At 47.6% G+C, this 69,855-nt stretch overlaps 2 protein-coding genes across 7 annotated transcripts in view; one reads left to right on the top strand and one right to left on the bottom strand.

Moving 5' to 3' along the window:
* The window catches only part of LOC140190079 (ras-related protein Rab-7a-like), a 14,139-nt gene extending 9,737 nt beyond the window's left edge, over positions 1-4,402 (bottom strand). Inside the window, exons 1-4 of one of the 4 annotated variants that reach the window (XM_072246544.1) lie at positions 4,366-4,402; positions 3,694-3,791; positions 3,428-3,483; positions 169-248 (exon numbers count right to left, since the gene is read on the bottom strand). In XM_072246544.1, coding sequence (XP_072102645.1) covers positions 169-221 — 53 coding nt within the window. In that variant the 5' untranslated portion in view covers positions 222-248; positions 3,428-3,483; positions 3,694-3,791; positions 4,366-4,402. Of the gene's footprint in view, positions 1-168; positions 338-3,427; positions 3,484-3,693; positions 4,346-4,365 lie in introns of those variants that run through there. The other 3 variants (XM_072246545.1, XM_072246543.1, XM_072246546.1) reach the window with 3 other exon arrangements.
* A 4,913-nt stretch (positions 4,403-9,315) lies between these two features.
* On the top strand, positions 9,316-66,557 carry cdk20 (cyclin dependent kinase 20). 3 transcript variants are annotated; one of them, XR_011883521.1, is made up of 9 exons: positions 9,316-9,482; positions 10,326-10,439; positions 14,326-14,514; positions 15,587-15,708; positions 18,900-18,962; positions 21,278-21,401; positions 23,711-23,866; positions 63,205-63,391; positions 66,069-66,557. XR_011883521.1 is itself a non-coding variant. In XM_072246386.1 (8 exons), exons 1-8 carry the CDS (start codon positions 9,408-9,410, stop codon positions 63,292-63,294), a joined length of 933 nt encoding a protein of 310 aa, XP_072102487.1. In that variant the 5' UTR covers positions 9,316-9,407; the 3' UTR covers positions 63,295-63,924. The 3 variants fall into 3 exon arrangements, 2 of the variants coding, with proteins under 2 accessions (XP_072102487.1, XP_072102486.1); XM_072246386.1 differs by lacking the exon at positions 66,069-66,557 and having other exon boundaries at positions 63,205-63,924; XM_072246385.1 differs by lacking the exons at positions 63,205-63,391; positions 66,069-66,557 and adding an exon at positions 33,079-39,626 and having other exon boundaries at positions 9,318-9,482.
* Positions 66,558-69,855: the final 3,298 nt, after the last annotated feature.

The raw sequence follows: 69,855 nt of genomic DNA, 5'->3' as shown, positions 1-69,855 counted from the left end.
GGGAGAGATGCATCTCCACCCCGGCACCCAGCAGATATACCGCGTGTAACGGTGTGGGCATTCCGACACGGGGAGGTGCATTCAATCAGGACGCAGAGGGGGTTCAGGCCGCAGAGAGGGCTGTGCAGAGGGACGGAGGCTGTCGGGCGGGTGGGGAGCAGCTCCTACCCAGAGTTTCCCAGGAGGACGATCTTCAGCTGGTTTCGCTTCCTAGACGACATGCCTGTGGCTGGAGTGGTCTTCGGCCTCTGCAAGACGGAACAACAAGCTGCCCGTCACAGGGGCTCAGTGTGGAAAGGCACTCCTCCCCTCCCTTCCCCTGTGGGATCTAGCTGTGCTGTTGGGGTGGGGGAGGGGAGAGAGAGAGGGGAGAGAGGGGGAGAGAGGGGGGAGAGAGGGGGGAGAGAGGGGGGAGAGAGGGGGGAGAGAGGGGGGAGAGAGGGGGGAGAGAGGGGGGAGAGAGGGGGGAGAGAGGGGGGAGAGAGGGGGGAGAGAGGGGGGAGAGATAGGGAGAATGAGAATGAGAATTGTTTAGCAGCTTGGGTGCAAGGTTTGACGATCTCCCCTGCACCCCCCCCCTCAGTTCGCTGAAGTGGCAGGCCAACTCAGGCACAGTATGATCCCAGGGAAGACGGGATCGGGTGTGAGGTTGAGCGAGCAGGCGGGCAGGGGAGGGGTGGTAAAGGGGCAGCAGTGTAAACGGGGAGTGGGTGGGACTCTGACTGTGGGGACGGGGCCACAGGATGGAAAATGGGGGGAGGCCAGGGCTACTGACAGGGAGACAGAGGGGAGGGTAGGTGTGGGCGGAGCAGGGAGGTGGAGTCAATGAGGTCAGAGATGGATCGTGGGAGGAGCCATGAAGAGTGAGGTGGTGGCAGGTCCCGGAGAATAGGGTGGAGATAAAGCATGGAGCGTGGGGCCTAGCTGCTTAGGGCTGAACTAAGGCACAGGGACAGAGTCCAGGTGTCCAGAGCAGAACTCATGTACAGGGGCGGGGCCTAGCTGTTTGGCAGACATCCCACCCAGCAAAAACTCATCTCAGGCAGGTAGCACCCTTGCCCCCCGCAACTCCATATCCCCCCCACCCCCAGTCGACCTCCAAGGGTGTATGTAATACTTTGTTTAGTGATTTTGTCTGATCCGTAAACCAAGTTGAGTATATGCAGAAAATGTGACATTAAAATATGTACTTATATTATATCATGGAGTCATTTTTTAATTCTATTACAGCTTTACGCAAGTCTACGGGGTTTGGCCTCATCGGGTAGGACATCAATAGAGTAGATTCTTAGCAGCTGGCCAGCTAGTTTAAATAACGTTAGCTATGCTAATGAATGATTGACACCTGTTAAACTCACCTCAACATCTCTTACATTTTAACCCACCACGGACAATAGAAAAGTCACTGTTGCAAACAGTGCAGTGAGCAACACTGTCATTATTTTTGAGGTCGACTGTAAAGCCCGCCCACAGAGAAAACTGACAGGTCTACTTAGCACGAAGAGAGACCAATCAGGATGCTCCCTTTTTCTCTCACTCTTCCTCTTCCTCTCAAAAAAAAATCGATTTCCGGGATATTGTATATAATTTGCAAGTGTCAGGGAGCCGCTATCAATATGCAGGAGACCCCTGGAACTTCCAGGAGAGGTGGGATGTCTGGCCTAGGGTGGGCCTAGGGCACAGGAGTTATTGGTGGAGCTAAACACAGGGGATGGTGGGGGGGGTCATACATTAAGTGGGGAGCTGAAGTACAGGGGTGGGGCCCAGGTGGTAGTCACGGTGAGTACAGTGTTGGTGGAAAGACCGGGTGTGATAGGGCAGGGCCCAGACAATTGGCTCAGTGACACAGGCAGAGGTGAGAACAGGGGCAATGGTTTGGAATTGATTATCAAGGATGACGTCTCGGGGTTCTTGGAAGCACATGATAAAGTAGGCCATAGTCAGCATGGTTTCCTCAAGGGAAAATCTTGCCTGACAAAGCTGTTGGAATTCTTTGAAGAAATGACAAGCAGGATAGACCAAGGAGAATCTGTTGCCCTTGTGTTCTTGAGTTTTCAGAAGGCCTTTGACAAGGTGCCACACGTGAGGCTGCTAAGCAAGCTACGAGCCCATGGTATTATAGGAAAGATGCTAGCATGGATAAAGCAGTGGCTGATTGGCAGGAGGCAAAGATTGGGAATAATGGGAGCCTTTTCTGGTTGGCTGCCGGTGACCACTGGTGTTCCACAGGGGTCTGTGTTGGGACCCATTCTTCCTTTATTATGTGTCAATGATTTGGATGATGAAATTGATGGTTTTGTTGTGCAGTTTACAGATAATATGAAGATAGGTGGAGGTACAGGTAGTTTTGAGGAAGTAAGGACTTAGATTAGGAGAATGGGCAAAGAAATGGCAGTGTGTCAGGAAGTGTATGGTCATGTACTTTTGAAGAAAAAAATGAAAGGGTTCATTGTTTTCTAAATGGAGAGAAAATACAGAAAAAAACTGAGGCACAAAGGGGCTTGGGAGTCCTTGTGGAGGGTTCTCTAAAGGTTAATTTGCAGGTTGTGTCTGTGGTGAGGAAGGCAAATGCAATGTTAGCATTCATTTCAAGAGGACTAGAATATAAAAGCAAAGATGTCATGTTGAGACTTTATAAAGCACTGGTGATGCCTCACTTGGAGTATTGTGAGCAGGTTTGAGCCCTTTATGTTACAAAGTTTGTAGAAAGGATGTGCTGAAACTGGAAAGGTTTCGAAGGAAGTTCAAACAAATGATTCCAGGATTGAATGGCTTGCCATATGAAAAGCATTTGACGGCTCTGGGGCTGTATTCACTAGAATTCAGAAGAATGAGGGGTTACCTCATCAAAAGCTATCAAATAGTGAAAGGCCTTGATCGTGTGGAGAGGATATTTCCCATGCTGGGGGAGTCTAAGACCAGAGGACACAGTCTCAGAATAGAGGGCATCGTTTTAGAATGGAGATTAAGAGGAATTTCTTTAGCCAGAGAGTGGTGAATCTGTGGAATTCATTGCCACAGGCAGCAGTGTATATTTAAGGCAGTGGTTGATTGACGCTGGATTGGTCAGGATGTATAGGGATAACGGGGAGAAGAGGAAAATTGGACCGGCTATGACGAAATGGCAGGGTAGACTCAATGGGCCTCATTTTGCTCCGTGGGGGGGTGGGGCCCCAGGAACATGTCCAGCTTAAACACAGAGGGGTGAGCTGGGTGATGGGGGTGGAATTAAGACCAGCGATGGGAGCAGCCCCCCCAGGAGGCGGAGCCACGCACGAGAGGGGCGGGGCCCAGGAGACGGGGCGGGGCCAGGCCAGGTGGCGGGGGCGGGGCTAAGCATGAGGGGAGTGTCCTTTAAGATGGGGCGAGTTGCGATCCAAGCAGGGCACCCCGCCGCAATCCCCCACCTTCCCCGAAGCAAATTTACCTCCTCCTGCAGACGCACCGTGGGTCAGCGGTGGTGAATTCTGTTCCTCCGGGGATCTGCGATCAATTAAACCATCAGGCATCAGTAAAAAATAACTCAAAATCGCACACTCAACGTTTGGAAAAAAAAAGCAAATTAACGTAACTGAGAGAAGAAAAGTTGTCCGTTTATAAACTTTAAAAAGTCAGATAAACTTAGCTAAACTCTGAGAAATGAATAATAAAGTTTACTGAAGAACTCCGCCAAGGCAGCGAACACTTCCTCACCAGTTATCGCCAAGTTCTTTTATCTCTTCTGGTTCCAAACCGATTTCCAGTTCACTTTTGTTGACAGACTGGAGCGAAGTTTTTCGCTTCCGGGTCCCCTGGTGAAGAGAGTTTCATTTTCTCATAAACTTTTCTTTCATAAAACTATTTTATTCACTTCGAATATTCACAAACAAAATTAGATTTTAAATGGAAGCGATTTGCGCCATGTCTTGATATTGGCAGTTGTTGTAAATTGCTTTAGGCTGAACGCAATTAACTCCATATTGGCTCCGTGATTGAAAGGCAAGTAGAACAGGAGGGAGCGCCGCTCTGCGGGGCGAGTGGAGATGAGGGAGCATTGCAGGAGGGAGCGCCGCGTCGAGGGAGGGGCGGTCAGGAGGGAGCGCCGCGTTGCGGGGGGCGGTCAGGAGGAAGCGCCGCGCTGGGCGGTGAGTGGTGAAGAGGAAGCGCCGTGCTGTTGGCGGGGCGGTGGGAAGGGGAGGGAGCGCCGCGGTAAAGGACTGTTGGTGACGAGGGGACGCCGGACTGCCGGAAGGGTGGTGAGGAGGGAGCGCCACGCTGCGCTGATGGAGGGGCGATGAGGAGGGAGTTCCGCAGTGCGTTGGGGCGGCGAGGAAGGAGGGTAGTAAGGTGTCAAAGGACATATGGCAACAAGCCCTTCAGCCCAACTTGTTCCTGTTTTCCAGTGAGCAAATCCCATCGGCCGTCGCTGTCCAAACCTCTCCCGCCTCGCTATGCAATTATCTGCCCGCCCCAACCTCTGTTTCTGACAGCTCATTCCAAATACACACCGCCCTTTGCGTAAAGAAGCTGTCTCCGATGTCCCTTTTAAAATGGGGAGGGGCATGAATTTATAGTTTATATATATATATATATATGAGGAAAATATACTTTTTAACACCGACAAAGTTTGGGGCTGTGTAGAGGCAGATACGGTAAGACATAGGAGCTGAATTAGGCCATTCGGCCCAACGAGTCTGTTCCGCCTTTTGATCATGGCTGATCCATTTTCCTCTCCTGCCTTTTCCCCCGTAACCTTCCACGCTGCGAAGAAGATCATGAGGGGGAATTAAGACACTCTTACACAGGAACGTGGATGAAGGGGAAACGGAGGCTCATGTGAGAGGGAAGGGCTAGAACTGATCCTAAAACCGAGCTGTGGTCGTCAATGCGCCATGTTCCAATGAAGAGTAGTGTGACACATGACATATATTGTTCAGAATAGAAACTGTCCTACATAATTCACAAACTGCATGCTAGAGTTGTTGAGGTCACTTTAAGAGGTAGTGTCTGACGTAATGACGTCAGCGTAAGGACGCTGCTTTGGTTTTGTTACGGAAGTCAAGGGCGGCACATTCAGAATCTGATTTATTACCACCGGCGTGCGTCGTGAGATTTGTTTTAAGTTATCAGCAGCAGTACAATGCAATGCATGATAATATAGAAAGAAAAATAAATAAACAACTACCGTAATTCACGAAATCCTACACCGTCGTACCTTCTCTGGCTCCGCATTATGCATCTGCAGAAGTTTGTTCAGGTTGTGGGTGACTTTCCGAATAGGCGCATTTTCTCAGAGAACAGAGTGGCTGTCGAACATTCTAGGTGATGATACTCTACGTGCGGGTCCTGGGACACGTCCTCCGATAGGCTGACGCCAAGCTACCGACCCTCTCCGCCTCGGATCCCCCGAAGAGGACCGGCTCACAGACCTCCAACTTCCTCCTCCAGAGATCGATAACGAGCTGCTATCGGTTTCGTTCACAATAGGTGCAGGAGTAGGCCATTCGGCCCTTCGAGCCAGCACCACCATTCACTGTGATCATGGCTGATCATCCACAATCAGTACCCTTTTCCTGCCTTCTCCCCATATCCCTTCACTCCGCTATCTTTAAGAGCTCTATCTAACTCTTTTTTGAAAGAATCCAGAGAATTGGCCTCCCCTGCCTTCTGAGGCAGAGCATTCCGCAGAACTACAACCCTCTGTGTGAAAAAGTTTTTCCTCAACTCCGTTCTAAATTGTTTACTCCTTATTCTTAAACGGTGGCCTCCGGTTCTGGACTCCCCCAACATCGGGAACATGTTTCCTGCCCTTAATAATCTTATATGTTTCAAGAGGTTGTTGTCGTTACGGCGCCGCTCAGCCTGGTTTGCCAATCTCCCAGCGACGCTGGAGGAACTCGGCAGGCCAGGCAGCGCCTATCGACAGGAATAAACAGTCGACGTGTAGAGCCGAGACCCTTCCTCGGGACTGGGGAAAAAGATGAGAAGTCAGAGCCATAAGGTGGGGGGAGGGGAGGAGGGTGGTCGGTTTTGCCTCCGACTTCCACCCTGCCCCCAAATTTACCCGGTCCATTTCCGACACCTCCCTCCCCTTTGTCGATCTGTCTTGTCTCTATCTCCGGAGGCAGTTTATCTACTGATATCTTTTATAAACCCATGGATTCTCACAGCTGCCTGGACTACACCTCTTCCCACCATGTCACCTGTAAAAATGCCATCCCCTTCTCTCAGTTCGTCCGTCTCCGCCACATCTGCTCTCAGGATATCAATCAGCTGCCTTTCCCTTTCTTCCACGGTCTTCTGTCCCCTCCTATCAGCCTTCCCCTTCTCCAGCCCTGTATCTCTTCCTCCAATCAACTTCCCGGCTCTTCACCCGCCCCCCGCCCATAGGACCACAGGAGAAAGGGGAGGGGGAGGAGGACCGGAGGGAGGCGATGGGCAGGTAAGGAGATAAGGTGAGAGAGGGGTGGGGAATGGTGAGAGAGGGGCATTAGCGGAAGTTCGAGATATTGATTTTCATGCCATCAGGTTGGAGGCTACCCAGACGGAATACAAGGTGTTGTTCGCGACAGTAGAGGAGGCCGTGGATAGACGTATCGGAAGGAGAATGGGAAGTAGAATTGAAATGGGTGGCCACTGGGAGATCTCACTTTTTCTGGCGGATGAGCGTAGGTGCTCGGTGAAGCGGCCTCCCAATCTTCATCGGGTCATACCGACGTAGAGGAGGCCGCACCGGGAGAACCAGATACAGTAGGTGACCCCGACAGGCTCACGAGTGAAGTGTCACCTCACCTGGAAGGATTGTTTCGGGCCCTGAATGGTAGTGAGGGAGGAGGTGTAGGGCAGGTGTAGCACTTGTTCCGCTTGTAAGGAAATCACTGGGGAGGGACAAACGGACAAGGGAGTCGCGTAGGGAGCGACCCCTGCGCAAAGCAGAAAATAGGGATGGTGGGGGGAGAGGGAAAGATGTGCTTGGTGGTGGGATTCCGTTGGAGATGGCGGAAGTTACGAAGAATCATGTGCTGGATGCGGAGGCTGGTGGGGCGCTAGGTGAGGACAAGGTGAACCCTATCCCTGGTGTGGCGGCAGGAGGACGGGGTGAGGGCAGACATGTGTGAAATGGAAGAGGGCAGCACCGCTGGTGGAGGAAGAAAAGCCCCTTTCTCTGAAAAAGGAGATCCTGCCTCAGGAAGGACCTGGACCCATTGCAATTTGCCTATCGCCACAATCTCAATGGCTCTCCACACGGCTTTCGACCACCTGGACAACACAAACACCTATGTCAGGATGCCGTTCATCGACTAAAGCTCAGCATTTAATACCATCATTCCCACAATCCTGATTGAGAAGTTACAGAACCTGGGCCTCTGTACCTCCCTCTGCAATTGAATCCTTGACTTCCTAACCGGAAGACCACAGTCTGTGCAGATTGGTGATAACATCTCCTCCTCGCTGACAATCAACACTGGCGCACCTCAGGGGTGTGTGCTTAGCCCATTGCTCTACTCTCTGTATACACATGACTGTGTGGCTAGACATAGCTCAAATACCATATATAAATTTACTGACGATACAACCATTGTCGGTAGAATCTCAGGTGGTGACGAGAGGGAGTACAGGAGTAAGATATGTCAACTAGTGCAACAACAACCTGGCACTCAACGTCCGTAAGGCGAAAGAGCTGATAGTGGACTTCAGGAAGGGTGAGACGAAGGGGCACATACCAATCCTCATAGAGGGATCAGAAGTGAAGAAAGTGAGCAGCTTCAAGTTCCTGAATGTCAATATCTCTGAGGATCTAACCTGGTCCCAACATATTGATGTAGTTATAAAGAAGGCAAGACAGCAGCTATACTTTATTAAGAGTTTGAAGCAATTTGGCATGTCAACAAATACATTCAAAAACTTCTATAGTTGTACCGTGCAGAGCATTCTGACAGGCTGCATTACTGTCTGGTATGGAGGGGCTACTGCACAGGACTGAAAGAAGCTGCAGAAGGTTGTAAATTTAGTCAGCTCTATCTTGGGCACTAGTCTACAAAGTACCCAGGACATCTTTAGGGAGCAGTGTCTCAGAAAGACAGCGTCAATTATTAAAGACCTCCAGCACCCAGGACATGCCCTTTACTCACTGTTACCATCAGGTAGGAGGGACAGAAGCCTGAAGGCACACACTCAGCGATTCAGGAATAGCTTCTTCTCTTCTGCCATCTGATTCCTAAATGGACACTGAATCTTTGGACACTACCCCACTTTTTTCAATATACAGTAGTTTTTGTTTTTGCACATTAAAAAATCTATTCAATATACGTAATTAATTTACTTGTTTATTATTATGTTTTATTATTTTATTATTTTTTCTCTCTCTGCTAGATTATGTATTGCATTGAACTGCTGCTGCCGCTAAATTAACAAATTTCACATCACATTCCGGCGATAATAAACCTGATTCTGATTCTGAAATCTCGTTAGTTTTGCGATGAAGAGCCTCACCTTGAGAACAGATGTGGCGGAGACGGAGGAACCAAGAGAAGGGGATAGTATTTTTACAGGTTTAGAAGAGGTATAGTCCAGGTAGCTGTGGGAATTTCCAGCATATGTAGATTTTCTCCTTGTTGTCAGCTGTGGGAATCAGTGGGTTGGTAAAATACATCAGTAGATAAACTGTCTCCAGAGAGAGAGGCGGAGAGATCGGGAAAGGGGAGGGAGGTGCCAGAAACAGACCAGGTCAATTTGAGGGCAGGGTGGAAGTTGGAGGCAAAGTTGAAGTCGACGAGCTCAGCATGGGTGCAGGAAGCAGCACCAATGCAGTCGTTGACGTAGTGCAGGAAAAGTTGGGGAGTGATACCGGTGCAGGCTTGGAACAGAGACTGTTCCACGTAGGCAGCAAAGGGGCAGGCATAGCTGAGACCAATGTGACTGCCAATGCTACACGTTTGGTCTGAAGGAGGTGAGAGTGAGGACCAGGCAGAGGAGAGTGGCGGTGGAGGGGAACTGGCTGGGCCTTCCACATGCCAATCCATCACCACGTTTGATTTGGCCATCAGCAAACGCAGATGCGGCTTTGGAGCTGAACTTCAGCCCACAGACATATAGAATATAGCACCAGTTATATTTTTGAACTTATTTGTGGAAATATTTTGTTTGTAGTCTGGAGGAATGTTATTTTGTTTGGTTGTATATATGTACAGTCAGGTGACAATAAACTTGAATTTGATTTTCAACCATAAATTATAAAAGTTTAAGGAAACTGCGGGCGGCAGGTTCTCCCAAGTAACGATCGGCTCTGCAGGGTGACGTCACGACGTGCAGCGGGCCAACGACGTCGTCGTCAATGCTCGGTGACGTCACGGCGGCCCGACTGCCCGCCCGCCTGCTGCTTCCGTTGCCATGACGCCGCGTGGCCTGTCAGCTCAGGCTTCGGGGCGATGGAGCAGTACAGCATCCTGGGGCGGATCGGGGAGGGAGCGCACGGCATCGTCTTTAAGGCCAAGCACGTCGAGGTGAAGGAAGAGGGAGGAGGGCTCAGGTCACTCTCCTCCAGCCGTCCCCACCCCCTTCGCCTCAGGCAGTCCATCTTCCCACTCTTCGCCTCAGGGCCACTCAACCCTCCTCCCTCACCTCAGGCAGCCCACCATTTACCCTCTTCCCCCCTCCCCACCACCCCCTTTGGCTGCCCACCCTCCCACTATCCACCCCCTCAGCTCACTGAGGCAGCCCACCATTCACCCTCTCCAGCCTTCCTTTGGATGCCCACCCTCCCACCTTTCCACTGTCCCCCTCTCTTACTCCAGGCAGCCCACCATTTACCCTCTTCCCCACTCCTCCTTTGGCTTCCCACCTTCCCACTATCCACCCACTCAGCTTAGTTTGCCCACTCTTTCCTCCCTCCCTTACCCCAGGCAGCCCACCATTCACCCTCTTCTCCACCCCTTCTTTGGATGCCCACTTTCCCACTATCACCCACCCTTACCTTCCACCACCTCACGTTGCCCACTCTCACCCTCCCACCTTTCCACTACCCCACCCCCACCGCCACCTCAGGCTGCCCGTGCTCCATTGCCTCACATCTCAGTCTGCAGCCCACTGCCAGACCCCTCACCCCTGAACCCACCCCCCACTCCCAGGGATTATCCAGGACAGAAGCTCCCTCGACATCCTGAACCCCAGTGGTATGGAGATCCCTCAGTGCCCCCCCTCCACTCCCGGGGGCAGGGTGGCACCCTCCTTGAACAGAGGCAGAGGCATCGGCAGCTTCCAACTCGGAGCGACTTAGAGTATGGCGGTTCCTTGTCTAGACCCTGGCACCGACCCCTGACCCCTATCCTTTCTCCTTGCCGTTCCAGACGGGAGAGACAGTGGCATTGAAGAAAGTGGCCCTGCGTAAGCTGGAGGACGGCATCCCCAACCAGGCCCTGCGGGAGATCAAGGCCGTGCAGGAGATCGAAGACAATCAGTATGTGAGTGGGTTTTCAACTTCAGTTATTGTCAATCAACCATAGACCATCAAAGAGAAACATTCCTCCGGACCAAGGTGCACAACACAGTACATATAACTCACACATAACACATAAATTAATATTCGTTTGTTTGTCACATCGTATGACATGGGTGATCATGGACTTTCCATGACCATGATCGTTCTTGGTAGATTTTTCCACAGAAGTGGTTTGCCATTGCTGCCTTCTGGGCAGTGTCTTCACAAGACGGGTGATACCATCCATTGTCAATACTCTTCAGAGATTGCCTGCCTGGCGTCAGTGGTCGCATAACCAGGACTTGTGATAGGCGCTGGCTGCTCATACGGCCCCCTCCTCCTATGATCGGGGGCTAAACAGGTGCTACACCTTGCCCAAGGGTGACCTGCAGGCTAGCGGAGGGAAGGAGCGCCTTACACCTCCTTTGGTAGGGACGTATCTCCACCCGCCACGCAAAATAACATCACCACAAATAAATTAACAAACTATAAATTATATTCCAGAAGACTGACAGCATAAGGTGCGTTTGTGACCCAAGTTGAAAAGTAAACAGTATAACGTGACTGGCACTGCATACGTAACGAGACCTGGGTGGTGGCAGGGAGTTCAGTAGCCTCACGGTCTGGGGAAAGAAGCCTTTTCCCACCCTAACAGTCCTTGTCCTAATACCACCTGCCCTAATGGTGGGGTTTCAAAGAAATTGTTGGACGGATGGGAGGGATCCTTGACAATTCTGAGGGCCCTGTGTACGCAGTGCTGCTGGTAAGTGTCTCAGACGGGTGGAAGAGAGACCCCGATGATCCTGTCAGCAGTCCTTGCAATCCTTTGTAGGGTTAGATGCCTTGCATAACGGTGATGCAGCTCTGTGACATCCTTCCCCTCTTTGCAATTCCTTCTGTTGCTCTAAATTCCTCCCTGTCTCTGTGAACCTCACTCTCCTGTACACCTTGCCCATCTCTGTAATCCCTCATCCTCCCTACAATCCACCCTGTCTCTGAAGGGAGACCTTTTGAAATTACGTGATGCATCGACTTAGACCAGGGGTCGGCAACCTTTTTGCCTCTGTGGGGCGGATCGCGTATTAATGTGCGGACGGTGGGCCAGATAAATGCCATAAAGAACTTGAAATATGGGAATTATCCATTTAAATAAATTGAGTTATGTTTTGCCTTGAATTAATGAATAATGCATGCTAGAAAATCATTTGTACTTTAGGTTGCCTACCCCTGATTTAGACTGTCAGAATCTTTTCCCCACAGTAGAAGTGCCAAATACCAGAAGATATGATTTTAAGGTTAGAGGCACTGTGAAGGACAAGTTTTTTTTTACGCAGAGGTGCCTGACATGGGCTACCAAGCGAGTGGAAGCAGGCACAAAATAATCTGCAGATGCTGGGGTCAAAGCAACACCCACAACACGCTGGAGGAACTCAGCAGGTGGGGCAGCATCCGTAGGAACGATGATTCGATGTTTCGGGCCGGAACCTTTCGTCAGGACGGTAGAGGGAAGGGACAGAGGCCCTATCAAGAAGGTGGGGGGAGGGTGGGAAGGAGAAGGCTGGTAGGTTCCAGGTGAAAAGCCAGTGACGTGAATATGAAGGGGACTGAGGGAAATGGGTGATACACAGGAGGAGGACCTTTTGCGCAAAGGGTCTGCACAACATTTTAATGAAGGGCTATTACACGGAGCGAGTGGCCGGTCCTGTTCTGTGTAATAACCCTTCTGCCTGTTGCTTCTGAAGTCATTATTTATAGAGAGACAGCTGGATATCAGGGCCTTCCAGGCCAACAGTCCCTCACTGGCCCATCACACCCATGTGACCAATTGGCCTACTGACCTGTAGATCTTTGGAGTGGGGAGGAGACCATGCAGACTCCTCACAGATGTCAGTGGGAATTGAACCCGGGTCGCTGGCGCTGGAATGGCGTTACCCTGCCAACGAGAATCCATCTACGACCAGCTGCGGGGGCAATATCAGACAAAGTGAATCTCCATCGCAGACCCAAGGCTGGGGATACTGTAGGGGTAAGCTGTGGATGAAGTCATTGGGCTAGGAGGTTAACGAGGAGAGTGCGAGGGAGCAGGGGAACAGACACAGGGATTCGAGGCTGGGAGGAGGAAACATCCAGTGCTGTACCCGTCTGTGTTCTATGTTCGAAGTTGTTAATTAAGCTTTTTAGGAAGGCTCTGAGGAATCTCAGAAACAAGAGTAACACATACAAAGTGCTGAACGAACTCAGCAGGTCCGGCAGCATCTGTGGAAAGTACAGTCGATGTTTTGGGCCGAGACTCTCCATTTGAATCAGGTTTACTATCACTGGCGTATGTTGTGGTATTTGTTGATTTGTGGCAGCAGTACAGTGTAATGCATAAAAAGTCACTATAAATCACAATAAGAAATATATAAAAATAAACTAAACATGTAGTGCAAAAAGAGAGCCAAAAATAGTGAGGTAGTGTTCACGAGTTGGTTCTTTGTTCAGAAATTTGATGGAGGAGAGGAAGAAGCTATTCCTAAAACATTGAGTGTCCCTCTCCGAGCTCCTCTGCCTCCTCTCTGATGGTAGTAATGACAACAGGGCATGTCCTGTTCCTTAATGATGGATGCCACCTTTTTGAGGCATCGCCATTGGAGGATGCCCTCGACGCTGGAACCCATGATGCGGCTGGCCGAGATCACAACTCTCTGCAGCTTTTTCCGATCCTGTGCAGGGGCCCCTCCATCCCAGATGGTGATGCAACCAGTCAGATTGCTCTTCATGGTTCATCTGTAGAATTTTGCCGAGTCTTTGCTGATATTCCTCAGACTCCTGATGAAATCTAGCCGCTGGCATGCCCTCTTTGTAATTATAACCATATAACCATATAACAATTACAGCACGGAAACAGGCCATCTCGGCCCTTCTAGTCCGTGCCGAACTCTTACTTTCACCCAGTCCCACCGACCTGCACTCAGCCCATAACCCTCCATTCCTTTCCTGTCCATACAGCTGTCCAATTTAACTTTAAACGACAACATCGAACCTGCTTCAACCACTTCTGCTGGAAGCTCGTTCCACACAGCTACCACTCTCTGAGTAAAGAAGTTCCCCCTCATGTTACCTCTAAACTTTTGCCCTTTAACTCTCAACTCACGTCCTCTTGTTTGAATCTCCCCCACTCTCAATGGAAAAAGCCTATCCACGTCAACTCTATCAATCCCCCTCATAATTTTAAACACCTCTATCAAGTCCCCCCTCAACCTTCTACGCTCCAAAGAATAAAGACCTAACTTGTTCAACCTTACTCTGTAACTTAGGAGATGAAACCCAGGTAACATTCTAGTAAACCTCCGCTGTACTCTCTCAATTTTATTGACATCTTTCCTATAATTCGGTGACCAGAACTGTATACAATACTCCAAATTTGGCCTCACCAATGCCTTATACAATTTCAACATTACATCCCAACTCCTATACTCAATGCTCTGATTTATAAAGGCCAGCAAACCAAAAGCTTTCTTCACCACCCTATCCACATGAGATTCCACCTTCAGGGAACTATGCACCATTATTCCTAGATCCCTCTGTTCTACTGCATTCTTCAATGCCCTACCATTTACCATGTATGTCCTGTTTTGATTAGTCCTCCCAAAATGTAGCACCTCACATTTTTCAGCATTGAACTCCATCTGCCATCTTTCAGCCCACCCTTCTAACTGGCCTAAATTTCTCTGCAAGCGATGATCTGTTGTGCCCAGGATCTTCAGAGATGTTCGCACCCTGGAACTTGAGGCTGCTCACTGCTGACCCCTCGATGAGGTCTGCTGTGTGTTCCCTAGAGTTCTCCTTCTAATCTCTGTCTCTTCTCTCTACCCGGCACCCTACAGGTGGTGAAGCTGAAGGATGTGTTCCCACATGGCACGGGCTTCGTTCTGGTCTTCGAGTACATGCTGTCCGACCTGTCCGAAGTGATCCGAAACTCCGACCGGCCCCTGACTGAGTCCCAGGTCAAAGGTTACATGATGATGCTGCTGAAAGGAGTGGCCTTCTGTCACCAGAACTCCATCATGCACAGGGTGAGAGCCCCCGTGGGTCCCTCCTACCGTTCTGCACCTGGACAGGGTCATCTCTTCAAGAAGGTTGTCCCGAGGGGTGGAGGTGGAGTCAGCAGATTAATGGGTTTGTGGTCCCCCTGACCACAACTGCTCCCCCCCCCCCCAGGTTTAATATCCAAAGAATCAGAGGGAAGTCCTTGCCCGGACTTCATACCCTCTCACAACTCGCATTGAAGCAGTCTGGGGGTGTGAGTCCTGGCTGGGTTGTGGCCTCTCTGTAGAAGAGACTCTGATGCACCCCAGTTCACCCCTCTGTGTTCAAAAGATGTTCTACAATGTAACAGGTGAATCGAAGAGGGAGCGCTGTACCACAGGAGAGGCGGCAAAGGGGGAGCATAAGTCAGCATGGGGGGGGGCGATGGTGATGTGGGAGCACCACACCAAAGGGAGGGAACATCATTCAGTGGGAGTGGCAGTGGGGAGGGCAGCTTATGGGAATTTTACCGTTGACTACGTTAAGACCATAAGACATAGGAGCAGAATTAGGCCATTCGTCTCATGACTGATTTCTTTTTCCCTCTCAACCCTATTTGCCTATCTTCACCTTTGACACCCTGACTAAGCAAGAACCTGTCAACCTTTGCTTTATATATAACCAATGATTTGGCCTCTACAGCCATCTGTGGAATTGAATTCTACAGATTCACTACTCTTTGGTTAAAGAAATTCCTCCTCATCTCTGTTCTAAATGGACATTTCCCTTATTCTGCGGTTGTACTGCCCCGCATCCACTCTGTCTAAGCCTTTCAATGTTCGATAGATTTCAATGAGATGCTCTCCCATTCTTCTAAACTCCATTGAAGAATCAAACGCTCCTCATACAGTACATTAACCCTTCCATTCCCTGAATTGTTCTCTTGCACCTCCTCTGAACCCTTCCCAATGCCTGGGAAGCTTACTGTCAACTACGTTAAGAGCACTGCTCAAAATCTAGATTGTTTATTTCTGTTAGGACAAAATTTGTTAAGATAATTAGCCGGGAACCTGCCTGAGCTTGTCCCACACAAAGTCTGTCCCTCCCATCTCCACACAGGACCTGAAACCGGCTAACCTGCTCATCAGCTCGACGGGACACTTGAAAATTGCCGATTTTGGCCTGGCGCGGGTCTTCTCGAACGAGGGCGGCCGGCTCTACAGTCACCAGGTGGCCACCCGGTGAGTGAGGTTGGGAGCATGTCTACTGCCTGGTCAATCACCTCTACAGACCATCAGCTAGCCTCCTTTTCCAGCAACCCTCTCCTTGCCAGAGATTCAATCTTCACTTCCCACTGCCTCAGTAAAGCAGCCATTAGATCAACACCCCACCTGTCCCAGGCAGTCTGTCTTCTCCTATCTGCCATTAGGCAGAAGGTAAAATGACCTGAAAACACAGACTAACCACTAGGGTCAGGGACAGCTGAGTGCACTGAAGAGTATTGATAATGGCTGGAGTCACCAGTCTTGTAAAGACACTGCCTCAGAAGAAGACAACGGCAAACCACTTCTGTAGGAAAATTAGCCAAGAACAATCATGGTCGTGGAAAGGTCATGATCATCCTCGTCATACGGCACGTAATGAGTAGGATAAGTTGGACTCTTGACCTCATAATGGTTCAATGTAGTATTAGAGAATGTATACAATATGCAACCTGAAATTCTCAGTCTTCACAGACATTCATGGTATGAAAAACCCCTAAAGAATCAATGCCAGAAACGTCAGAACCCCAAAGACCCCCCCATGCATAAGCAGCAGCAAAAGGATGAACCGTCCCCATCCCACTCCCCCAAACTGCTCCAGCAAAAGCACTGACCCCCTCCCCCCACCATGTAAGCAATAGCAAAGCCCTCAACGAGACCTTCCTCTGCAGTCCATCGAAAAAATCTACATTCCACCCCAACTCTTCGGCATCTCAGACAGGTGCTCTCTCACTAGTGAGGGAGAGTGGCAATTCCTGCAACAAATGAGAATGGGAGACCTGCAGCTTGCTGTTATGACGTTACAATCTGCTGTGTCACTTCTCCAAGTCACTTGACTCATGGACTGACAGAGAATCGCTCGAGTTTAGGGGCCTTCTTTCAACAGCAGCACACGTTGTGACAGGTCCACGCCCCGAAGGCGCACGTCTTCCAGGCGGCATCTGGAGATATCGAAACGCTAGGCCGCATGAGAACCCACCACCCGTGGAGAACCATAGTTTGAGCTCCAGCTGTAGATCACAGACTCCAACAGGACCCCAGCTACCTTGAGAAGAAAAGAGAGACATGAGAAAAGAGAATTCAGGAAGAAAACCTCTGGCACCATCCTTTCTAGCACCTCCCAATCTACCTTGTTATGATCTTGCACCATGTTGTTTATCCGTACTACACTTTCCAGACCATAGAACAGTCCGGGAGGCTAAAGAAATTTGGCACATCCCTATTGGCTCTCACTAGTTTTTATTGAAGCACCGCAGAAAGCTTCCTATCCGGATGCGTCATGGCTCAATACATCAATGGCTGTACCCATGACTGCCAGAAACCGCAGAGAGTTGTGGACATGACTCAGCGTATCATAGAAACCAGCTTCCCCACCATCGACTCTGTCTGCACTTCTCTCTGCCTCAGGAAAGTAGATAAGTTAATGAAAGGCACCCCCGCTGCACCCACCCCGAACATCCTGTCCCATCAGGTAGGAAGCTCAGAACTGCGAAGTGTGATGTTACAGTGCAAGGCATATAAATTACTATTATGTAGCAAAAATAGTGTGAAAGATGAATAATGTTCATGACTTCATGGACCGTTCAGAAATCTGATGGGGGAGAAGAAGCTATTTGATTGTTCAGTCTCCTGTACCTCCTCCACAATGGTTCTCACGAGAAGAGGGCATGTCCCGGATGGTGAGGGTCCTTGGAGATGGATGTCACCTTCTTGAGGCACTGCCTTTGGAAGGTGTCCTCGATGGTGGGGTGGTTTGTGACTGTGGTGGAGCTAGCTGAGTTTAGAACATAAGAACATGGGAAATAGGAGCAGGAGTAGGCCATCAGGCCCATCGAGCCTGCCCTGCCATTCAATAAGATCATGGCTGATCTGTCCGTAGACTTATCTCTATTTACCTGCCTTTTCCCCATAACCCTTACTATGTAAAAACCTATCTAACTGTATCTTAAATATATTTAGTGAGGAACCTCAGCTGCTTCCCTGGTCAGAGGATTCCACAGATTCACCACTCTCCGGGAAAAACAGTTTCTCCTCATCTCCGTTCTAAATCTTCACCCCTGAATCTTGAGGCAATGTCCCCAAGTTCTAGTCTCTTGCAATCTTGTGCATTGCACCCTGTGTACCAGGAGGTGGTGGAACTTGTCAGAATGCTCTCCACTGTACATCTGTAGATCGTTGCAAGTCTTTGGCGACATAACAAGCCTCCTCAAACTCTGAGTGAAGTACAGCTGCTGGAAAGTGCCTGAAAACCCATACCACCAGGCTCGAGGACATCTTATAGCTCACGGTTGTAAGACTATTGAACAGTCCCCTAAAAAAAGTTCAAAGTAAAATTTATTATCAGAGTACATACATGTCACCACTCTGAGATTCTTTTCCTGCGGGCATCCTTAGCAAATCTATAGAACAGTAACTATAAACAAGATCCGTAAACTGTAAACAAACTGTGCAAATGCAGATAATAAATAAATAAATAGCAATAAATAACTATCATGAAATACGATAAAAAAGTCCTTAAATGAGTGTTGTTATCCTGTATTTGTTCAAGAGCCTGATGGCTGAGGGGTAGTAACTGTTCTTGAACTTGGTGGTGTGAGTCCTGAGGTAGCTGTACCTTCTACCTGATGGCAGCAGTGAGAAAAGTACGATTAGATGGACTCCTGGCCTCACAGTCTACCCCTTGTCAGCATGCACTGCACTTTCTCTCTGAGTGTAGCACTTTCTTCTGCATTTCATCATTTTCTCTTGAACTACCTCAGTGTACTAATGTGGTGAAGTGATCTGTGTGGATAGCATCGAAGAACAAACTTCTACACTGTACCGAGGTATACGTGACAATAATAAACCAATTTACCCCTCTACCTACTTTCACCTCTCTCCTCACCTCTGATTTAAACTGCAATATGTTACGTCAGCAACACACGCACACAATGCTGGAGGAACTCAGCAGGCCAGGCAGCATCTGTGGAGAAAAGTACAGTCGACGTTTTGGCTCCTGTCCTGCTAAACGGTCTTGGCCCAAAACGTTGACTGTTTACTCTTTTCTCTAGATGCTGCCTGTCCTGCTGAATTCCTCCAGCATTTTGTGCGTGTTGCTTGGATTTCCAGTATCCGCAGATTTTTTTCTTGTTTGTAATTGAATATGTTATGTCGGTTGTTTTGTGTTTCAGGTGGTACAGAGCCCCAGAGCTGTTGTATGGAGCTCGTAAATACGATGAAGGTGTGGATATTTGGTGAGAAACAAATACTGTCTCTCAAAAATAATGTTTATGTTCTTTTATGGTTACGTGCGAGGGGTCAAACACAGAGTGAAGCTCCCTCCACACCATCCCATCACACACTCCTGGGTCAGACACAGAGTGAGGCTCCCTCCACACCGTCCTGTCACACACTCCTGGGTTAGACACAGAGTGAAGCTCCCTCTACACTGACCCATCACACACTCCTGGGATCAGACACAGAATGAAACTCCCTCTACACCATAACACACTCCCAGGGTCAGACACAGAGTGAAGCTCCCTTAATACCATTCCATCACACACTCCCGGGGTCAGACACAGAGTGAAACTCCCTCCACATCATCCCATCACACACTCCCGGGGTCAGACACAGAGTGAAACTCCCTCCACATTGTCCCATCACACACTCCCGGGGTCAGACACAGAATGAAACTCCCTCCACACTGTCCCATCACACACTCCTGGGGTCAGACACAGAGTGAAGCTCCCCTCCACACCATCCCATCACATACTTCCAGGGTCAGACACAGAGTGACACTCCCTCCACACCGTCCATCACACACTCCCGGGGTCAGACACAGAATGAAACTCCCTCCACACTGTCCCATCACACACTCCCGGGGTCAGACACAGAGTGACGCTCCCTCCACACCGTCCCATCACACACTCCCAGGGTCAGACACAGAGTGAAGCTCCCTCCACACCATCCCATCACACACTCCCGGGGTCAGACACAGAGTGACACTCCCTCCACACCATCCCATCACACACTCCCAGTGTCAGACAGAGTGAGGCTCCGTCTTCAACCTTCCATCCTACACTCCCGGGGTCAGACACAGAGTAGCTTCCACTACCTTGTCCCACACTTCCAGGACGGGGAAGCACTCAACACGGGAAAATAGTTGAGGGTGTCCCATGGGTGGTTTACAAGCTGAAAACCCAGGATGTCCATCCATCCAGCAGCTTGTCTGCGAGCCAGTCAGAATGACCGGCGCTTCGCCCCGCCCACCCGTACAACTGATCTGTTCTGGTCTGCTGAGGTCCTACAGCCCTTCCTCCCCAACACTGGTCCTATTCTGGACCAGAAAGAGCCAGCCTGCATAGAAGAAGGCAGTCTCATGACAGGAATGATTTCCCCGGGTTTGGGAAGGCAGGCGGACACAAAAAATAAAATGGGAAGCAGGAGGTGAACACTCAGCCCTTCAAGCCCTGCCCCACCATCCATTACTATTGGTTTCTGGTGTTTTTGATTCAAGGTCCTTTTGGAGGTCAAGAGGTAGGTGTAAAGCTTGCTTCATGGTCATTTTGTTAAGTGCTAATAGAACAAAGAGCTGGAAATGGATAGAAACAGGTTTAGTTGGGGAGGGAAAAGAAAAGGCAAACAGAAGAAAAGAAAAGGGAAACAGGCCAATGTGTTCAGCTCTTCTTATAACCCAGATAAACACATTCCATTCAAATTTATAGATAAGAGTAATCAATCAGATAGCCCTTATGCAAATAATGCTACACAAAATGATGCAAAGAACTGTATCCACCAGGGGCACATTGGCTAATTGTATATACATACTATGAACACTAGGAAACATACTGAACAGTTACATGTATATAGCTAGTTATATAAAATACAAGCAAGCATAAAAGTTAAGTTGCAAAGGACATAACTATTATACAGTCTAATCTGTGGACCAATACCGTAAAGCAAGGGGAATGTGGACCCCAGGTTGGAATCTCTGGACTCTAATCCAACGATATCTTCTGCGCAGGCATCATCTACCACCATCCCCATGCCAGCTCCTCAATTCCCTTATCCTTTACGTTTGAGCATTCCAGCTGGGTTTCTCTTCCCAGTGTGGCAGGATCGAGAGGCACTCTGCAGGGGAAGGATTTAAACAGTGACAGAGAATAGCCTTATTTTTCCACATGTACATCAAAACATATGGTGAAATGCCTGGTTTTGTGTTAACGACCAACACACTGTGGGATACCCGGGCAAGGGGCAGCCACGCTTCTATCGCCAACATAGCATGCCCATAACTCAATAACCCTCACTGGAGCACCCAGAGGAAACCCAGGCGGTCATGGGGAGAACTTACAAACTCCTCACTGACAGCTGAAATTGGGTGGTGAGGTAGCCTGGTGATTAGTGCCAGCTGTAAGCTCAGGATTCAATTCCCTCCAATGCCCATAAGGAGTTTGTACATTTGCCCCATGACACTGTGGGAATGCCGCTCTGAGAGGATGTCGAAAACCTCCTGATAATGGGGAGTGGTCCTAGCTGCTGGTTAACCTGGTGTGGTCTCTCCCTGCAGGGCTGTGGGCTGCATCTTTGGAGAGCTCCTGAACAATTCCCCACTCTTCCCTGGGGAAAATGACATTGAGCAACTGTGCTGTGTCCTGCGGGTCCTGGGGACCCCCAACGAGCAGATCTGGCCGGTAAGTACCTTTTCGGCACTTCTGGCCTGTTCCCCATCATTCAGCCCCTCTCTGGCCTCATAGAAACAGAATTAGGCTGTTTGACCCATCGATTCTACTCCATGGCTGGTTTATTATCCCTTTTAACCCCATTCTCCTGTCTTCTCACAACCACTGATACCCTTATGAACCAAGAACCTATCAACTTTTGCTTTAAATATACGCAATGACTTGGCCTCGACAGCTGTCCGTTGCAATGAATTCCACAGATTCACCACCCTCTGACTAAAGAAATTCCTCCTGATCTCTGTTCTAAAGGGATGTTTTTCTATCCTGAGGCTGTGTTCTCTGGTCCTAGATTTCTCCAGTATAGGAAACATCCTCTTCGAGTCATCTATTCAATATTTGATGGGTTTCTATGAGATCCCCCTCCATTTCTTCTAAACTCCAGTGAGTGCAGCCCTGGAGCCCTCAAATACCCCTCATTCATTAACCCTTTCATTCCCAGGATTGTTCTCATGAACCTCCTCTGGACCCTCTCTAATGCCAGCATAACCTTTCTTAAATAAGCGGCCCCAAATTACTCACAATACTCCCAAGTGCGGTTTGACCAAAGCCACAATATGTGATATACAGTACTGTGCATAAGTCTTAGCTGTATTATGTATAGCTAGGGTGTCTTAAGACTTCTGCACAATACTAGAATAATTTTATGGTTTGCATTGTACTGACACACAAAAATAAACACATATTTCATGACATATGTGAGTGATGATAAACCCAATTCTGATATGGGTCTCTGTTGTCGGCAGAGAGTGGGAAGGGGGCAGGGAGAGGGCATGGTTGGGAAAAGGGGAAAGGAGAAGGTAGAGAAATACCAGCGAGACATTCTGTAATGATCAATAAACCAACTGCTTGGATTTAAATGAGCTTGCCTGGGTCTCGGGGCCGGGTGTGTTTGTACCTCCACCAACCCCCGCCCTGGCACTCCTTCTCTGCCACCTGTCCCACACCCCTGCCATGGTGCTCCAGCCTTGCTAGTCCCAACACCCTTTGTTCCCACCAGATTTACAGACTCACTCTCCACTTCACTTTGACAAATACAGTACTGTGCAAAAGTATTATGCACCCTAGTTATGTATATGTGCCTGAGACTTTTGCACAATACTGTATGTAGTTTGAACTTTCAGCTATCAAATCACCTCTCATCCTCCTTCACTCCAAAGAGAAAAGCCCTAGCTCTCTCAACCTATCTTCATATTCTCACTTCCCGATAAAAGGGTCTCAGCCTGAAACATGCACTGTTTATTGATTTTCATAGAAACTGCCCAACCTGCTGAGTTGCTCCAGCATTTTGCATATATTTTTACCCTGGATTTCCAGCATCTGCAGAATCTCTTGTGTTTACCCTCTCAAAAGATGCTCTGTAATCCAGTTAGCATCCTGGTAAATCTCCTACCAACCCTCTCTAAAGCTCCCACATCATTTCTATAACGAGGAATGTTATAACATACTCAAACACGAGGAAATCTGCAGATGCTGGGAATTCAAGCAACACACACACAAAATGCTGGTGAAAGCAGCAGGCCAGACAGCATCCATAGGAAGAAGCACAGTCGACGTTTCGGGCCGAGACCCTCCGTCAGGACTAACTGAAAGAAGAGGTAGTAAGAGATTTGAAAGGGGGAGAGGGAGATCCATCCTATCATTTTGGATCTCCCCCTCCCCCTCCCACTTTGACAAACCTCTATAACTGTGTGGTGGAGAGCATATTGAGAGGTTGCATCATAGCCTGGTGCGGAAACACTAATGTCCTTGAATGGAAAATCCTATAAAATGTCATGGATATTGCCCAGTCCATCATGAGAAAAGTCCTCCCCACCATTGAGTACATCTCCATTAAACGGTGTTGCAGAAAAGTAGCGTGCATCATGAGGGAACCCCCACCTCCCAGACCTCGCTCTTTTCTCACTGCTGCCATCAGGAAGAAGGCACAGGAGCCTTGGGACCAGCACAACCAGGTTCAGGAACAATTATTGCCCTTGTGAGTTCATTGTGATAGTTTGGGCCCAGGACAGACCCTTTGAGCTGCTCACCATTTCCACTGCTGATCCCTCGATGAGGACTGGTGTGTGTTCTCCCAACTTCCCCTTCCTGAAGTTGCATTGCAGAGCAGGAGAGGCTGCTGCGTAGCTTCTCCCTCCCTTGCCTCGAGCAAGTCCCTGGCCTCATACAGTGACCGTTCCCAGAGGGGTGACCCCCCCACCACCGTTTTCCACCCTTCCCCTCATCCCTGACTTCTTTACTCTATCCCACCCCCACCCTGGCAGGGAATCACGGAGCTCCCGGACTACAACAAGATCACCTTCAAGGAGAACCCGCCCATCCCGCTGGAGCGGATCGTCCCGGACGCCTCGCCGGAGGCTTTGGATCTCCTCAAGCGGTTTCTGGTCTACCCCTCCAAACAGCGCATCAGTGCTGCCGAGGTGAGTGCATGCCGGGATGGTAGGTGAGGGGGTGGTCTCCCATCGCCAGGCCGGCCCCACTGAGCCGCACAGCACAGCTCACACCATCCATCTTTTCATCACTACATCACCTTCTGGTATGAAGCTACCAGTGCAGACAATTGGAATAAAAACTACAGAGGGTTGTAGGTTCAGCCAGTTCCATCATCAGCACGAGACTCCTCACCAAAGGCATCGTTAAATCATGATGCCTCAAGAAAGTGGCATCTGTCATGAAGGGCTCTCACCATCACATTCCCTCTTCTCATTAGTACTGTCAGGGAGTAGGTACAGGAGCCCAAAGACCCACATTCAACGTTTTAGGAACAGCCTCTCCCACTCTGCTATCAGATTTCTGAACAGCACGTCATAGTAAACATGATATCACAAATTTGCTTGCTTTTTGCGCTATTTATTATTAAAATATATTTCTTATTGTAATTTATAGTAAGCATTTATGCCTTGCACTGTACTGCCGTCACAAAACAACAAATTTCACGACTTATGTCAATGATTATTTAAGGCATCCGTTAGTCTTGCGAGACCATGGATCTGCGCCTGGAGAGTTTTCACTCTCCAGGGTGCAGGCCTGGGGACAAGGTTGTATGGAAGACCAGCAGTTGCCCATGCTGCAAGTCTCCCCTCTCCACACCACCGATGTTGTCCAAGGGAAGGGCATTAGGACCCATACAGCTTGGCACCAGTGTCGTCGCAGAGCAATGTGTGGTTAAGTGCCTTGTTCAAGGACGCAACACGTTGCCTCGGCTGGGGCTCGAACTCACGACCCTCAGGTCGCTAGTCCAATGCCTTAACCACTTGGCCACGAGCCCACACATGTCAATGATAATAAACCTGATTCTGACTATGTTCATGCCAGCCGTCCCTCGTCCATTTGCCCACATTGTGACTGTATCTTTCTACGCCTTGCCTATTTAAGAACCAGAATCAGATTTGCCGTCACTAATGTATGATATGGAATTGTCCTGATGAAGGGTCTCAGCCTGGAACGTCGACTGTTTATTCATTCCTGTAGATGTCACCTGACCTGCTGAGCTCCTCCAGCATTGTGTGTGTGTGTGTGTGTTGTGGATTTCCAGCATCTACCATATATCTTCTCTGTTTGTTTCTTTATAAACATCCAGTGCGGAATAGACCCTTCCAGCCCTTCGAGCCGCGCCGCGCAGCAATCCCCCAATTTAGTAATAGGCAGCTGTCGATCCCAGGGGATCGTGGCTTTGTGCCTCTGGTGGACTGTGTCCTCTCCAGGGCGGGAGGATTTGAAGAACCGGCTGTTGCCCATGCAGTGGGTTCCCCCTCTCCACGTCACTGATGTAGTCCAGGGGAAGGGCAAGCGCTGATACAGCTTGGCACCAGTGTCGTCGCAGAGGTCGCCAGGGTGAAGTTGTAAACAACATCAAACCGCCTTAGGGACCCTGGCTCCAGATCTTTTCCTCAGGGTTTACTCCCGAAGCCTTTCCCTTGGGTGGGTATGACTGCAAGGCAGCGGAGGTTTAAAATCAGAGTTTTCCTTCTCCTAGGCGGGCTGCCGTCCAAGGCTGATGAGCACCACCTTCCAGAAGCAACTGCTTTTGAGGTGCCTGTGATCCGCCTTTGCCCCTTCTCTTGTCAATAGAAACAGTTCCGCCGGGCCTAGTAGCTAAGCCACATGTGAAGGTCAAGAGTTGGACTTGGTTGTCAGACGCTGTTAGAGTCGCACGCCATTTTGGGCATTTTATAGGTAGTGGGAGCTTGTCCCCACTACCACCCCAGACTATGGCAACCTGTGGAACCAATCCCCTAATTTAACTCTAGCCTAATCACAGGAGAATTTATAATGACCAATTAACCAACTAACTGGTACATCTTTGGACTGTGGGAGGAAACCGGAGCGCCCGGAGGAAACCCATGCGGTCATGGTGAGAACGTACAAACTCCTTACAGGCAGTGGCGGGAATTGAACCCATTGGTCTACACTGTACAGCATTGTGCTAACCACTGTGCTACCGTGCCGCCCCCCCCCCCTGCATTTATGGTTTACTGCTGCACTGTGAAACCAGTCCTGATGAAGAGTCTCAATCCGAAACTTCAGTTGTTTCTTCCCTAGATACTGCCTGACCTGCTGAGTTCCTCCAACATCTGGTGATTTTCTGTTGATGTAGAACTTGTTGTTTTTGCAGTTGTTCAAAGACATAAAATTATTATAAATAATAAAAACAGTGTGGGGGAAAGAAAGGAATAGTGAGGTAGTGTTCATGGACCATTCAGAAATCTGAGGGCAGATGAGAGGGAGTGGTTAGCATAACACTTTACAGTACAGGTGAGCCAGTTCAATTCCTGCCACTGCCTATAAGGAGTTTGTATGTTCTCCCCGTGACCACATGAGTTGCCTCTAGGTGCTCTGGTTTCCTCCCACAGTCCAAAGACGTACCAGTTGGTAGGTTAATTGGTCATTGCAAATGCTAGGGTTAAATGTGTTAAATGTTCTGGGTCAGAAGGGCCTATTCCACGCTGTTTCTAAATAACTAACTACTCTTGAATTGTTGAATCTGCGTCCTCAGGCTCCTGTACCTCCCACCTTGATGGCAGCAATGATGGTGAAGGTCCTTAATGATGGATGCCACCATCCTGAAGCACCTTCTCTTAAATATTGTCCTTGACAGTAGGGAGGGTTGTGCCCATGAGTCAGTCTGCAGCCTCTTTCGATGCTGTGCATTGGAGCCAGTGTACCAGGCAGTGATGCAACCAGTCAGAATACTCTCCACCATACAACTGTAGAAATTTGTAAGGATCTTTGATAACTTACCAAATTTCCTGAAACTCAGACTTATTTCTAGCGTCATAGAGTCGTACAGCATGGGGAAGAAAGGCTGTTCAGCCCTAAGTATCCATGCTAAGAGGTGCACTCAGTGACCACTTTACTAGGTACAAGAGTGGATCCTGTGCGATTTTCTGCACACTACTGTCGTAACATGTCATTTGAGTTATTGACAGACTCAAATAGCTTCTTGTCAGATTCAACCAGTCTGGCCACTCTACTCTGACCGCTCATTAATAAGGCATTTTCACCCACAAAACTGCCGCTCACTGGATTTTTAAAAAAATGTCATACCATTCACTGTAAACTTTGGAGACAGTTGTGCGTGAAATCTCAGGAGATCAGCAGTTTCTGAGATACCCTGTCCAGCACCAACAATCATTCCACTGTCAAAGTCACTTAGATCACATGTCTTCCCCATAATGATGTTTAATCTGAACAACAACTGATCCTCTTAGCTATGCCTGTATGCTTTTATGCATCAAATTACTGCCACATGATTGGCTGATTAGATATTTGCATTAATGAGCAAGAGTATATGTCCTCTCGTTTTCAATTCCCCAGCCATGTTAAAAAAACAAACAAAAAAAATGCCCCTCATGATTTTATATGCCTCTAAAAGATATCTCCTCTGTCTGCCACATTCCACTGAGTGAAGTCCAAGCCTGCCCTAATCTACCTAAAGCCCAGCCTCTCGAGTCCTGGAAACATCCTTGTAAACCTTATTTGCACTCTTTCCTATTTAATCACATCCTTCCTGATAACAGGGCAGCCAGAGAGACTAAACAGGCTTGGACTTGTTTCTCCGTAGAGCATAGCAATATGAGGTGAGATAGTTTATATCTAATTTATTTATTTAGTCGGATATAGTGTGAGTCGGCCCTTCCAGCCTCTTCAAGCTACCCAGCAGTCCCCTGATTTAACGCTAACCTAAACACAGGACAATTTACAATGAGCAATTAACCTACCAATTGGCATGTCCTTGTACTGTGGCAGGAAACTGGAGCATCCTGAAGAACCCCACGCATTCACAGGGAGAGCATGCAAGCTCCTTACAGGCAGTGGCGGAAATCGAACCCAGGGTGCTGGTACTGTAAAGCGTTGTGCTAACCACTACGCTACTGTGCCATTTTATAGATATGTACGAAATCATGGGGTGAATGCACATAGGTTTGGGGAATCGGGAACTAGAGGGGAAAGATTTAATAGGAACTTGAAGGTCAACATTTTTTTTAAACACAGAGGATGGTCCATATGTTGAATGAGCTGCCAGAGGATGTGGTTTACATGGGTGTAATAACACCTTTTTAAGACAGTTAGACCATTGCATGGATGGAAAGGTTTAGGTTATGGATGAAACGCTGGCAAATGGGATCAGCTGAAAGGCACCTTAGTTGGCATTGACCAGATGGGCCAAAGGGCCTATATCTGATCTATATTGCTCTAAATACCTCTTAACTGTAGTGATTATATTTGATTATCCCTTCTCACCTGCCTATCACCTTCCCCTGGGTCCCATCCTCCCATGGTCCGCTCTCCTCTCCCATCAGATTCTTCCCTTTCCAGCCCTTTATCTATTACTTTCCAGCTATCCTCCTTCCCGCCTCCTCACCCTTTTTATTCTGGTGTCTTCGCCCTTCCTTTCTGGTAGAAGGATCTCGGTGTGAAACATCAACTGCTTATTAATTTCCATAGATTAGGGGTTCCCAACCTTTTTTCCCCCATAGACTAATACCATTAAGCAATGAGTCTTCAGATCGCAGGTTGGGAATCCCTGTCTTGGATATTGTCTGACCTGCTGAGTTCCTCCAGCATTTTGTGTGTGTTGCTCTGAATTTCCAGAATCTGCAGAATCTCTTGTGTGGATCTGATTCCATCATCTCCTTTGTCAGCATGTTCCGAACATCAGCCGCACTTGTATGTACATAAAAACTTACAGCTCCGATTCCCTCTAAACCTTTCACCTTTCACCTACTGTATACCTTCGTGTTTTAGGTATAAACCTATAGGATTCTGAATGTCTGTGCCTCTCATGATCACTCCTCAGTCTGCTTCTCTCCAGGGAAATCATTCCCTGGCTATCCAGTCTCTCCTCATAACTGATCCAGCAGCGTCCCCATGAATCATCGCTGCACTACCACGTCCGTAAAACCTGCAATTGGTAAGGTGTCACAAATTTTGTTGAGCAGTTTTAGGCCCTGTAACGGAAGAATGTGCTGGCATTGAAGAGGGTCCAGAGGAAATTCATGAGAATGATCCCAGGAATGAAAGGGTTAATGTATCAGGAGTGTACTCGCTGGAGTTTAGAAGAATGGGGGGCGGGTAATGTCACAAAATATAATCAGAATCAGGTTTAATATCATTGGCATATAATGTGGTCTGACTTCGCGGCAGCACTACAATGCAATACATAATAGAGGCATTACAATAAGTATAATTGTTAATTTTAAAAGGTAGTGCAAAAATTTTTAAAAAGTAGAGGTAATGTTCATGGGTTTATTATCCATTCAGTTGGATGGTGGAGGGGAAGAAGCTGTCCATGAATTGCTAAGTGTGTGCCTTCAGGCTCCTGATGGTAGCCGTGAGAAAAGGGCATGTCCTGGGTGATGGAGGTCCTTAAACATGCCTTTTTGAGGCATCGCTCCTTGAAGATGTCCTGGATACTATGGAGGCCAGTGCCCATGATGGAGCTGACTGTTTATAAGTGTCTGTAGCTTATTACAATCCTGTGCAGTAGCTTCCCCACCCACACCAGACAGCGATGCAGCCAGTTTAAATACTCTCCATGGTAGTACATCTGTAGAAATTTGCGAGTGTCTTTGGTGACGTACCAAATGTCCTCAAACTCCTAATGAAATATAGCCGCTATTGTGCCGCCTTTGTTACTACATCAATATATTGGGTCCAGGATAGATTCTCAGAGATATTGACACCCAGGAATTTGAAATTGCTCACCCTTTCCACTTCTGATCCCTCTGCGAGGACTGGTGTATGTTCCCCTGTCTTGCCCTTTCCGAGGCTGAGTGCAAGGTTGTTGCTATGACACCACCCAACTAGCTGGTATTTCTCCCTCCCGCACGCCCCCCTCGTCAGCATCTGAAATTCTGCCAACAATAGTTGTGTTGTCAGCAAATTTGTGGATGGCATTTGAGCTGTGCCCAGCCACACAGTCATGTGTGTAGAGAGAGTAGAGCAACAGGCATCCCTGAGGTGTGCCAGTGTTGATTGTCATTGAGATGGAGATGTTATTTATGATCCACACAGGTTGAGGTCTTCCGCTTATGAAGTCGAGAATCCAGTTGCAGAGGGTGATAGAGAGGCTCAAGTTTGGAGTTTTTCAATCAGAACTGTAGGAATGATTGTGGTAAACGCTGAGCTGTAGTCAATAAACAGATCCTGACACAGGTATTTGTATTGTCCAGGTGAGCCAAGGGTGTGTGAAGAGCCAATGAATTACATTATTGCAATTTATTGTGGTGATAGGCAAACTGCCTCGGGTTAATGTATGAGGAGCATTTGATAGCTCTGGGCCTGTACTCGCTGGAGTTTAGAAGAATAACGTGGGGGAAAGATCTCATTGAAACCTATCAAATTTTGAAAGGACTAGATAGAGTGGACATGGAGAGGATGTTTCATATAGTGGGGGAGTCTAGGACCAGAGGCCACAGCCTCAGAATAGACCAGAGATGAGGAGGAATTTCTTTAGCCAGAGGGTGTTGAATCTGTGGAATTCATTGCCACAGACGGCTGTGGAGGCCAAATCATTGGGTATATTTAAAGCAGAGGTTGATAGGTTCTTGATTAGTAACACAACCAGGGCTGGCAGAATTTCAGATGGTGACGACAGAACCTACAGGAGGGAGATATACCAACCTTGCACTCAACATCAGAAAGGTTACAGGGAGAAGGCAGGAAAATGGGGTTGGTAGGGATATAAATCAGTCGGGATGGAACGCTGGAGCAGACTTGATGGGCTGAATGGCCTAATGCCCTTATTCTTGGCTCTCAATTAATGACCATTTATAACGTTGACCTGGAAGAAAGGGACGGAATGTGAGGAATCCTAGTTTGCTGACGACCCACAAAATAGGTGGGTGTGCGTACTGCGATGAAGTCAGGGATCTGGGTGGATTGAGTGAAGAGGAGGCGACTTGGTAAATGCAGACCAACGTGGGAAAAGCTGAGGTCACATGGAATAATCTAAAGGCAAGCTATTAACTAAACGAGGGAGAAAACCTGAGTGAAATATTCAGGTATATTCTCATATAGGCAACCGTTAGTTTCGTGAGACCATGGATTTGCGCCTTGGAAGGTTTCCAGGGCGCAGGCCTGGGCAAGATTGTATGGAAGACCGGCAGTTGCCCATGCTGCAAGTCTCCCCTCTCCACGACACTGATGTTGTCCAAGGGAAGGGCACTAGGGCCGATACAGCTTGGCACCAGTGTTGTCACAGAGCAATGTGTGGTTAAGTGCCTTGCTCAAGGGCACACGCGCAGCCTCAGCTGAGGCTCGCACTAGTGACCTTCAGATCACCAGACCGACACCTTAACCACTTGACCACGAGCCAACTAAAAGAATAATGATCCTTCCCGCAGGACCATACAGAAAACATAAAAGGTTAGGTGGGCACGCCTATGGATGATAGAAACATGGAGGTTATATGTGAGGGAAGGATTAGACTGATCATAAGTAGGTTAAAAGGTGGGCACAATATTGTGGGCCGAAGGGCCTGTACTGTGTTTTGTTAGCAGGCTGGAGTAGCACACTGACCTCCATCCGTCAGGGCATTCAATACAGGAGTTAGGGCAATATGTTGCGGTTATATTAGATGTTGGTGAGACTGCACTTGGGAATATTGGTGTACAGTGTTGTAGAAAAGATGTTATTAAATTAGTAAAATTGCAGAAAGGTTTACCAGAATTTTGCCCGGATTTAATCACAGAGCCATAGTCATAGCGCCTTATAGCACAGAAACAGGCCTTTGCCCCATCTAGTCCGTGTGGAACTATTAATCTGCCTAGTCCCAATGATTTACACCTGGACCACAGCCCTCTATACACATATCTCTTAAATGTTTAAATCAAGCCCTTATCCACCACGTGCTGGCAGCTCGTTCCACACTTTAACCACCCTCTGAGTGAAGAAGTTCCCTCTCATGTTTCCTGTAAACATTTCACCTTTCTCCCTTTACCCATAACTTGAGGGCCTGAGTTACAAGGAGAGGTGACATAGACAAGGACTTTATGGGTGGCCTGAGGAAGGTACAGTATATAAGATCATGTGGGCATGGATAGGGTGAAAGCACATACTGTAGTTGTTTTTCTAGGGAGAGGTGTGCTAAAAGCAAGAGGGTATATGTTTAAAATCAGAACCGGCAGATTTAAGAGGAATATCAAGAGCAACTGCTTCACACAAAGGGTGATGCATATTTGGAATGAGCTGCCAGAAATATTGGGGCAGGCACACTAAAAGATGTCCACTCTATTGGTATATATTCAATAGGTTTCAATGAGATCCTCTCTCATTCTCCTAAACTCCGGTGAGTACAGGTTCAGAGCCATCAAACGCTCCTCATATGTTAAACTGGAATCATGTTCGTGAACCTCTTCTGCACCCTCTCCAATGCCAGCATGTTCTTTCTTAGCCAAGGGGCCCAAAACTTCTCACCATATTCAAATGCCTTTATAATCCCTCAGCTTTAGAGCCATAGAGGTTGAGCAGGTGAGTCCAGGAGAGTGAATGAAATCATGAGGGGCATAGGTGAGTACCAGAGAGGAGAGGTTTAGCGGGCAATGGGCCAAATGTGGGTAGATGGGACTCGCTGGCTGGGCAACTCGGTCAGCATGGACAAGTTGGGCCAAAAGGCCTGTTTTTGTGCTGTATGACTGTATATTCTGTACCAAGTGGAGATGACGCATTTTCTTCATGCAAAGGGTGGTGCATATTTGGAATGACCTGTCAAAGGTGGTTCTTGAGGTGCGGCCATTAGCAGTGTTTAAAAGCCGTTTAGTTAAGTCTATCCTCCAAGAGGAGCTCAACCTTGTTGTTAAGTTTGGAACTTTGTGTGCCTCAATGACCCAGAGAGGTTTGTTATCTGGAGTCAGGGCTTTATGCTTTGGCTCTCGGTCGGGTCACCCATGCTAAACAGGTCAAAGTGTAGAGGCCAGACTAAGAGTGGTCCACCAGTCCTCCAGGTTCAGGGGTTCAGCTTGGGGCTAACAACATAAACGGAAACAGAAATCAGTCACCAACACATACAGACAAAACCACATACAGGTGGTGTTTCAGGTAAGGAGGCCCCACAAGGCCCCAGTGGTCCCCAGCACTTCACCGGTGTGCGCTCTTCCCCCCCCCCCCCACACCCCCATCCTCTCCACAGGCTCTCCTCCACCCGTACTTCTTCACGGAGCTGCTGCCCGCCCACCACTCCGAGCTGCCGAAGCCCCAGAGGGGGGCCAGCAGGACCCTGCAGCACCAGCGTGAGTTCCACATCGACCGGCCCATCGCGGAGTCAGTTGTCGCCCCCGAGCTTGTCGCCCCTCACGCCAGGGTGTGGTGAGGAAGGGGTAAGGGGATGGATCAGACCCTGCTGCTGCTGCACAGCCCCAGGAACCTGCAGAGCACTTGGATGTGTCGCCCTAAAAAGAGACTTTATTGGAATCAAATATATTATCACTGATGCACTTCATGGAATTTGTTGTTTTGCAGTACAGTGCAAAGATTTAAAACACCATAAATTACAAAAAAATAAAAAGTGCTAAAGACAAATAATGAACGAGTGTTCATGGGGTCATGGACAGTTCAGGAATCTGATGGCGGAAAGGAAGAAGCTGTTCCTAAATCATGTGGTGTGAGTCTTCAGCCTCCTGCACCTCCTCCCTGGAGAAGAGGGCATGACCCAGATGGTGAGTGTCTTTAACGATGGATGCTAACTTCTTGAGGTACTGCCTTCTTGGAGATGTCCCCAGTGGTGGGGAGAGTTGTGCTGAGTCAACAACCCTCTGCACCCTCTATTGATCCTGCACGTTGGAGTCTCCTTCCCAGGTGTGTGATGCAGCCAGTCAGAATGCTGTCCACCGTACACCTGCAGAAGTATTTACAGACTTTGGTGACAAACTCTAAATGAAATATTGCCCCTGTTGTGCCTTCTTTGTGATTGCGTCAATATGTTGGGCCCAGGACAGATCCTTTGAGATATTGACACACAAGACTGCTGACGTCTCGACGAGGACCGGTGTATGTGTTTTCCCGACTTCCCTGCCCTGAAGTTCACAATCGGTTCCTTATTCTTACTGACACTGAGTGCAAGGATGTTGTTACGACACCACACATCCAGCTGATTTATTGAGCTGGTTGAGTTGGCAGTAAAGAAGCCAAATGTGATTCATTTCAAGAAGACGAGATGTATACATAAAACAAGGACGCTTTATGGACCTAGTCAGACCACATTTGAAGTATTGTGAGCAGTTTTGGGTCCCTTATCCAAGAAAGGATCTGCTGGCATTGGAGAGGGTTCAGTGGACGTTCATGAGAATGATCCTTGGAATGAAAGGGTTAATGTATCAGGAGCGTTTGCTCTGGGATTGTACTCACTGGAGTTTAGGATAATGGGATGTGGGGGGATGTCTTTTAAACTTAGTGAATATCAATGCCTAGATAGAATGGACGTGGAGAGGATGTTTCCAATAGTGGGATCAGAGGGCACATCAGAATCCAAGGATGTACCTGTGGAACAGGGATGAGGTACTTCTTTAGACAGTCTAGTGAAACTGTGGAATGCATTGACACAGAAGACGGAGGTTTAAAGCAGAGGTTGATTGGTTTTTGATTAGTAAGGGTGTCAAACGTTTCAGGGAGAAGGCAGGAGAAAGGGGTTGAGAGGGATAATAAAAAATCAGCCATGGTAGAATGTCGGAGCAGACTTGATGGGCTGAATGGCCTAATTCTGCTCCTATGCCTTACACCTATGGTCAACCACTCGAATGATCTCTTGTGTACACCTCCTCTTTTCCACCTAAGGTTCAGCCAACAACAGTGGTGTCATCAGCAAATTTAAATGTTCAAATGTACTTCTAAATTTATTATCAGTGTACACACATGTCACCACATATAGTCCTGAGATTCTTTTTCTGCAAGCATACTTAGCAGATTTATAGAACAGTAACTGTAAACAGGATCTGTAAGCATTAGGAACTATAAACAAATTGTGTAAATGCAGATAAATAAATAGCAGCAAATAACGAGCATGAAATGTCAAGACAAAAGAGCTCTTAAGTGAGTGAAGTTATCCCCTTTTGTCAAGAGCCTGATGGTTGAAGGGTAGTAGCTGTGGTGGTGTAAGTCCTGAGACACCTGTACCTTTTACCTGAAGGCAGCAGTGAGAAATAAGCATGGCCTTGGATGGTGGGGATCTCTGATGACAGTTGCTACTTACAGCAACACTTCATGTCGATGTGCTCAATAGTTGGGAGGGTTTTACCCATGATGTACTGGGCCAAATCCACTACCTTTTGTTGGATTTTCTGCTCAAAGGCGTTGGTGTTCCCCTATCAGGCCAGTCAGCACACTCACCATCACAGATGGATAGAAATTTGCCAAGCTTTCTGATGACATGCCAAATCTCTGCAGACTCCTGAGGAAGTAGAGGCCCTGCGTCCTTTCTTCACAGTAATATTTATACGATAGGTCCAGGACAGGTCCTCTGAGATAGTGACACCCAGGAATTTAATGTTACTGACCCTCTCCTTCTCTGATCCTCTGATTACTGGCTCGTGGACCTCTGGTTTCCCTCTCCTGAAGTCTACAATCAGTTCCTTGGTCTTTTTGACATTGAGTGAGAGGTTGTTGTTACTACACCACTCAGCCAGGTTTTCAACCTCCCTCCCGTATGCTGGTTCACCACCACCTTTGATACAGCTCACAACAGTGGTGTCATCAGCAAACTTGTATATGATGTTGGAACCACACAGTCGTAGATGTAAAGTGAGCAGGGGGCTAAGCACACATCCCTGCAGTGCACCTGTGCTGATGGAGATTGTGGATGAGATGTTTTTGCCAACCTGAACTGACTGGGATCTACAAGCCGTGAATCACAGACCAGACAATGCTGATCAAAATAATTTAGATGTCTATGGTGTGGGTGCGAATCAAGAAGTGTGAAGTTTTGTGTGTAGTTTCAAAGAAAGTATTGTAAACATTGAATTGTCCTTTGGTGTTCAGCACCTAAAATGTGTGTAGCGCTGGGCATCTGCAGACCTATCGATCGAAAGCAGCTCCATGCGATGCCTGCTGTATCTTGTTTCGTCAAATAAAGAAGCTGCTTCAGATCAGCCAGTACTTTTCCCTGGTGACTTCATTCATGCAAAAACATTTATAAATTCATTTATAAACATTTATAGATGGTGTTTGAGCTGTGCCCAGCCACACAGCCAGGAGTGGAGAGAGTTTAGAGCAGTGGGCTAAGCACGGATCCTTGAGGCGCCCCTCTGTTGATTATCTGTGAGAACGAAATGTTATTGACTGTAGTCACATTGAAGCAGCAATGCTGTCATTGGGCAGGAGGTACAGGAGCCTTGCGTCTCACACCACCAGGTTCAGGAATAGCTATTACCCTTCAACCATCAGACTCCTGGCCTGTTTGTCTTCTGTTTCTCATTGGTAGTTTGTACATCTTTCTGTGTAGCTTTTCACCAATTCTACTGTACGTCTCTGTTCTGAGAATCTCAGGGTAATATATGGTAACATATATGTACTTTACTTTGATCTCTTGAACTTTGGTGAAATTGAGGATCCAGTTGAGAATGGAGATCCGTGTCTCATACATAATATATTCACCCTCCCACGCGCACACACTCACAGAAAATGAAACCTTTGCTGTTCCGCATCGTCTTCAGCAGTCCCTCAGGGCTGAGATTGTACAAGGACTTCTGAAAATCAAAGCTCAAAGTAAATTTATTACCAAATTACATGTATGTCACCATATATTACCCTGAGATTCATTTTCTTGCAGGCATTCACAGTAGTCATCCTGGGTGGGCTCGAGCCACCAACCTTTCAGTTAACAGCCGAAATGTAGACTGACCCTGCCACAGAGACCTCTTATCCCCTTGAGCCTGCCCCACTGTTCAATGTGATTGTGACTAAAGTGCACTGCTCCTCCACAGCCCTCAGTTCCTCCAATCTTCTGCCTCCTTTTTAAATATCCTTCCCGAAAATGTTACTGATCCTCAGCAACCCTCCAGATTACACTACCCTCTGCGCAAAGTTCCTACTCACCTCAGTTTTAGACAACCAGTCTCCCCTGTATGGTTCAGTCTGTAACCAGCTTCCCCTCGATGGACTGTATGAAGTGATGATTAAGAGCTGGGCTAGACCACTTGGCCCCTTGAGACTGCACTACCATGCAATCAGTGGATCTGCTTGTAACCTCAATATGTCAGCCTGTCGTGGTCCCCAACTGTGTAGATATCACTATCAAGAAAGTTCACCAACACCTCTACTTTCTCAGGAGGCTAAAGAATCAGAATTACAGTACATTTAATATCACTGGTATATGTTGTGAAATTAGTTAATGTTATGGCAGCAGTACAGTGAAATACATGGCAAATAAATAGAGAAAAAAAACTGAGTTGCATTAAGGATTTATACGTCTTAAGTAGTTAAGTTAAAGTAAGTATTGCAAAATAACAAATAAAAAAGAAGTGAGGTAGTGTCCATAGGTTCAGTGACCATTTAGAAATTGGATGGCAGAGGGGAAAAAGCTGTTCCCGAGTCACTGTGTGTGTGCCTTCAGGCTTCTATACCTCCTTTCTGATGGTAACGGTGTGAAGAGGCCTGGGTGGTGGGGGTCCTTAATGATGGATGTCACACCTTCCTAAAGGACCGCTCCTTGGACATGTCTTGGATACTACGGAGGCTGGTACCTATGATGGAGCTGACTAATTTTCCAAGTTTCTGCAACTTATTTTGATCCTGTGCAGTAGCACCCCCCCCCCCGCCAAATACGGTGATGCAGCCAGTCAGAATGTCGCATGTTCCCATTGACACACCAATTTTTATCGATGCGCCATAGAAAGTGTACTATTCAGATGTGTCAGGGCATCTGCTCTGCATGAGACCACAAGAACCTGCAGAGAGTTGTGAACACAGCTCAGCAAATCACAGGAACCAACTTCCCCTCCATGGACGCTGTCCATACTTGTCACTGCCTTGGTAATGCAGCCGGCATAGCCAAAGACCGACCACACACACACACACACACACACACACTCACAAAAACACACACACACACACACACACACACACACACACACATACACACACACACACTCACTCACAAAAACACACACACACACTCACTCACAAAAACACACACACTCACTCACAAAAACACACTCACAAAAACACACACACACTCACAAAAACACACACACACACTCACTCACAAAAACACACTCACAAAAACACACACACACACTCACTCACAAAAACACACTCACAAAAACACACACACACACACACTCACAAAAACACACACACTCACTCACAAACACACACTCACAAACACACACACACACACACTCACTCACAAACACACACTCACAAAAACACACACACACTCATACAAACGCACTCACACACAAAACACTCACACTCACACTCACACACACTCACACACACACACACACTCACACACACACACACACACACACACACACACACACACACACACACACACACACACACACCATTCTCTCTTCTCCCCTCCCCCAATGGGCAGAAGATACAAAAATCTGAAAGCACATACTGTACTACCATGCTCAGGGACAGCATGTACCCGTGCTGCTCTAAGACTATTGAACGGTACTCTAGTTTGATTCCTGATGGAATTTCCTCCATAGATGCTGCTAGACTTGCTGAGTTCCTCCAACACTTTGCATGTGACCTCACAATCCACCTTGTTACGATCTTGCACCCTATCGTTTACCTGCTCTGTACTTTCCCTGTAGCTGTTACATTTTATTCTGCGTTGTTATTGTTTTACCTTGTTCTGCCTCAGGAGCTGTATAATAATCTGTATGAACAGTACGTACCTTGGAAGATGTGACAAAAATAATTCAATTCTTCTTTCACTAGTGGAAACATCTTGACATCCATCTTGTCTTGCCCTTTTAGGATAATATTGTGATAAATCCTTCTATAAAACATAGAATTAACCTTTTAATCATATTGTGGAACTGTTCAGGATTGCTTCCAATACTGAGATATCCTTTATTAAGCAAGGAAACCAAAATTCAGGTTGGATACATGATGAGGCCACTCATCAAGGACCCCTGCTACCCAGGCCATGCTCTCTTCTCAGTGCTGCCATTGGGAAGGAGGTACAGGAGCCTCAGGACCTCCACCACCAGGTTCAGGAACAGTTATTATCTTTCAACCAGTGTGGATAACTTTCCTCACCTCAGTACTGAACGGATTCCGCAACCTATGGACTCACTTCCTCAGTATTATTTATTTGTTTATTAGCCTTCCCTCTGGGAGAAGGTTCAGGAGCTTGAAGACTCGTACGGCTAGATTTAGGAACAGCTTCTTTCCAACTGTGATAAGACTGCTGAACGGATCCTGACCCAGATCTGGGCCGTACCCTCCAAATATTCGGACCTGCCTCTCGGTTTTTTTGCACTACCTTACCTTCCCTTTTCTATTTTCTATTTATGATTTATAATTTAAATTTTTAATATGTACTATTGATTTGTAATCCAGGGAGCAGGAAACGCAGAATCAAATATCACTGTGATGATTGTACATTCTAGTATCAATTGTTTGGCGACAATAAAGTATAAAGTAAAGTATTATTGCAATTTTATTCATGTTAATTGCACTACTTACCTTCTTTTGCACATTGGTTGTTTGTGTGTAGTTTTTCATTGACCCTATTGTATTTCTTTGTTCTGCAAGAAAATAAATCTCAGGGTGACATATGCAAACTTTGATAATAAATTTACTTTGATTTGAACTTGAATTCTCAGGTCGGAGGACTAGCACCTCATTTTCCATCTGGGAGCCTCCAATGTGACCTCAATTTCTCTAACTTCCGGGTAATTCGCCCCCCTCCACCTTCTAATTTTTCTGTTCCCCGTTCAGGCTCCCCTCTTACCCATTCTCTTCTCACCTGCCCAGCACCGCTCTGGGACCCATCTTCCTTCCCTTTCTCACATGGTCCATTCTCCTGTCCTATCAGATTTCTCCTTCCGCCCTTTACCTTTTCAACTGATCACCTCCCAGCTTCTTACTTCATTTCCCCTTCTGCCTTAACTCGTCTCACCTTCCATCTGCCAATTTGTACTCCTTTCCCCTCCCACCCCATATTTTTATTCTGGCTTCTTCCCCCTTCCTTTCCAGTCATGATGAAGAGTCTTGGCCTTAAACACCATCTGTTTATTCCTCTCCATAGATGCTGCCTGACTTGCTGAGTTCCTCCAGCATTTTGTGTGTGGGTATGTGTGTGTTACCCAAACTATGCAAAGTCTTTCATTTATGACTTAACTAATGTTCTGTAATGGCACATAACCAATTTTAAACTCCAAACTTATAGCCCTAATATTAGCATTAATTACTAGCAGCTAACTACTAACTTTGCATAACATGGATAAGAATACTCTCCATATCCACTCCTGTGGTCTGTCTCCAGTCCAGGTTCTATAGGTATTTGGGTGGAGAATAAGGAAACTACTGTCTGCTTTGCACATGAGGCAAGAAGTAAGATTAGCTTTATTTGTTACATGTACATTGAAACGTGCACTTTATGAGATATACCTGTACACCTTGTTAATGCAAATATCTAATCAGCCAATCATGTGGCAGCAGCTCAATGCATAAAAACATGCAGAAGTGGTCAAGGGATTTAGTTGTGTTTCACACCAAACATCAGAATGGAGAAGAAATGTGATCTAAGTGACTTTGACCATGGAGTGATTGTTGGTGCCAGATGGGGTGATTTGAGTATCTCAGAAACTGCTAATCCCCTGGGTTTTTCATGCAGAAAAGAATTTACAGAGAATGGTAAGAAAATTTTTAAAAAAACATCCAGTGAGCAGCAGTTCTGGGGGGCGAAAATGCCTTGTTAATGAGAGAGGTTGGAGGAGAATGGCCAGACTGGTTCAAGTTGACTGGAAGGCGACAGTAACTCAAATAACCACACGTGACAACAGAGGTGTGGAGAAAATCATCTCTGAATGCTTAACATGTTGAAGCTTGAAGTGGATGGGCTACAGCAGCAGAAGACCACAGATGTATACTCAGTGGCCACTTTATTAGGTATAGGCCACTGAGTATACAATTTGGGTCAATGACCAACACAGTACAAGGATGTGCCTGAAAGTGTTGCCATGCTTCTGGTGCCAACATAGCATGCTCACAACTTTACTAACCCTAATCACAACCCGAGCCTGTGTCATAGAAGCAGAGTAGGGAGGTGTCACAGGACAAGATTACCAGCCAGAGAGAATGAGGTGTTCAAGGATGGGTTGGTATTCAGAATGGGAAGTCCATAGGTCGAGAGGGCGACTGAAGAAATGGACCGCCTCAGCACCTTATTGCCCTCCCCCTGCACTCGAGCAGCATGGTGGTGAGCGTAATGCTTTATGGCACCAGCGGCGGGAAGGCCAGGGTTCAGTTTCCGCTGCTGTCTGAAAGAAGTTTGTACGTTCTCCTCGTGACTGTGTGGATTTCCTCCTAAGACGTATGTGTTAATGTTGGTAAGTTGCGGACATGCAATGTTGGCGATGGAACCATGGGCAATAACCTTAAGGCACAGGAGCAGCATTAGGCCATTCAGCCCATTGAGTCTGTCCCGCCATTCCAACATGGCTCTATTATCCCTCTCAACCCCATTCCCCTGCCATCTCCCCATCACCTTTGACATCCTTACCGATTAAGAACCTATCAATCTCCACTTTAAATACACCCAATGACTTGGCCTCCACAGCTGTCTGCGGCAATGAATTCCACAGGTTCTCCACAGTACACTGAGGTTTCCATTTGAGATATACCCAGGGTTGGTGAACAGGCACCCAGTGTTGGACCCTCCTCTGTCGCTGGGACATTTGAGAAGTCCTGAGAGGCGTGGCTGAAATGCCGAGGCGCAAGAGTCGTTGGGAGAAGTTCTGTGCATTGGGAGTATGATAGGCCAGCAGGGCCTGATTCCGTGCTGGATACCCCTAGTTGCCCCCACACATAGTCATACTTTATTGATCCCGGGGGAAATTGATTTTTGTTACAGTTGCACTATAAATAATTAAATAGTAATAAAACCATAAATAGCTAAATAGTAATATGTAAATTATGCCAGGAAATAAGTCCAGAATCAGCCTATTGGCTTAGGGTGTCTGATCCTCCAAGGGAGGAGTTGTAAAGTTTGATGGCCACAGGCAGGAATGACTTCCTATGACGCTCTGTGTTGCATATCGGAGGAATGAGTCTCTGGCTGAATGTACTCCTGTGCCCACCCAGTACATTATGTAGTGGATGGGAGACATTGACCAAGATGGCATGCAACTTGGACAGCATCCTCTTTTCAGACAACACCGTCAGAGAGTCCAGTTCCATCCCCACAACATCACTGGCCTTACGAATGAGTTTGTTGATTCTGTTGGTGTCTGCTACCCTCAGCCTGCTGCCCCAGCACACAACAGCAAACATGATAGCACTGGCCACCACAGACTCGTAGAACATCCTCAGCATCGTCCGGCAGGTGTTAAAGGACCTCAGTCTCCTCAGGAAATAGAGACGGCTCTGACCCTTCTTGTAGACAACCTCAGTGTTCTTTGACCAGTCCAGTTTATTGTCAATACACAAGAACTGTTGTTCCCCAGAGTACACCCAGGGATGCTGTTGTCTGTGATGATCCCAGGGCTGTTACCCTGATTCTCTTCACAGTGGTGCTGTGTGTAATGTGTCTTCATGTAGTACAGAGATTGCATTCTCTGTGACATGCCTTTCGGCTGCAGTTCTGTGTTGCACCACGTGGGGCCGCTGTTTTGTTTTTATACGTTTTAACACGTTTCTCTCTCTCTCTCTCTCTCTCTCTCTCTCTCACACACACACACACACACACACACACAGTGTAATGCATGCATGGGGTTCTGTATAACAAGGAGGTTTGTTGTTCTGTGTAAAACAAACATACAGAGACCGACATGCACACATGTGGCTGCTGTTAATGTAAACCCACACACATACGCAATTGACGGTCGCAGTAGGTGACATGCTTGGCCCTACATGGCTGGTTAATGAATCTTTCATCTATGTTCCCGCAGACCACTGCCAAGACAGCAGCTGATCTGCAGGGGCAGTCCTGTCCTCACTGAAGGCCCGAGCCCCTTTGTCAGTAGGTGTTTACTGATCCACTGCTGACTGCCCACCAGTGACTCCAGCCTGCAGGTGGCAGCAGAGGCTCACCAGACCAGCCTCCTTGGAATTGAATTATTATTGTCACACGTATTAAAGTTCAAAACTTTAATTTATTATTAAATGTCACCCTGGGATTCATTTTCTTGCAGACCTTCATAGTAGAAGAACAAATAAATACAATAGAATCGACGAGAATCTACACACAAAGACTGAAAAAACAGTCAAAGTGTAAAGGAAGATGAACTGCAAATACAAAATATTTGTAGCAATGGATAGATAGAGAAAGACAATACTGAGAAAATGTGTTGCAGAGTTCCTGAAACTGAGTCAGTAAGTTGTGGAATCAGTCAGTGTTGAGGTGAGTGATATTATCTGAGCCAGTTCAGGAGCCTGATGGTTGAAGGGTAATAACTGTTCCTGAACCTTGTGTTGTAGCATCTGAGAGGCTCCTGTACCTCCTTCCGTATGGCTGCAGTGAGAAGAGAGCATGGTCTGGATGGTGGATGTGCTCAATGGTGAGGAGGGCTTTTCCTGTGATGTATCCACCATTCCTTGTAGGCTTTTTCATTCCTGGGCATTGGTGCTACCGATCCGAGCCCTGATAAGACCAGTCAGGATACTCTCCTGTGTGTATCTTTAGAAGTTTATCAAAGTTTTAGATGAATCTATGCAGATTTCTAAGAAAGTAGAGGTGATGCCGTGCCTTCTTTGTGATGGCACTTGCGTGCTGGTCCCAGGACGGATCCTCTGATAGGATAATGGCAAGTTACTGACCCTCACCATCCCTGATTCCTCCAATGAGGACTGATTCGTGTATCCCTAATTTCTTCCTCGTGTAGCCAAGTCAGCTCAAGATACAGTGAAAAGCATGTCGTACAGGTCAGATCAGTACACAGTGCTTTGAGGTGGAACATGGTAAAACGATAATAGAATGCAGAATAAAGTGTACCAGCAGCACAGAAAGTGCAGTGCTGGTAAACAATAAGGTGCAAGATCATAACGAGGTTGTTTGTGAGGTCCAAGAGTCTATCTTATCTTACAAGAGGTTTTTTCAAGAGTCTGATAACAGCAGGGTAGAAGCCTTCCTTGAGCCTGGTGGTACATAATTTCAGGCCTTTGTATCTTCTGCCTGATGGGATAGGAGGAGAAGAGAGAATGTCCGGGGTGTGTGGGGGTCTTTGATTATTCTGGCTGCTTTCCCAAGGCAATGAGAGGTGTAGACAGAGTCCACAGAAGGGAGGCTGGTTTCTGTGATGTGCGTGTGATATTGGAATTGGTTTATTGTCAAGTGTACTGAGATGCAGATCAGATAATCTCTTTTTATTTTCAGTGTGTCTCCTTCTGCACACCACATGCTTCTCAGTTGTTGTTTATGTCTAGTTTTACATAAATTCTACTGTTTTTTCCCTGGAAATGCCTGCAAGAAAATGAATCTCAAAGGCAGCAGGTCCATACTTTGATAATAAATTTACTTTGGAATTTGAACAAGGTAAAGCAATAGCAATATAGATTAAAGCACAGCAGTTACAGAGAGAGTGCAGCGCAGTGCACATTGGCATTGTCTTATGAGACAAGTCTGAGTGACCTAGGGATTTTTCCCTTGAAGCAAAGGAGGATGAGAGGTGAATAACATTATAAGAGGCAGAAATAGCAAAGGAGGATGAGAGGTGAATAACATTATAAGAGGCAGAGGTGAATAACATTATAAGAGGTGAATAACATTATAAGAGGCCCCGTAGGAGCCTGAAGACATATTAGGAACTGCTTCTTCCCCGTAGTCAAGAGATTTCTGAACAGTTCGTGAAAAGTATCTCACGACACGGTTGGCCTGAAACGTTGACTGTACTCTTTTCCATAGATCCTGCCTAGCCTGCTGAGTTCCTCCAGCATTTTGTGTGTGTTGCTTCACTATTTTATTCTCCTTATGCACTGTTCATTTATTGTTTTTAATGTTTCTTACTGTATCATAGGGTTTTAAAATTTATTGCACTGTAAATCTGCAGCAAAATAACAGATTTCACAGTGTACAGTGCTGTTCATATATAGTACCTTTGGACTTCTGCACAGTACAGTATTTATCAATGTGGAGCGGGGAGCATGTTTGTAAATCTGGTGGGAGCAAGGGATGTTGGGAATGGAGCGGGTGGAGTGCCGCGGGAAGGGTATGGGACAGGTGACAGAGAAGGGGTGCTGGGTGGTGGTGGGGGGGCACGGGTGTAGACACACCTAGCCCCGAGACCTGAGACACCAGGCAACCGGTTTATTGATCATTACAGAATGTCTGTCTGGTGATTTCAACTCCCTCCCCTCTCCCTTCCCCTTTTCCCAACCATGATTCTCCTCTCCCTGCCCCCTTCCCACTCTCAGTGCACAATAGAGACCCAGATCAGAATCTGGTTATATTAGGGCCTTTGTTTTTTTTGTGTGGCAGCAAGACAGTGCAATACATAAAATTACTACAGTACTGTGCTAAAGTCTTAGGCACTGTAGCGATATATATGTGTGTAAGACTTTTGCACAGTAATGTATATCAGTGATTCTGATAGAGGGGACAGCTAATGCCTTGTCCCAAAGTGGCAGTGGTTAATCAGAATCAGGTTTGATATCACTGGCACATGTCATGAAATTTGTTGTTTTTTCAGCAGTACAGAGCAATGCATGCAGGAATAATTAAAAGCAAATTACAGTAAGAAGTATATAGATTTAAAAAGTTAAATTAAATATGTAGTGTAAAAAGAGAGGAGAAAAAGTAGTGAGGTTATGTTCATGGGTTCAATGTCCATTTAGAAATTGGGTGGCAAAGGAGAAGAAACTGTTTCTGAATCATTGAGTGTGTGCCTTTAGGCTTCTGTACCTCCACCCTGATGGTAGCAATGAGAAGAGGGCATGCCTGGGTGATGAGGGTCTTTAATGATGGATGCCGCCTTTCTGAGGCATCGCTCCTTGAAGGTGTCCTGGATGCTGGGGAGGCTGGTGTCCATGGTGGAGTTGACTGAGTTTACAACTCTCTGCAAACAAGAGAGGATTTGCAGCTGCTGGAATTCCAAACAACACACACAAAGTCCTGCATAGGACTGTCGAAGGGTCTTGGCCTGGAACATCAGCTGTACTTTTTTCCATAGGTGCTGCCTGGCCTGCTGAGTTCCTCCAGCATTTTGTGTGTGTCGCTTACAACTCTCTGCAGCTTATTTCAATCCTATACAGTGGCCCCCCATACCAGATGGTGATGCAACTAGTCAGAATGCTCTGCACAATACATCAGTAGAAATTTGGGAGTGTCTTTGGTGACATACCAAATCTCCTCAAACTCCTGATGAAATATAGCTGCTGTTGTGCCTTCTTTGTAACTGTGTTGATATGTTGGGCCCAGGATAGATCTTCAGAGATGTTAACGCCCAGGAACTTCTGATCCCAGAGTGACTCTGGCTGATACCAGAGGACATAGGTTTAAGGAATGTGTTGGGGGGGGGGGGGATGTCAGAGGTAAGTTTCTTTCACACACAGAGAGTGGTTGATGTGATGCAGGAGTGGTGGTAGAACAGGTACATTAGGGACATTTGAAATAGGTTCATAGATGATAGAAAAATGGAGGATTATGGTCTGTGTTGGAGGAAAGGGTTAGTTTGATCATGGAGTGGTTAAAAAGTTGGTATAACATAAGACATAGGAGCAGAATTCGGCCATTTGGCCCATCAAGCCTGCACTGCCATTCCATCGTGGCTGATTTATTATCTCTCCCAACCCCATTCTCCTGCCTTCTTCCCATAACCTTTGACTCTCTCACTAATCAAGAATCTATCAACCTCTGCTTTAAATATACCCAATGATGGCCCCCCGAAGTGTCTGTGGCTACAAGTTCCACAGATTCACCACCGTCTGGCTGAAGCAATTCCTCCTCATCTCTGTTCTAAAGAGACGTCCTTGCAGTCCGAGGCTGTGCCCTCTGATCCTAGACCCTCCCACTATTGGAAACATCTTCTCCACAGCCATTCTATCTAGGCCTTTCAATATTCAATGAGCTTCGAAAGACCAGTGAGTACAAACTCTCCCCTTATGCTAACACTTCGATTCTCTTGCACATTGTGGGCCAAAAGGTCAGGACTGGGCTGTACTGTTCTATGTTCTAAATATCAGGCGCAAGGTCATAACGAGGTGGATTGTGAGGTCTACAGTCCATCTTACCGTACCAGGGGACCTTATAACGGTAAGAAGAGATTGGCGGTACATGATTTCAGGCTTTTGTGTCATAGACAGGGTAGGTAGTCTGAATACGTAGCTCCAAGGTGGGGGCATTAAAAGCACAACGTGAGAGTTAGGCGATTAAAGGGGATCTGGGGGGGGTTAGGTTTTTTATAGAGGTATCTGATGTCTAGAAGTTACTGCCAGAGGCAGTAGGAGAACCAGATTCAGGGATTATTTTTATTCACCATAAATATTGACATGTATTAGGAATTTGCTGTGGTGGGTTAGTCAGGGTGCAACATGCAACCCAAAACAACAACATTTAACATTCATAAAGAATTATGATTATGAGGACATGCAGTCCCCTTTTATTGTCATTTAGTAATGCATGCATTAAGAAATGATAAAAATGTTTTTCCAGAGTGATATCACGAAAACACATGACAAACCGACTTAAAAACTAACAAAAGCCACATAATTATAACATATAGTTACAACAGTGCAAAGCAATACTGTAATTTGATAAGAACAGACCATGGGCTGGTAAAGTCTCAAAGTCCCTCAAAAGTCCCATCATCTCATGCAGACGGTAAACCTCCAGCTCCACAAACTTGCCAAGGCAGCATCCCGGAAGCATCAGACCACAGTCCGACTCCGAGTCCGTCCGAAAACTCCGAGCCTCCAACCAGCTCTCCAACACCGAGCACCATCTCTGCCGAGCGCTTCCACCCCGGCCCCAGCAACAGGCAATAGGCAAGGCCGAGTATTTGGGGCCTTCCCCTCCGGAGATTCTGGATCGCACAGTAGCAGCGGCAGCAAAGCAGGCATTTCAGAAGTTTCTCCAGATGTTCCTCCGTGCTTCTCACGGCTGTCCCCATCAAATCCAGATTGATGCACAGCCCCCTAGTTACACATATCGATATTCATTCGGAACGGCCGCGTGCACTGCGTCGCGCCGCCATCTTCTCCTCCCTCATTATATAGAAAATGAAAGCTATGAAGGCTAAACTGTGAATAAGGGAGCAACAATATAATAGCGATCATAGTCTTAGGTTAGTTCATGTGCAGAAGTTTTCTTATTTATTGAGATGCAGTAGGCTCTTCTGGGCCTTTGAGCTGCACTGCCAATTAACCCCTACCTAGTTGTGGGACAATTTACAATGATCCCAATTAACCTACCAACTGGTACATAATAATAAATACTTCATTGATCCTGAGTGGGGAAACTCTTTTGTTACAGCAGCAACATTTAAAAACACACTCAGCAGACTTAACTAATAATAAAGCACCGAATTTAAGAGGGGAGGAGAAGATGGCGGCGCGATGCAGTGCGTGCGGCCGTTCCAAATGATATCTGTGAAGTAGGATGCCGTGCACAATCCTGATTTGATGGAGACAGACGTGAAGAAGCACGGAGGAACATCTGGAGTAACTTCTGAAATGCCTGCTTCGCTGCCGCTGCTACTGTATGATCGAGAATCTCCGGAGGGGAAGGCTCCAAATCCTTGGCCTTGCCTATCGTCTGTTGCCGGGGCCGGGGTCAAAATGCTTGGCAGAGACGGTGCTCGGTGTCGGAGAGCTGGTTGGAGGCTTGGAGCTTTCGGACGGACTCAGAGTCGGACTGCGATTGGTTGCTTCCGGGATGCTGCCTTGGCAAGTTTGTGGCGCTGGAGGTTTACCATCTGCATGAGGTGATGGGACTTCCGAGAGACTTTGACACTTTACCATGCCCATGGTCTGTTCTTATCAAATTATAGTATTGCTTTGCACTGTTGTAACTATATGTTATAATTATGTGGTTTTGTCAGTTTTTCAGTCTTGGTTTGTCATGTGTTTCTGTGATATCATTCTGGAAAAACATTGTATCATTTCTTAATGTATGCATTACTAAATGACAATAAAAGAGGACTGCGTGTCCTCATAATCTAATAATAATCCATACAATAATAATTTACCAATATGCAATAACTTGCAATGGTAAGTACAAAGTAATAAGACAGAGTCTATTGTACTACAATGTGTGTTCTCTTGTTGCACAGAGATGAACTGTTGGATATGCTTATTGCATTTGGTAGGAAAGATGTTCTGTAATGATCCTTTGGACTGTGGGAGGAAACCCATGCCGTCATGGGGAGAACGTAGAAACTCCTGATAGACAGTGGCAGGAATTGAACTCGGGGTTGCTGGTGATGTAAAGCATTGTGCTAACCACTGCAAAACTGTGCCACCCCCTATAATACATACGGTACACCCAGTATCTTTAAAGTGGCTACGGAGTATATTGTCTTCTGCTGCTGTAGCCCATGCACTGACTGAGGTAATAGGTGGTGAGGGGGGGGGGGGGAATGCGGCTAACTAGAATGGTTAATCAGAAGAAACTTTTAAGATGGTGTGAAGTTTTTGTTTTAACAGCCCTCCAGTGCTTTCCAGAAGTGAGTTTTAGGAAAAGGCAGTTTTCTGGGTGGGTAGTGTCCACAATGATTTTTCTGCCTGCTTCTTTGCCCTTGGCACACACAAGTCCTACAGTGATGGTAGACTACAGCCGGCGTCTTTTTCTCTGACCATTGTACATGATGTGACGATGCTCTCTCTGATGGCAGTACAGTACTGCACCAGCATCTTCTGAGGAAGATGGACTTTTACCAGATACCACAAGAAGTACATCTACTGTTGAGCCTTTTTGTTAATGAAGGAGATATGGTTCTCCCACTTGAGGTCCTGTGAGGTAAAAATGGCCAGGCACCTGGGTGTTGAAACAGTGCAAACTGTAGAGTTGTTGATGTGTCTCTGGGTGGAGAGGAGGCATGTTTCTCCTGAAGTCGATATGCACCTCCACAGATTTGAGGGCATTCAGCTTCAAGTTGTGACTGTCTCAAGACGCTAGCTTGGTGATACTTGGATTTGTCACCTCTGTTACAGAGCTACAGAGAAAGGTTGAACAAGTTGGGTCTTTATTCTTTGGAGCGTAGAAGGTTGAGGGGGGACTAGATAGAGGTATTTAAAATTATGAGGGGGATTGATAGAGTTGACGTGGATAGGCTTTTTCCATTGAGAGTGGGGGAGATTCAAACAAGAGGACATGAGTTGAGAGTTAAAGGGCAAAAGTTTAGGGGTAGCATGAGGGGGAAATTCTTTACTCAGAGAGTGGTAGCTGTGTGGAATGAGCTTCCAGCAGAAGTGGTTGAAGCAGGTTCGATGTTGTCGTTTAAAGTTAAATTGGACAGCTATATGGACAGGAAAGGAATGGAGGGTTATGGGCTGAGTGCAGGTTGGTGGGACTAGGTGAGAGTAAGAGTTCGGCACGGACTAGAAGGGCCGAGATGGCCTGTTTTCATGCTGTAATTGTTATATGGTGATGGTGATAGCTGGTGATAACTTAATCACAATGTTTAAGGGGTGCTAAGGCAGACATTTAGACAAGGTATGGAGGGATGTAGTCCTAATGCAGGGATGTGGGATTGGGTGCGGGGGCAGGGGGATAATGAGGTGGGCCAAAGGCCCTGTTCCTTTGCTGTATCACTCTGTGACTGGTTCAGGTGAATGAGCTGAAGAGGAAAGTCGGACACCTTCTGTAATGTTACCCATATTGGTGTGAGCGCATGCAGTTATAGGGAAGGTTGAATAGGTTGGGACTTAATCCCCTGCAGCATCGGAGAATGAGGGGAGATTTGATAGAGGTATACAAAATTATGACTGGTATAGATAGGGTGAATTTAAGCAAGCTTTTTCTACTGAGGGTGTGTGAGACTGGAACTAGAGGTCATGGATTAAAATGGGTTAAGGTAACATACAGTACTGTGCAAAAGTCTTGGACACACACACACACACACACACACACACACACAGAGTTAGGGTGCCTAAGACTTTTGTACAGAATGTGGTATTTGTGAATGTGGAGCCAAAAGTGCTTTTGTAGATCTGTTGGGAGCAAATGATGTTGGGGAAGATGAGGGTGGGGTGTGGGACAGGAGTGCCGGGGTGGGGGGTGGTGGGTGTGCAGACACTCTCTGCCCTGAGACACCAGTCTGCGTCATTTAATTCCAAACAATTGGTTTATTGATCATTACAGAATGTCTCTCTGGTGCTTCCTGCTCCCTCCCCGCTCCCTTCCCCTTTTCCCCAACCATGATTCCCCTCTACCTGTCTCCTTCCCACTCTCAGTGCACAGTAGAGACCTAGATCAGAATCATGTTTATCATCACTCACATGTCATAAAGTTAGTTTTTTTTTGAAGCAGCAGGAGTGCATTGTAATACATAAAATTACTACAGTACTGTGCAAAAGTCTGAGGCTCCCTAGATAGATTTATGTGCCTAAGACTTTTGCACAGAACTGTGGTAAACATAATAATAAATTTTACCTTGACTTTGACCCTCTGCATGGGGAAAGGTTGCCCCTCAGGTTCCTAATAAACTTCTCCCCTCCCATCTTAAACCTGGTCCTCCTACACTCAGTGGCTGCTTTATTAAGTATACCTGTACATCAATGCAAAATATAATCAGCCAATTATTTGGCAGCAACTCAGTTCGTAAAAGGGGAATTCAACTAGTAGTATATTGTGTTTAAATTTAACTCTGCTGAGAATTAGAATACAGAACCAGGGTAAGACTTTTTTTTAACAAGTTTGTCTCAAAATAGTCTCCCTTATCTCTCAGGAAAAAGGTTCCAACGTTGTTTTCTGTCGAGAATGGCGCTAGAAAGAGCCTAAAGTTGAATTGTTGCAAATGGATCTGGGGTGTAAATGGTTAATGGGGCAGACAACAAGCAATTTCCAGAGCAGATAAGGCACCTGAATCACTAACAAACTGAATGGTGAAGAAGCGGAATTAATCTTGGAGTAACTCTTGTATGATACCAGCCTTGGGAGTTGTTATTTTTCCCCAAGCAGGAGGCATAGCTCGTGAGGACAGCTTGAAGCAGTCTGTCCATTCTCCTCCTTTATTAGGTTCTGTAAACTCTAGAGACTGTTGTGCATCAGCATTGCAGGAGATCAGCAGTTTCTGGGTTCCCCATTCTGATGTTTGGTCTGAACAATGACTGAACCTCTTGACCACGTCTGCATGCTTTTATGCATTGAGTTCCTTCCACATGATTGGCTGATCAGATGTTTGCATAACTGACCGGGTGACCAGGTGTACCTCATAAAGTTGCCGCTGAGGCTAGCCTTCATTGCTTTTTCCATAACAGTTTTGTTAGGGTTGTTAGCCCCGAACTGAATCCCCGAACCTGGAGGACCAGTGGACCACTCTTAGTCTGGCCTCTACCCTTTGACTTGTTCGGTATGGGTGACCCTACAAGACTCTGACTCCAACCAACATACCTCTCCAGGGCATTGAGGCACACAAGCCTCCAAACCCCATGACTGGGTTGAGGTCCTCTTGGAGCTTCCAACTGCAGTCTGACCTTTGAAGTTAAGACAGGAGTCAGGCAAGGTTGTGTAATGTCGGTGATGTTGTTTAACCTGGTGATTAACTGAGTTATGAGGCAAACAACGAAAGATAAGCAGAGGGCCAATAGGTGGACTCTTTTCTCTACTTCAGAAGACCTTGACTTTGCGAATGACCTCGCATTACTATCACAGCACGTGCAAGAGAAAACTCAGCTTCTGTCCTTTGGTGGTCAGGTTGGACTCGGGGTCAGCCAGAGAAAGACTGAGACCATGACCCATAATGCAGAGTCTCCTCCTCCCGTCAAGGTGTATGGCATCGACATACCCAGCACCGACAGAATCACCTACCTGGGCAGCATCATTCGGTAGGATGCTGGGACCAAGGACAACGTCCAGTTCAGACTCAGCAAAGCTAGAAACACTCGTGTATGGGTCAGAATGCTGGTGCATATCAGAGAGCAACATTGCCAAGCTGCCGTCATTCCACACCATGAGCCTTCAGAAAATCCAATGTATTTTTTGAAAGGTCTCCAGCCACACTCTACTCCTTCAGTGTGTCATCAAGAGGACATGACCACAGTCATTATGAGGAAACATTGGAGGTGAATTGGGCACATGATGAGAAGAGAAGCCAACTCTGTCATCAAGGCAGCAATTCATTGGACCCCTGAAGGGCGGAGGAAATGTGGGGAACAAAAAAGACAACTTGGTGCTGTACTGTAGAGGCAGAAATGAGCACCCTGAGCCTCAACAGGGGCACAACAGAGAAGATGGCTGAGGACAGACTGAGATGGAGGACCTTCATAGTTGACCTAAAGACCAGCGGCGTAATGGACACCTGACTGAGGCTGTCCTTCAGTTATGTTAATGTAGTCGCCCAGCAGAGAGAAAAGCCATTCACCATGTGTCCACACGGGCTGTCAGGCACTAATCCCAGTCTTCGGCACTTTGGGGAGGGGGTCGAACTACCCCTTCTCTCTGAGTCAGGAATCACCCTCTCATGGACTTGTTTTGGAGATCATTGTCTGAGAGGATGGTGAAGGTTGACATCCTCAAGCTGTTCCATAATCATAAAACCATAAGACAAAGGAGCAGATTTGGGCCAAAGGGCCAATCAAGTCTGCTTCACCATTGGGTCATGGTTGATTTATAAACCTTCTCCACCCCATTGTCCTGCCTTCTCACCGTAACCTTTGATACTCTCACTAATCAGGAACCTATCAACTTTGCTTTTAAATATACCCAACAATTTGGCCTCCACAACGTCTGAGGCAATAAATTCCACAGATTCATCACCCTCGGGCTGAAGAAATTCCCCCTTTTCTCTGTTAGAAAGGGACATCCTTGAATTTTGAGGTTGTGCCCTCTGGTCCTAGACTCCCCCACTATTGGCCACATCCTCTCCACATTCACTCTATTGAGACCATTCAGTATTCAATAGATTTCAATGTAATTCCTCATTCTTCTAAACCCCAGCGAGTTCATGCCCAGAGCTGTCAAACACTCCTCATGAATTAACATTTTCATTTCTGAGATCATTCTTGTGAACCTCCTCTGGATCCACTCCAATGCCAGTGTTCCTTTCTCAGACAAGAAGCCCGAAATTGCTCACAATTACTCTGAATATGGTCTGACCAATGGCTCATAAATCATCAGCAATACACCCTTGTTTTTATATTCTAGACCTCTGGAAATGAATGCTAACATTGTACTTGCCTTCCTTACTACCAACTCAACCTGCCAGTAATCCTTTAGAGCAGGGGTTCCCAACCTTTTTTATGCCATGGTCCTACCATTAACCAAGAGGTCTGTTGACCCCAGGTTGGGAACCCCTGCTTTGGGGAATCCTGCACGAGGACTTCCAAGTCCCTTTTCATTGCAATTTTTGAATTCGCTCAATGAGAAAATTCGGTAAGAAATTAGTCTTTTCTTTAGTCCTTCTACCAAAGTGCACTGACATAGTTTGATCAAAGTTGTCACTGACAACTAGTCAAAGTAAATTTATTGTCACTTTCCTGCAGGTATTAAAGAAATACAATAGAATTTATGAAAACCTATACATAAGTAAAGTCTGAGAGCCAATGTGTAAATGAAAACAAATTGTGCAAATAATAATTTTTTAAAAAAGTAAACATACTGAGAAGAAGAGTTGTAAAGTGTAGAGTTGAAATTGAGTCTGTAGGTTGTGGAATCAGTTTGGAGTTGAGGTGAGTGAAGTTATCTACACTGCTTCAGGAGCCTGATGGTTGTTGGATAATAACTATAAGTTGGGTAACTGTGGGGTTGTAGCATGAGTCATGACATTTGTTGTTTTGCGGCAGCAGTATTGATGATGGCTTGAAAAATTACTCCACACTTAGTGTCCACTTTATTAGGTACACCTGTACACCAGCTCGTTAATGCAATTCTCTAATCAGTCAAACATGTGGCAGCAATTCAGTACATAAAAGCATGCAGACATGGTTGTTGTTCAGACCAAACATCAGAGTTGGGAAGAAATGTGACCTAAGCGACCTTGACTGTGGAGAGATTATTGGTGTCAGATGGGGTGGTTTGAGTATCTCAGGGACTGATGATCTGGTATTTTCTAGAGTTTACAGAGAATGGTGTGAGAAACAAAAAAAAATCCAGCGAGCAGCAGTTCTGTGGGTGGAAACGCCTCGTTAATGAGAGAGGTCAGAGGAGAATGGCCAGACCGGTGCAAGCAGACAGGAAGGCAACAGTAACTCAAATAACCACATGTTACTACAGTGGTGTGCTGAAGAGCATCTTTGAACGTACAGCACATCGAACCTTGAAGTGGATGGGCTACAGCAGCAGAAGACCATGAATGCACTCTGAGTGGCCACTATTAAGAGGCACCTAATAAAGTGGCCACTGAGTATATGTATTTGTTTAGTCCATCTGTCGTTCTTCCAGCTGCCTTAGCCACAGCTGCACGTGGCCTCCAGAACTGAAGCGACTGGCTCCAAGAGATAAGGGACTTTCACAGGAATTGTTCTTCAGCTGAAGTGTGCTGGGGCAGCTGATTCACACCCAGAGTGTGAAAGGCAGAGCCAATCCCCAGGGACAGGGCCAAAGCACTAATTCTGCGAAACCGGTAACCGGCACCCATGACGTGTCTCACTGTGACAGCACCCCTCTTCAGAGTCCTTGATGCCCTTTGCTCCACTCCGCAGAGGTCCCACTTATCTTTCCTCTTCCAATACTGAGAAGGATGGTGTAGAAAGGTTATGAAAAATTACAAGTAGGATCATGATGAGATAGGTACTTGGGCAGAGGATTGCCAAATGATTTTCAACGCCATTAGACATGAGTCACTGTATTTTCAGAAGTGGGTTTATTGTCACTGATGTACATTGTTAAATTCATTGTTTTGTAGTGGCACTACAGTGTGAGACACAAAAATTATTCAGTCATAATAAATAAATAAATTGTGCGAAAGCAGAATAGCAAGACAGTGTTCCCGGACCGTTCGGAAATCTGATGGCGGAGGAGAAGGAACTTTCCCTAAAGCATTCAGTTTGCATTTTCGGGCTCCTGTGCCTCCCACAGGCCTCCCTACAGGGCGACATGGTACAGTAGCAGCTGGCATAACGCTGCTACTGTAAGGAATCCGTACGATCTCCCCTCAACCGCATGGGTTTCCTCCGAGCGCTCTGGTTACCTCTCACAGTCCAAATACGTACAGGTCACTACGGGTTAATTAACCTACCAGCCGGTCATTGTAAACTGTCCCGCGACTGAGCTAGCTTTAAAGTTGTGGGGTTCTGGGCGGCGCAGGTCGGAGGGGGCCTGTTCTGTGCTGTATCTCGATAAATATATTAATTGTTGTGGGCATTCTTTGTTGGCACTGAAAACACAGTGACAATTCTGTAGGCTGCTGCTGTCTGTAAGGAGGTTGTATGTTTTCCCGTGACAGCAAGTGTTTGCTCCAGGTGCTCTGGTTTCCACCCCCCCACCCCCCACAGTTCGAAGACATAGGTCAAGTTGGTCATTGTAAATTGTCCCATGATTAGGCTGGCGTTAAATCGGAGGTTGCTGGGTGGTGCAGCTCGAAGGGCCAATACAGCCTATTCTGCACTGTATCTCAATAAATAAAAAAACATTTAAAAAAAATCTCACACTGTGTTGATTGTTAAGGCAAATGACGCATTTCACTGCATGTTTCAATGTATGTGACAAATGAAGCTAATCTTTAAATCTTTATTTGCTCTCTGATGGAAGTAACGAGAAGAGGCACATTCTGGGTGGTGAGGATCCTTACTAATGGAGGCCGCCTTAGAACGTAGAACACTACAGCACAGTACAGACCCTTTGGCCCCTGACCTTTAAACCTACTCAATCTAACCCTTCCCTCCTACATTGCCCTCCAGTTTTCTAGTGGGTCTTCATGATGCACCACCTTTTGGAGGCATCCTCAAAGCCAGGTAAGGCTTTGCCCATGGTGGAGCGGGCTAAGTCTAAAGCCATTTGCAACCTCCTGTGATCCTGCGCAGTGGCCCTTCCATACCGGAGAGTGAAGCAACCAGACAGAATGCGTCTGCAGAAATTTGCTAGTCTTTGGTGACATAACAAATCTCCCCAAATTCCTAACAAAGTAGAGCCGTTCTCATGATTGCATCAATATGTTGGGCCCAGGCTTTGGGAGATATCTCTTCGTAAGAGAGGGCCCAACCCAAGGATCTCATCTTAGAGTAAGCCCCAGATGAGGTTGTTGGATCTGTGGACTTGCCTGAGCCTCGAGGACCGTGGAGGAAGGGGGTGGTGATGATTGAGAGTAGAACGCAGATGTTTTGAGAAGCCAATGCCTGTTGGGGATGGCGGACGTTAGGGCAGCCTTGCCTGGGATATAGGGTGGACTCCTGTCCCGCTGTCGCAGGGACGCCTCACTGAGCTGTAGGTCCCAAGGATTTCTGTGCTCCACAGACTCAACATTTCTGAGTTCGTCCTGATCCCAATAAGAAAGAAAGAAAGACGTATTCCCCTCCACCACGAGTGACGTTCCACACCTGGTGCTTCCAACAAGCGCTTTCAGGCTGAGCTCCTGGTCCGAATACCGCAGACAGCCGGGGTCCTAGCGGTGGCCCAGAGTTAAGGGGATCATTCACCCAGTGTATGACCTGATATGGAAAAGTAATGGTTGCAGCCCAGTCCATCACAGGTAGAAGCCCCCTCCCCAGCACTGAGCACATCTACAAGGAGCTCTGCTTCAAGAAGGAGGCATCCTTCATCAAGAACCCCCACCATCTGGACCGTGCTCTTTTCTCACTGCTGCCATTGGGAGGGAGGTACAGAAGCCTCAGGTCCCACACCACCAGGTTCAGGAACAGTTCAACTGTCCGGCTCATGTTCTCAATATTAACTGTCTATATTTCTTTGCTCTACTGTGCCCGCAAGAAGGTGAACCTCGAGGTAGTGACACATTGAACTTTTGAGGGTTGGTTGTGAGGGGATTGAGGGATCAATTCACCCGGGGCCCTTTTTTTCCCCAACTGGGCTGCTGTCTTTCGCACAGAATGCTGCTCCCTCCTCGACTCCCCTCCTGAGGCACAGCACTCCCTCAGGGCCACCTCTCTCCTCATGCCCTTCCCTAAAAGCTGTGCTCCTTCGTCAAACATCCCACAGCGTGGTGTTCCCTCACAGCCCCCCCTCACACTGTGGCACTCCCCCACCATCTATCTGACAGTGTAACACTCCCTCAGTATCGTCCCCCCCCCCCCCATGGAGTGGTATTCCCTCCTCACCGCCCAATCCACAGAGCAGCACTCCCTCTTCACTGGCCCTCCCACAGCGTACTGCTCCCTCTGTGCCACCTCTGTCCCTCCATGCCACCTCTCTCCCAGCGTGGCGCTTCCTCTTCACTGCCCCTCCCACAGTGTGTTGCTCTCACAGCCCCTCCTGGAGCATGGAGCTCCCTCCTCACTGCCTATCCTAAAGTGGAGTGTACCCTCCTCACTGCCTATCCCACAATGGGGTGCTCCCTCCTCACCGCTTATCCCAATGGAGTGCTCCCTCACTGCTCCTCCCTCAGTGTGGCACTCCCTCTGAACACTGTAGCACCCCCTCAGCACCGTCCCTCGACAGGAGGGTGTGCTCCTTCACCACCCCCTGACAGTACTCCTGGCCACAGTGTGTGGTGCTTCCTCAACCTGGCGCTCCCCTTTCACCCCCCACCCCCGCTGTGACTGCTAACCCCCCTCTCAACGCTGTCCTGCAGAATCAGCTCCACTATCGCTTCCACCTTCCTACAAGCTCTTGTTCCCGCCCACCACCCTTGGGATTAGGGAGGTCGTGGGGCGGGGGGAGGAGGGTCTGCTGTGGAGCGAGGAGGTATGAACGGCACCTCAGAGATAGTTTCAAGAGAGAGAGGTTAATGTCTGTCAGCCTCCCCCGCCATGGGAAAACGTCTGTTCAGATTTCTGTGAGCCTGTGACCCAATGACTGTGGTACATCAGATAAAACTCTTATCAGTAAGAAACAGTTATTAGAGATGGGTGGGTTCATCATTGAGCTGAGAGGCAGCCACCATTCGGTACAACTGCTCGCTAGATTACAAAGGCTGTTTAACGCATCATCGAGGCCTACAGTAGTTGACTAATACCGTTCCTCAACCGGGGGTGGCAGGGGGAGGGTGGTGTGGGAAACGTCGATAGAAAATTTATCCAATTTATAAATGATACTATCGCCTTCTGAGTTCCTTCCCCACTTAACCATCGCACCGTCTCCCTTGCGGTCAAGCCTCTTGCTTGTGTTAGATTCAGCCTCAACGTCTCTTTTTTCTACAGGAAGCCTTTGGTCCCTGTGGCTCTTGACCTTGGCCTTGTTGGGGTGGAAGTGTGTGGTGGGGGGAGAGAGCAACTGATGGGGCTCTCGTGTACTCCGGAGCGGGAGGACAGGGGGTCTGTCGTGAAGTGCCCTGAAGGAATGCAAAAAGGGATGGAAACGAGTGTTGTGCTGCCTGCTGTTCTGAGGCTCAGGGTATTGCCCATCCTCACTGCCCCTCCAACAGCATGGTCCTCCCTCCTTACTGCCACTCCAACAGCACGGTCCTCCCTCCTCACTGCCCCTCCAACAGCACGGTCCTCCCTCCTCACTGCCCCTCCAACAGCATGGTCTTCCCTCCTCACTGCCCCTCCAACAGCATGGTCCTCCCTCCTTACTGCCACTCCAACAGCACGGTCCTCCCTCCTCACTGCCCCTCCAACAGCACGGTCCTCCCTCCTCACTGCCCCTCCAACAGCACGGTCTTCCCTCCTCACTGCCACTCCAACAGCACGGTCTTCCCTCCTCACTGCCCCTCCAACAGCACGGTCTTCCCTCCTCACTGCCACTCCAACAGCACGGTCTTCCCTCCTCACTGTCGCTCCAACAGCACGGTCTTCCCTCCTCACTGTCGCTCCAACAGCATGGTCCTCCCTCCTCACTGCCACTCCAACAGCACGGTCCTCCCTCCTCACTGCCCCTCCAACAGCACGGTCCTCCCTCCTCACTGCCACTCCAACAGCACGGTCTTCCCTCCTCACTGTCGCTCCAACAGCACGGTCTTCCCTCCTCACTGTCGCTCCAAAGCGAGGTGCTCCCCTCCTCACCACCCTTCCCACAGCATAGTCCTCCCTCCTCACCACCTGTTCAACAACGCAGTTTTCCCTCCTCACCGCCTGTCCAACAGCGTGGTCCTCCCTCCTCACCACCACTCCTGCAGCACGGTCCTCCCTCCTCACTGCCACTCCAAAGTGAAGTGCTCCCTCCTCACCACTCCTCCCACAGCATGGCACTCCCTCCTTGTCACCCCTCCCACAGCATGGTGCTCCCTCACCACTGACCCTCCCACAGTGTGGTGCTCCCTCCTCACCTCCCCTCCTTTAAGAACAGAAGAACTAGGAGTTGGCCGTCTGGCCCATTGAGCCTGCTCCACCATTCAATAAGATCATGGCTATCTGGCCGTGGATTCAGCTCCACCTACCTGCCCATTCCCCGGCTGTGCAAAAATCTATCTAACTGTGTCTTAAATATATTCATCAAGATAGCCTCTACTGCCTCCTTGGCCAGAGAATTCCACAGATTCACTACTCTCTGGGAAAAACAGTTTCTCTTCATCTCTGCCATAAATTACTCGCACGAATCTTGAAGCTATGTCCCCTAGTTCTAGTCTCACCTAGCAGTAGAAACAACTTCTCTGCCTCTGTCTTTATCCCTTTCATAATTTTGTATGTTTCTCTCTCCTTCTTCTGAATCCCAGTGATTATAGACGCAGGCAACTCAATCTCTGCTCAGATGTGAACCCCCTTATCTCTGGAATCGACCCAGTGAAACCTCCTCTACACCACCTCCAAGGCCAGTATATCAGCCAGAATGTCACTGGTACAGGTGAGGTACAGGTGTGACCTCGCTTGTATCCTGATATCACCTGGATGCTTAACGCACATCTCCGCAAATAGATCCTGTACTCCTAGTTAATGGGCACTCAGCGGGCCCCTGGTGGGCAAAGGAGGCGCTTCAGAAATGACATCAATATCAGCCTGAAGAAATCCGGGGAAAAACAGGGAAGACATTGCACTCAACAGAAGCTCCTTGGGGAAATCCGTTCAAGAGGGAGCTGAGCTGCACGAGAGTCACCACCGCAGAGCCGCAGAGAACTAGCAGCAGCCGTGAAAGCAGAGACTGAACAACCAAAAGACCCAACCATTAACCACAGCCACCACTCACTCTTACCCACACTTTACTAGAATATGTCAATCCCAGATCGGCCTCCCCAGCCACCTGAGAGACCCCGCAATAGACAGCCCTCCGTGCTCGACTCCAGTGATCGCACTGGTACCTTGTATAACAAAGTTCAAATTTATTATCAAAGTGTGTATAGCATGTTCAACTTTGCAATTCTTCTTCTTGCAGCCACTCACAAAGCAAAGAAACACAATAGAATTCTCTGAAAAACACACAAGATCGCCACATATCCAATTTGCAATTGTGCAAGTAGTGAAAAAAAACAGAAAACAAGAACACAAGGAACTTGAACTTCAGAGTCTTCCGTGGAGCCTGTTCAACGCCGAGGCGAGAGAAGCCGGTCCAGGAGCCCAATGGTAGCGTGGAGCTCCTGAAACTTCCGCCCGATGGTCGTAGTGAGGAGAGAGGGAGACCCGGCGCTGATCGTCTGTCCGTTTTCCGCCCTCGTCCTCGAAGATTTTTAACCTTGCTCAACGCTTTAATCGGCACAAAGTAATGGAGCTGAGCACAGGCTCATCTTCAGCTGTCAGGCCATGACGCAGCGTCCACCCCCAGTGACGGCCATCCCAGCCATACCAGTACCCTTGAGAGTCCAGTTCGCCGAATCTCCCAGGAGATTGCGAAAGTGCCAGGTTGCAGCATAATTTCCCTGGTCTTCAATTCAATCCCTGTAGCTGGGTGGCGGGGTGGAAATCCATCTTTACCAAAGAAGGTGTAAGACATTCCCCTCCACTAGCCTGCAGGTCACCCTTGGGCAAGGTGTAGCCGCCTGATCAGGGCCACGTGAAGCCATGTGAGCAGGTGACGATGGTTGTACGAGCAGCTGGTGCAGATCACAAGTCCTGGTTATGTGACCACTGACGCCAGGCAGACAATTTCTGAAGAATGCTGATAATGGCTGGGGGCACCCGTCTTGTAAAGACACTGCCCAGTAAAAACCACTTCTGTAGAAAAATTTGCCAAGAACAATCATGGTCACGGATAGACCATGATTGCCTTTGTTGTACATCAAGGCAGATAATGAACGAACGAGCACTGAAGGGCCACATTTTATTTGCCTTCTTGATAACCTGTTGCACCTGCAAACCAGCTTTTTGCAATTCATGCACAAGTACTCCCAATTTCCCTCTGCACAGCAGCATGATGCCTCCCTTGTATCCGCAGAGGACTGTGGCATGTAATTAGGTGAGCTGTCATAGACAGAAGGGCTCAGTGCTGAATGTGGGCTGACAGACAGACAAATGGAAGCTATTCCGATCTAAGCTCGGAGCGCCGAGGAGGGAGTGCTGGAGGGACAGTACTGAGAGAAAGATGGTGACAAGGGAGCGCCATGCTATTAGTAGTGGTGTCAAAGTTCAAAGCTCAAATCTATTATCCAAGAACGTTATATGTCGCCATATACTACTTTGAGATTCATTTTCTTACAGGCACTTACAGGGAAAATAAAGAATACTAGACATGAAGACTGACAAACAACCAATGTGCAAAGTAATACAGACTCAGTAAATAAAAATATAACACTGAGGACAAGAGTTGTAAAGAGTTCTTGAAAGTGAGTCTGTAGGTTGTGGAATCAGTTCAGTATTGAGATGAGGGAAGTTCAGGAACCTGATGACAGTGAGAAGGTGGCATGGATTGGATGGTAGGGATCCTTGATGATGGATGCTGCTTTCCTTATAGAGGTACTCAGTGGTGGGGCAGGCTTTACCTGTGATGGACTGTGCTGCAGGGAACTCTGAATGGACCCGTAATGCCATTGACATCTGTAACGGCTACACCTTTCTGTTTGCTTTGCAGCCTGTCGATTCTGGGTTTGGAGCCAGAGGAATCACTCTCTCCATCTCTCCCTGCCCCCTGCCGATGACTGGGCACACCGCCGTTTTCTAATCCTGCCCCTGAAGTCCTTCAGCTTGCACAGATGGAGTGCATAGCTAGCGAGGTCCGAGGAGCAGCCAGAACGGCCAACTGCCCTGAGTGACTCCTGGTAAGCCTGACTTCCAAAACTGGGCCTGTACTTGCTGGAGTTTAGAAGAATGAAGGGGGATCTCATTGAAACCTATTGAATATTGAAAGACCTAGATAGAGTGGACATAGAGAGGGTATTTCCTATGGTGGGGAAGTACAGGACCAGAGGACGCATCCTATGAGTAGAACAAAGTCCTTTAAGACAGAGATGAGGAGAAATTTCTTTGGCTGGTTGGTGACGAATCTGTGGAATTTATTGTCACAGACTGCTGTGGAGGCCATCTTTGGGTATATCTAAAGCGGAGGTTGATAGGTTCTTGATTAGTCAGGGTGTGGAAGGTAATGGGGAGAAGACAGGAGAATGAAGTTGAGAGGGATAGTAAATCAGCCATGATAGAATGTCAGAGCAGACTCGATGGGCTGAATGGCCCTGATTCTGCTCCTATGTCTTACGGTCTAAAACACAACAAATGCTGGAAATTCAGAGAAACATGAAAAATACTAGAGGAACTCAACTAGGTAGCATCTATGAAGGAAAATTAAAAAAAACAAGTTCATAGAAGAGCTTTGGGCCGAGACTGTCCATCAGACTGGAAAGGAAGATGGCAGAAGCCAGAATTAGAAGATGGGAGGGGAGGGGAAGGAGTGCAAGCTGGTGGGTCATAGGTGAGACCAGGTGAGGGGGAAGGTGGGTGGGTGAGGGAGGGAGAGTGAAATAAGAAGTTGGAAAGTGGTAGGTCGAAGAGGTAAAGGCTGAAGAAGCAGGAATCTGATAGGAGAGGAGAGTGGACCATTGGAGAAAGGGAAGGAGGAGGGGCTCCAGAAGGAGATGATGGAGAAGAGAAGGGATAGGAAGGGAGCCAGAATGGGTAATCGAAAAAGAGGGAAGAAGGGAGGGAGGATGTTACCAGAAGTTAAAGAAATCGATGTTCAAGCTGTCAGGCTGGTGGCTACCCAGGCAGATGTGAGGTGTTGCTCCTCCACCCTCATTGCGTTAGTAGAGGAAGCCATGGACCAACATGGCAGAATGGGAAGTTGAACTAGAGTAGGTGGCCACCAGGAAATCACACCTTATGTGGTGGATGGACATGAACTTTACAATGGTTTTAAAGGATGCAGATATATGACGTACGGTGTGGAGATTTGTTCACTGCAGATTAGAAAGCTTGACTGAGCCTCAGGGAAGCTGTAGAGGAGAGGCGCTGGAACGGCCAGGGACTTGGGTTGTCCACCTTATGGTGGAGATGGTGAAGAGGAAGGGGAGGTAACGTGCAGACATTAAAAGTCACAGGGGTTGTCGGTGGAGTGCAGTGGCTACGCCTCAAGAGCCGCAAGGTAATATTGCAGCTCTATAAAAAGCTGATCAGACTGCGCTTTGAGCCTTGTGTTCAGTTCTGCTCACCTCATTCTAGGAAGGACGTGGGAGCTTTAGAGAGGGTGCAGAGGAGATTTACCAGGATGCTGCCTTGATTACTGATTTTAACCATCTCAAGTTCCATCTGCAAAAAAGCGGAATTTCCCGGTGGATAACCATTTCAATTCCCCCATTCCTGTTCTGACAAGTTCATCTATGGCCTCCTTTTCTGCCACGATGAGGGCACTCTCAGGTCGGAGGAGCAACACCTCGTATTCCGTCCAAGTAATCTCCAACCTGAAGGCATGAACTTTGATTTCTCCAATTTCTGGTGATCTTTTCTTCCCTCCTGCTTCCCCACTCTTTATTTCCTTGCTCTGGCCTCTTACCATTTTTCCTCACCTGCCCATCACCTCGCTGGTGTCTCTCCTCCTTCACTTTCTCCCACGGTTAACACTCCTCTCCAATTAGATTCCTTCTTCTCCAGCCCTTTGCCTTTTCCACCTATCACCTCCCAGCTTCTTACTCCATCCCCCTGCCCACCCAGCTGGCTTCTCCTATCACCTTCTAGCTTGTCCTCATTCTCCTCCCCCCACCTTGTTATTCAAGCATCTTGGCCCTTCCTTTCCAGTCCTGATGAAGGGTCTCAGCCCGAAATGCTAACTGTTTATTCCTTTCCATTGATGCTGCCTGACCTGCTGAGCTCCTCCAGCATTTTGTGTGTGTTACCTTGAATTTCCAGCATCTGCAGGACCTCTTGTGTTAGAAATTTTAAAGATGAGCTTTATTTGTCAAATGTGTGCCGAAACATACAGTGAAATGTGCCGCTTGCGTCGAAGATGTGCTGGGGGCCGTGCTTCCGGCACCAGCAGAGCATTCCCAAAACTTACTGTATGCCTTTGGAATGTGGGAGCATCCGGTCACAGGGAGGATGTACACACTGGCACACAGCGACGAGAATCGAGCCCCAGTTGTTCATTGCTGGTGCTGCAAAGCGTTTATGTCACGGCTGCACCCCCACACGGTGGTCCATGCATGTCCTAAGAGGACAGGTTGAGTGAGCTACGTCTTGGACAGCCAGAGACTTTTTCCTAGGCCAGAAATGACTTATACGAGAAGGCATGGGGGTGGCCCTCAGTTGGCCAAGGTCTATCGTGCCGAGCTGCGTTCCTAGTTATCCACGTTATTGGTGTGTGGCTGACGAGACCGGGACTCTGCTGCAAAGGTGGCACCTATATCTGGTCTCAGCTCTGCTGCAGATGCAGTCTTCCTTTCAATGGGCCCGTTCGTCTTCTGCCGCTGTCAGGAATTTATCCCCACCTGACTTAAGGTGTTGTTTCAGGGTGCTTTTCCATCTGCTGTGGACAGCTGCAAGTTCCTCCCAGGACTCAATGTTGTTTGGCCCAGTCCATCACGGGTAAAGACCTCCCAACCACTGAGCACAACTACATGAAACACTGTTGTAGGAAAGCAGCATCCGTCATCAGAGGTCCCCACCGGCCGTGCTCTCGTCTCGCTCCTGCCCTCAGGTAGAATGTACAAGAGCCTCAGGACTCACAGCACCAGGTTCAAGGACAGTTACAACCCCTCAACCATCAGGCTCGTGAACAAAAGGGGATACTACACTCACTTGCCCCGACATTGTGATGTTCCCACAACCAATGATCTCACTTTTAGCACTCTTTATCTCGTGTTCTCATTATTTATTGCTATTTACTTATATTTGCATTTGCACAGTTTGTTGTCTCCTGCACGCTGGTTGATCCCATTATAGTTACTATTCTACAGACCTGCTGACTATGCCTGCAGGAAAATGAATCTCAGGGTTCTATATGTGACATATATGTACTTTGATAATAAAATTTACTTTGAACTTTGAACCTGAATCATGACTCATCCTTGTAGCGCAGTTGCGGGCTGCCAGTGATTCTCTTGGTTGAAACCAGCTCGCCGTAGAGGACGTCGTTTGGGATGCGGCAGAATTGGCCCAGCCAGTGGCACCTACGCCGCCTGAGCAGGGTGTACGTGCTAGGGAGACCAGCACCAGAGATAGCCTCAGCAATGGGTACTCTGTCTCTCCAGGAAATGCCCAAGATGTGATGGAGGCACTTTAAATGGAAGGTGTTGAGCCTTCTCTCATACAAGAGGGCAAAGTGTTGAGGTAATTGGAGGAGTATTGAGGGATGTCAAAGGTCAATTCTTTTACACTCAAAGTGTGAACGTGCTGCCGGGGTGGTGGTAGAGGCAGATACATTAGGGACATTTACGAGATTCTTAGACAGGCAGATAGATGGGTTAGTGGAAGGGTGAGATTGTAAGTTTGCAGATGACACAAAAGTTGGCGGTGTTGTGAGTAGTTCAGAAGGTTATCGTAGGTTACAACCAGATGCTACTATGATGTAGAGCGGGGCTGAGAAGCGGCAGATGGAAATCAACCTAGAAAAGTGTGAAGTGATCCACTTTGGAAGGTTGAACTTGATGGCAGATTACAAAATTAGTGGTGGGATCCTTAGCAGTGTGGAAGAACAGAGGGTTTTTGGGGTCATGTCTATAGAACCCTCGAAGTTGCTGATCAAGTTCAAGTTTACTTCCCATTCAACCATACACAAATACAGCCAAATGAAACAGCGTTACTCTGGGACCAAGGTGCAAAACACAGCACCAACAGTCATACACAGCACAAAGCACACAAAATATACCAGTAAACTACAGTCACACAAAATAGTCCAAGTCCCTGAGTCCTTGGATGTTGCAGCAGTCTTCAGTCAAACAGAAGGCAGCTTGTCTTCTGCCGAGCGAACCCTTGGATAGGGGGAGGGAGGGAGGGGGTGTTGCTGCACCTCACCACCTCCGACACTCCATTGAAGCACCTGACTCTGACGCCTCCCTCGGCTTAAGGCCTAGCCCTCACTGTGTCTGAGGCCTTGCGGCTCACCCACCATTTGCCAATAAATCGGTGAACTGGATTTGCCGCATTCCACACCACCAATGTCCAAGAGGGTCCTGCGATCACAAGGAAAGCCACTAAGATGAGCAGTCGCTGTTAGACTGCACACCGCCTTCGCACACCGACTCCTCTGATGCCTCTCTGTCTCAGTCAGCACCACGGTCCGTACGAAGTCCAGCTCCTTCAGTTTCTCCGCCAACAAGCGACTCGCTGATGGAGTAGATCTGCAGTACTGTAAGTTCTTAATGTCCAGCAGGGTCATGTGATCGTAAAAAAATTATGTTTAAAAAGGACAATAACTCCTTTGGTTGATGCCGTAAAAGCTGTTGCATCCGACCACGTCACCATCTTGCTGAAAGTTGATTGGGGGGTGGGGGGGGTTAAGAAGGTGTTTTGGGGCCCTCATTGGTTGGTGGACTCAGTTCAAGAGCCATAAGGTGATGTTGCAGCTCTGTAAAACCTTGGTTAGACCACACTTGGAGTATTGTGTTCATTTCCGGTCACTATAGGAAGGGTGTGGGTGCAGAGGAGATGCTGCCTGGATTAGAGAGCACATCTTATGAGGAAAGGTTGAGTAAGCTTTTCACTCTGGAGTGAAGGAGGATGAGAGGTGACTTGATAGAGATGATAAGAGCCATAGATGGTTTGGACAGCCAGAGACTTTTTTCCAGGGTAGAAATGGCTAAGACAAGAGGGCAATCATTTTAAGGTGATTGGAGCAAAGAACAGGGGGGATGTCAGAGATAGGTTTTTGTAACATAGGTGCTGCCAGGGATAATTCTAGAGGCAGATATATTAGGGATATTTAAGTGACTCTTAGTTGTGAGGGAAAGGTTAAAAAGTCGGCACAACGTTGTGGGCCAATGGGCCTGTACTGTGCTATAGTGTTCTATGATGTGGAGTCCCAGAGATAAACCCAGTAGCAGTGATATTTGTGGTCAGACTTGGTGGACACCCCTTTGGTCAACAGAAACAGAAGCTTCAAGGCCTTATCATCAAAGCTGCCAAGTTCACCACCTCATCTGCATGGTACCAAGGCAGCAAGGCACTAACAAAGCTGTTAGTTCGAGAATCCCTTTAATACTTGGAGCATTGAGTCCAGTTTTGGTCACCCTGTTTGTGGGGAGATGTTACTAAATTAGAAAGAGCACAGAAAATGTTTATCAGGATGTTACCTGGACTTGGGGGCCTGAGTTACAATGAGAGGCTGCATAGACTAGAACATCAGAAGTTCATGGCTCAGTCCATCACAGATAAAGCCTTCCCCATCATCAAAGCGTTGGTGCAGGGAAGCAGTATCCATCATCAGGGACCCCCACCACATAGGCCATGCTCTCTTCTCGCTGCTGCCATCAGGAAGGAGGTCAGGAGCCTCAGGACTCACAACACCAGGTTCAGGAACAGTTATTACCCCTCAACCATCAGGCTCCTGAACCAAAGGTGACAACTTCACCTGTACCATCATTGAAATGTTCCCACAACCTATGGGCTCACTTTCAAGGACTCTTCATCTCATGTTCTATGAACGACATGAAGTAAATCTGGAAGTCGAACCTGACCAGAGGGCTTAAAAAGAGGATTTTCATAGCAGTCATAGAGTCCATTCTCACGTACGGATGCGAGATATGGACACTCACCAAGACTATGCGAAAGTTCTTAGATGGTTGCTATACACGAATGCTCCGGATGGGTCTTAATGTAAGTTGGCAATAGCACATGACGAACGTCGAGCTCTATAACGACCTACCGATGCTCATCACTAAAATCGAGGCGAGAAGACTGCAACTAGCGGGGGCACTGTCTACACCACCCCGAGCTACCTGCCAGCCTAGTCATCATATGGGAGCCCAAGCACGGGAGGATGAACCCTGGGTGCCCTCCCAAGGCTATGGTCAACACGCTCCTAGAAGACAGTGGCGTGGCTAATGTAGATGAACTGAACACACTGATGAAGGAGAGGGAGAAGTGGAGAGTCCGTCATCGTGTCCGACACCGGCCCCCTAAGCCTGAGTTGACGTAGTAGTAGTAGTTATCTCATGTTCTTAATATTTATTGCTTATTTATTATTATTCTTTCTTTCTTTTTTGTATTCACACAGTTTGTTGTCTTTTGCACACTGGTTGAATGTACAAGTTGACGCAGTCTTTCACTGATTCTATTATAGTTATTCTATTATGGAGTT

Source organism: Mobula birostris, chromosome 29 (assembly GCF_030028105.1).
Source record: "Mobula birostris isolate sMobBir1 chromosome 29, sMobBir1.hap1, whole genome shotgun sequence".
Classification (NCBI taxonomy): Eukaryota; Metazoa; Chordata; class Chondrichthyes; order Myliobatiformes; family Myliobatidae; genus Mobula; species Mobula birostris.
Note: the sequence above shows the minus strand (reverse complement) of the source record. Positions and strands in the feature narration are given on the sequence as shown.

What these genes read in the sequence shown, in the direction of transcription:
- cdk20 (XM_072246385.1), top strand. Translation starts at nt 9,408, where the DNA reads ATGGAGCAGTACAGCATCCTGGGGCGGATCGGGGAGGGAGCGCACGGC. An exon ending in AGATCGAAGACAATCAGTAT is followed by an intron (nt 10,440 to 14,325) that starts GTGAGTGGGTTT and finishes GGCACCCTACAG; the next exon opens with GTGGTGAAGCTGAAGGATGT. An exon ending in AGCGCATCAGTGCTGCCGAG is followed by an intron (nt 23,867 to 33,078) that starts GTGAGTGCATGC and finishes TCCTCTCCACAG; the next exon opens with GCTCTCCTCCACCCGTACTT.